Source organism: Petromyzon marinus, chromosome 25 (genome assembly GCF_048934315.1).
Source record: "Petromyzon marinus isolate PM22_M1 ecotype Great Lakes invasive population chromosome 25, UKy_Petmar_22M1.pri1.0, whole genome shotgun sequence".
NCBI lineage: Eukaryota > Metazoa > Chordata > Hyperoartia > Petromyzontiformes > Petromyzontidae > Petromyzon > Petromyzon marinus.
Window position 1 is genome coordinate 10427906 of NC_133691.1, and position 70557 is coordinate 10498462.

General features: G+C 53.3%; 3 protein-coding genes across 6 annotated transcripts; 2 read left to right on the plus strand and 1 right to left on the minus strand.

Moving 5' to 3' along the window:
- The first annotated feature begins 13156 nt into the window (after window positions 1–13156).
- LOC142929087 (uncharacterized) lies at window positions 13157–25113 on the plus strand. Its single transcript, XM_076069537.1, has 4 exons — window positions 13157–13189; window positions 18553–20625; window positions 21602–21738; window positions 23843–25113. Exons 1-2 carry the CDS (start codon window positions 13157–13159, stop codon window positions 19873–19875), a joined length of 1356 nt encoding a protein of 451 aa, XP_075925652.1. The 3' UTR covers window positions 19876–20625; window positions 21602–21738; window positions 23843–25113.
- On the minus strand, window positions 23243–31896 carry LOC116945841 (uncharacterized). Of its 4 annotated transcripts, XM_032960441.2 has the most exons (5): window positions 26515–31896; window positions 25529–25633; window positions 25262–25315; window positions 25034–25132; window positions 23243–24184 (listed from the first exon to the last, which is right to left on the minus strand). In XM_032960441.2, exons 1-5 carry the CDS (start codon window positions 26540–26542, stop codon window positions 23751–23753), a joined length of 720 nt encoding a protein of 239 aa, XP_032816332.1. In that variant the 5' UTR covers window positions 26543–31896; the 3' UTR covers window positions 23243–23750. The 4 variants fall into 4 exon arrangements, with proteins under 4 accessions (XP_032816332.1, XP_032816333.1, XP_075925827.1 ...); XM_032960442.2 differs by lacking the exon at window positions 25034–25132; XM_076069712.1 differs by having other exon boundaries at window positions 25262–25633.
- Window positions 31897–32022: 126 nt separating this feature from the next.
- On the plus strand, window positions 32023–40979 carry LOC116945840 (sulfotransferase 2B1-like). Its single transcript, XM_032960440.2, has 7 exons — window positions 32023–32282; window positions 34219–34427; window positions 35241–35367; window positions 37254–37348; window positions 38163–38294; window positions 39501–39546; window positions 40491–40979. The coding sequence occupies exons 1-7, from the start codon at window positions 32123–32125 to the stop codon at window positions 40610–40612; spliced, it is 891 nt and encodes a 296-aa protein (XP_032816331.1). The 5' UTR covers window positions 32023–32122; the 3' UTR covers window positions 40613–40979.
- Window positions 40980–70557: the final 29578 nt, after the last annotated feature.

The following is a 70557-nucleotide window of genomic DNA, read 5'->3' on the forward strand; positions in this document are numbered from 1 at the left end:
AAACTTAGAGATCAGCCGACTATGATCGGCTCATCATTCAAAAGACGAGACGGTGATGTTGCTAACCTTATGGGAGACGGAGCCGTCCGCAGCCAGGCTCCGCGATTGTGGAAAACTCCTTTCTCGGTCCATGAGGGATTCTGAGTTAAACTTTTAAAATCGCTGTCTTAAAACTCACCTATTTGTGGAACAGCCTTTCCCCGTAACTTGAGATTTGAAAACCAATGTCGTTGCCTGACTGGATTGCTCTGTAATTATGATAATAATTATCCGCTTTTTGAAGAGTTCTTCATTTAATTGAAATTTCGAGGGTAGTCATTGATATTGTTATTTTCACATTTCTAATTCCACTTAGACACTATCTTTATTTGTGAGTGTAGTTTTTTTTACGTACATCGCCTTGAGATACTTCAAAATGAAAGGCGCTTAATGAAATATAGTTTTTTTATTATTATTATTCTCTACTTTTATTATTGTTATTATCATTGCGCTCCTTTACCCACGAATGCCTCACTGAGTCGCAAGACTCACTTTCAGGAGGGTCCTGCCAGGTTTCCTCACTCGTCCATCCTCTCTCGATGTCCACGTTTCCACTCCGTACGTAGCTGCGCTACACGGCAATGCGGGCGGACCAAGTTGCAGCGATAGAACTCCGTGGGGTCCTCTCTCAAGTCTCTCTCAAGTCTACGGCGACGTTCTTCATCGCACGCCCCGTGGGCCACTGACAGCCCCTGGGTGGCCTTTAGTGCGGCCCCCGACAATACAAAGCACGTGACAACACCCCCCCCCCCCCATCGTCGTCATCATCATCGTAGTCGTCGTGCTATATCTATGGGACATTGTTTCCAGTTTAAAGAAAAATGAAGCAACAAGAATAGGTTTTCACCCTTCCTGGCAATAAAACAGGAGCCGTTAAGATGATCAAACGCCGCAAATCGCTACCTTGTGCAAGGCACCAGGTCTGCGTTAACCACACGCGGTGCTTGTGGCAAAACGTGCAAACAAACGTGCTCTGAGAATATAATATTCGCGTTGTCTTTGAAACGGATTGGCCTCCACCATCGTGCTGCTGTCAAACCCAACAATTATTTTAAATGTGTGGCGGCCCCTCACCCACACTGATGATGTCTTATCGGCGAAAGTGCCCCCCCCCTCTCTGCGTCTCGGTGTGAGTTTATTGCTATTCATTATTCTGATCGTTTACACCCAGGCAAACCTCATTGAGTATCATAAAAACAATGTTTACAGGCCGGTGCTGACAAGTTATTTTTGTGGTATTGAACGATCGTTGCTGTGTGTACTGTGGTCCAATCGAGAAACTTGCGGTGTAATGTGTTTTTTTAAATAGAATTGGATTTTTTTGGATCGGTCATCGGCACACGATGGCCTCACTGTTGCCAAGGAAGTCACGGGATCTGATGCGTGCAGGGGCTGAGCCAGGATTTTGACTTTGGGGGGGGCTGACTTCAATATTCTGAGATATCCAGTGTTTATGTTTTCCAATGGGTGCCACAAATGTATAAAACTAATTTTATTGGGTCGAGGCTCAAAAGAAAGCCGTCCCTTGGTGTGGACCAATCAGTTTCAAGGACAATGCATATATTATCATAGTATGTTTTTTGTTTGCATTTTGACTGCCGGTATTGTGGTTAATGCAGACATGAATACTTGTAAAAAGGTTTCAGTTTTGTTGCCAGAAAAAAGGGGGAAAATCCCTATTATTATAAAACAAATTTTATTGGATTTGAACGCAGAGTTTATTAATAGGTCGGAGCTGCTGATGTGGCTAATAAGTTTGATAAGTTCGAAAGGCTGCCGCTCAAGCAGCCTGCAGGGCAGCACGAGGTGGCAGCCTGCAGCATTTTGCAGCAGCCGGATATCCGGTTATCCCGATTACGACTTTCCCAAAATTCCAGGGGGGGGGGGGGTGGGGGACTGAGCTCCCCCCAGCCCCCCCTGTGGCTCCGCCCCTGGTAACGTGCACTGTGAAGCAGACGTGAGTGTCGTCCATTGACGATGAAGACAACTCCAATATTAATTTGAACTAAACTTTTTATTTTATTTTACCAGGTAAGGCCCACTGAGCTATATCGGTGTTTTTTCAGATGCGACCTGGGCACAACTGATAGCTCAACGAATTAGCTTGTCACGTGGAAATGTATCTCAGCCAAATACTCTAAATCAGTGGTTCTTAACCTTATTGGAGGTACTGAACCCTGCAAGCTTCATCAGTGCATTCACCGAAACCTTCATAATTGGAAAAATAAAATATGATTTCTTCAAAACATAGGTATATATTTTATTAGTGCACAAAATGAACCATGCATCAGTTGCACACAAAATCACTGTGATCAAAGAACAAAACCAACAAAACATGAATTTCACACAAAAACATAACTCAATGAATATTTACTGCAAATCAATGTGACTTTTGCTGTTGCCTTTCAGATACAAGTTCAGAAATGCGCGGCTTCACCTTGGCAAGTGCCACTCTCATATCATTATCGCAACAAAGTCTGTTCCTTTTCTTAGTTTTTATGTCTACCATCCTCGAAAAAGATTGCTTGCAAAGATACGTTGTAACAAACGGTGTGAGTATCTCAAGGGCTTTCTTAGCAATAAGAGGGTATGGTACGATTTGGTGACACCAAAACGTTGAGAGCGTTGTTGTTCTGAAGAGTTGCTGTTGAAGCTGGCTCTGCTGAAATTAAATTATTTCCTCGAGGTATTCATCGTTGACATCTGCTGTCGCAACACTAAACGTGAATGGCTGTCTCACCCATGCTGGATATGACTCTTTGGTGGGGAAGTATCCGTCGAGAGACTTTGCGAGCTCATCCAAGTGCATGGCAATTGCTTGCTTCAGCTCCCCAGGTACAGAAATGTCTCCAATTCCAGACACGTCTTCGATCTTACACAGTCGTCCAGCAGGGGAAAGTTTGCGAAGTTATCATTCTCTGTTCGTCGTTTCCATAAAGGTAGCTTTTTTTAAACGCCTTCAGGTTTTCTTCCGCTTCGATGATGTTGACTCCACCGCCCTGCATCTGTCGATTGAGATGATTGAGAGCATCGAAAATATCGGCCATGTACGCCAAAATGAGAATGAACTCGGAATTTTCGAAGCAATCTGCGTGACAATGTTGGTACTCTCGCAAAAACAGGGCTAATTCCACACGCATGACAAAAACACGATTCAGCACCTTTCCCCGGGATAACCACCGAACGTTAGAATGGTACAGAAGTACCTCGAATTCAGAGCCCATTTCCTTACACAGCTCTTTGAAGATGCTGTGCTTCATAGCACTATTTCGCACGTAGTTCACACATTCAACTACAATTTTTAATACTTCTGCCAGTTTTGGAGGCAAGGTTTTTGTTGAATTTGGAGCTTTCGTAACTGCAGGAATTATTCTTTGTTTTTTTCGGTAAAGTCAAGTAGAAATAATAAAATAACATAATAGTGTACGACGTTTCGATTGCAACACAAGCAATCATCATCAGGTACAGAAGAGCTAAATTTACAGGTTGACCTTGCGCTAATTGTGTTTTGACCGACCGTCTGTGTTGCGTTATATAGTTTCCAAATCTTGCTAAAATCTGTTTAATTTAGTGTGCTCCCACTTCTCTCTCTCTGTATCCCCTGTTGTATCTGTGTCTGTATATATATCTGCGGTTATGTGTCTCCTCTCTCTCGTAAATTTAGCTCTTCTGTACCTGATGATGATTGCTTGTGTTGCAATCGAAACGTCGTACACTATTATGTTATTTTATTATTTCTACGTGACTTTACCGAAAAAAACAAAGAACAAGATTTTTGTTGCCAACGCATGCCTGTGCCGAACACAGTGCGTAACAATGATGTGTGGTGCATCGGATTTCACCAGCGCTCCAAAACCAGTGTCGTCCCAGCATGGCTGGAGCTCCGTCCGAACAAACTGCAGAAACCATATTCCATGAAAGATCGTTGTCTCTGAAGAAGTCATCCACGAGTTTATTCACATCGACTGCCTTGGTTGTTGTTGTAAGAGGCTTACAAAGCAAAAAATCTTCCTTTATGACGTCGTCTTTCATATAGCGCATGAATACAACAAGCTGGCTTAAATTAGAAACGTCGGTGGTCTGGTGGAGTTGGAGGCTGAATTTTGCTAGGCTTGAAATCAGATCTGCAACTACTTGAGCCAAGATGGCATCGCTCATGTCGTCTATTCTGCTGCTGATAGTGTCATTTGAAAGAGGAATTTGGGATAACTTATCTTTAGCAGCTTTTCCCAGCATGATATTTGCCATCTTCAACGCAGCTGGTTTTACGAGTGTTTCACCAATGGTGTGTGGTTTGCCCTGCTTTGCGATCAGGTACGCAACTTCGTACGATGCTGTGAGGATCGGTTTGTCGATGGGTACAAAACCGAGAACAGGCAGAGTAGCCTTTTCATCGAATCTGGCTCTCTTCACCTTGAATTCAGCGAGCGTTGTCTTCTTGTATTTCCCATCTCTATGCAGCTTTAGGAAGTGTTCGTTTAGTTTTGCCGGTGTTAGACTAGAATTGCTCATAATAAAGGTTTTTGGGTTAGATCGCGTTATTTATAAATGTGTCGTAACCCTCCACCACCCGACACGGCCAATCAGCAAAAAAAGTGTCACGTTGACAAAGAACAAATAATTCACTACATTAGCCCACCGGTGTTTTGAAGAGTGAATCCACAACATTTACAGTTTGAGTACGACGTTTCGCTGGTAATTACATCCAGCATCATCGGGCAATTCGTGCAGGATCTATTTGAAATTGCTCAACTTGGCATTGCAAATCATGCATTGAGGACGCTGACTCCCATCACGTTCCTTTATACACGTGAATCCATATTGTACGTATTCGTCCAACCACTTTCTTCTTTTTGCTCGACATAGTTAGTATGAAGGGATTGAAAGATTAAAAGATAATCACAAATGACATACAATCACAACACCCACAAGTCGACTACTGAGCGCACCAAGTTCCTGATCACGCAATGTGGCGTCATCAGCTGCAGCCAATGATGACCGAGCGGAGCGTGACGTCACGAATAATACAAGTGGGCTGAATTTATTTTGCGAAACACATTTTTACTAAGCAACAAAATATTTGTAATCTAACACGGCGAATAAAAAAATTGTGTGTTGCCAATTTTTTGACGGCCGACGAAACCGGGCCCGACATCGCCGGTGCGAACCGGGCTGCTACACTGTGTGTGTCTTGACCCCTGCCGAACCCCCAGAGAGTGACTCAACGAACCCCTGGGGTTTGATCGAACCCAGCTCAAGAACCACTGCTCTAAATGCATGTTATTGTAAATATGGGGATCGAACCCATACCCTCCTGTATACCAGGCGACGTAGTTAACATCCCGCCACCGCGACGCCAAGGCAGCAACTGGAATCTAACCGTGAACGTCTGCAATAAGCGAGTCCACGTCACTGGGATGCGGGATTCAAGTCAATGGCTCTCCGTGCAGGATCTATTTGCCTCTATATATATTTGGACTCGGATGAGTACTGTGCTGTATATGGGATTACGTGAGGTGCATGGGTTCTCATGTTAGTTTATCGATCTCTGTACAAGTCATTCCGTTTGTCCCTGTGCAGGTGTATGGCACTCTTTTGTGAGTCTATGGTATAGTGTCAAATATTGAGTCGCGATATTAGTCTATGGGGTTCTGGGTCTCTTTGTTGCGTCTCATCGTCAGCCATGATCTTACCCACCCCTCGACGAGATCCGTCGCCAGGTCTCTCGCGGTCATGCGAGGCAAGGACGGATCCATCACGTCCCTCCAGTGGACATGTTGTCTGTGCGTGTTTCCACTCCTTTGGCTGCCACTCCGTTGATCGTCTCGACCGCCCACCGCCCCCATCATCTCGCGGTAAAACTCGATGGCCGTAAACAGGCATGTTTTTTTTTGCGATTCTCCTGGTTGTTTTGTGATGGAGAAGCAGTCGCATAAGCAAAACAAAAACCTGGCTAAAGGAACGTGACCTGAAGCAATTGTAAACTCGGTGTATCGATATTCTTTCGGTAAAGTCACGTAGAAGGGAAATAATAAAATGATAAAAATTAAGCATAATAAAATTCTCACGACGTTTCGGCCACAACGCAAGCAGCCGTCCTCAGGTGAAGAACAGAGCTGTCGGAAAGACAGCGTCCTAATGACTTCACCTGAGGACGGCTGCTTGCGTTGTGGCCGAAACGTCGTGAGATTTTTATTTTCCCATGTTTTATTTTTATTATGTTATTATTTCCCTTCTACGTGACTTTACCGAAAGAACCAAGAATATGAATCCCTGCAGTCACGAAAGCTTTAAATCGGTGTATCGACTACAGCCATTTTTTACAGCTTTAAAACAAGACAAAGATCCCCCGTGTAGCTTGTAACAGACTGTAGGGGCAAGTGCTGTTAGCGAGCACCTATGAAGGCGGGCACGGCACACGAGGGGGTGGGTGGCCAGCACCACGCCTGGCCGCCTTTGTCTTACTTCGTGACGGTGTATGCACACCGCACCAGGTACTCATTTGAGGCTGAGTTGACCTAGGAGAAGCCCAGGACCGGTTCAAATAATCGTCACTGGTGTTAGTGACCTTGAGCGGGAATCGAACTTGGGAAAGCTGGGCTCGGAGCGCAGCGCGCTAACTGCTACACTACCGCTCCGTAATTATCACGCCAAGACACACAGACACAAACCAAAGACAAAAACACAACAACCGCTATTCTCCACTAAGTGGCGGTGAAGTGTTGAACGCCCACTGGCAGGTCACGGGGCAGACCCAGCAGGTGCCATAGGTTGACTGACTGAGTTGACTGGCCGATGGACCACCTGTGCCCCCTACTGTGCCAACTTGCTGTGTCTTATCCACCCGGCGCTCCGCTCGTTGTTGTGAGCGTCGCTCCTCCGCCCTCCGTTGTTGTTGGAGGGCGACTGCCTCCAACCGCCCAGCAGCGTCCTTCACGAGCCTCCTCCACAGAGGCCGATCTTGACACCGCTGGTACCGGTCATCGGCAAGTCCACTCAGCTCCACGTCCTCCTGTACCACATCACTCCATCTCTTCTCTAGCCCGTGCCGCGCCCGTTTAGCCCCCTCGATCCGGCCGAACAAAAGCCGTTTCGGCATGGGGTGGCTGGGCATGCGGGTTACATGATACAGCCAAAGACAAAGACACACACAGACACACACACACGTGAAGCCACGACGAGACAGCTCTAAGGGAGTCCGGAGAAATCGACACCACACCTTCAGGGGTCAGCAACCAAAATAACAAGAAGAGACATTGTTTTCGAATTCGGTAAAAAAGGCCCCGCAATGCGATGTGAATTCGAGACAGTCTCTCATAAATTACGCTACAAAGCAGTCTTTCAAGAGCCGCATGCGGTTCCAGAGCCGTAGGTTTGCCCACCCTTTCGTCTATAAATAACCCCCACAACCCAGCAGTGGACTGACACTGCATGTAAGTAAAGCCGCGCCTTGGCAGGGCACTTGGCCCAGAGAGACGATGATGAGCGGTGGTCAAGAGGAACAGCGGAGTGGCAGCCAGGGGACAGAACGCGTCCGAGAGGGCGCCCAGCGCGGAGGAGATGGAGCGATGGAATCAGTTCGCGTGCAGCTGCTGGGTAGATTGTTGCATCGCAGGATCACGAGAGTGGCGGCGGCTTGGGGGAGGCCTTCATCTAGCAGTGGATTGGGCTGACAAAAGGAACTGCACGTGGGCATGCTCCGAGCACCGTTGTGAGTGTGAAACTTGAGTTCAACATGAAGGTTTTTTGTCGCCTGGTCAAGTTTAAGTGTATTCTGTGACCCAGGTTAGACCTCAAGAGACCAGGATGTGTCTCGTTTACAAGAGTGGCCTGTCTGTGACAAAACCCATCATCACATAAAGCCACTCTCCTGCTCTGGCCACCTCTATGTGCTGTGAAGAAGGGCCATACCTCGAAACGTCGCCAATTATATATTCAAGGCAGCGCTGTTGATATAATCGTATTATCACCGATGACTGGTCACCAATGACCCCACATCGTCATTTTAATTTAGATTTGCGAATTCCAGCTCAAAACATTTAAATATATTCGGTTTTGTCACGCGAACAATTCTCTGTAGCAGTGTGACTATACAGCCAATAATAGTGTGCTGGGTATAATGGTTCATTAAAAATAGCTCAATAGCAGTTATGTGATATCACGTTCCGCGGGCGGTTCTCTAACACGCATGATGATCAAATCTGTAAAATGACGGGAAAAAATTTCATCGTCGTAACAATAGGGTAGACTGGAAAACCATGAGTTTCACACAAAACACAGACACGTGTAGTGATCACACACACACAGAATTTGTGTATTCTGCAAAAAAACATCAACAGTTCATGAAAGAACTGCATTGTGGTCCTCGTTTATAAGGCCACCATGACGATAAATGTGAGCGAATGTGACCGACTGACAGCGGCAGTGGTAGCAGCACTCCCCTGTCGGCTCTGTTAGAGTTGGTGGTGTACGGGTGGAGATGCACGGCCTTGTGAGAGTTGGTGATGTACGCGTGGAGATGCACGGCCTTGTGAGAGTTGGTGATGTACGCGTGGAGATGCACGGCCTTGTGAGAGTTGTTGATGTACGGGAGGAGATGCACGGCCTTGTGAGAGTTGGTGATGTACGGGTGGAGAGGCACGGCCCTGTTAGAGTTGGTGATGTACGGGTGGAGATGTACGGCCCTGTTAGAGTTGGTGATGTACGGGTGGAGATGTACGGCCTTGTTAGAGTTAGTGCATAATTCCAGCAGCATTTATTCATGACAAGAAGAACTCTAGGCCGGTTTCGACACGCAACGTTTCTTTTTTGCATCAACAGAGTCGGGCTTTGGTTGTGAGTGAGTCATGTTCTGTTTGAAAGGAGACCTCATGGCTCACTAGGGCATTCTGTCTACAGGAAACCCACCCACACAGATTCCTACTTGAAACCTGATTCCCACCACCACCCAGCTCAAAAGAATTCTCTCATCAAAACGTTATACCACAGGGCACATTGCATTTCGGACCAACACCACCTGACCAGTGAATTAAAACATGAACACCAGGCCCTCAAGAGAAACGGATACTCCGACCGTACCATCCGCCACGCTGTTTCTCCCTCCATACAGAAACAACCACTTGATACTCCGGTCAAAACCATCACACTACTATATATAGCAGGCGTTACTAAAAAAGATCTCCAAAATTCTAAACAAACACAAGATCCTGGTCCGGTTCAATACAGTACACAAAATCCGTGACCTGATCCCATCCGTGAAGGATGTCGTTCCTGACTTACAGTACCCCGGGGTTTACAAATTGAGCTGCACCTGTGGTGACTGCTATATCGGGGAGACGAAACGACATGTCTCTGACCGAATTCGCGAGCACAAATCAGATTTGAAACACGGCAGAACGAATTCTTCTGCCGTAGCTGATCACTGTTACAACGCTGTGGGTGATCACGATATAGTTTTCTCCGATACCAAGGTTCTCTGCAAACCCACGGGTTTTTATCAGAGATTTGTCCACGAGGAAATTCAGATTTACAAACACAGACAATTTCAACCGAGACGATGGTTTCAAATTAAGCAATCGTTGGAAAGATGTTATAAATCAAACCAAACATTAAACTAATTTTCAATGGTACAGTATATTTTTCCAAGTAATGGTATCCCAAACTTTCACAGAAGCTTATTTCCCTTCACACCAACATTATGTAAACTCCCCCCCCCCCCCACCGTGCCGGTCCAGTACATCACTTTATGTTAATTTATTTGTCAAGGCGTTTTTTGTTTCTTCCCACACAGCTTAAAGGACTCGAACTGGGCTTGGCTGCCTTCACTCCAGCGCTGTCCTCTGGACAGTCCGTTCGCTTCACCTGATGAAGGCCACTTGTGTTGTGGCCGAAACGTCGTGATTTTTGTTATTTTATTTTTACCTACGTGACTTTACCGAATAGAACCAAAGAGTATTGATCCTTGCAGTCACGAAAGCTTCAAATCTAGAACCATGAACTATGTTTTCAACAATAGTGGTAAAAGAACAAGAACTGATTTAACACGCGGTTTAAAATTAATATATTTTTTGTGAAATGAGAATGCTTTCATTTACGTTTCACGTGTTATTTCAATGTAATTACAGCAGTAACGTTTGGCTTCCGCAAATTGCGCAAATCAAAGTATTAGGGCCCCCACCTGACCGATTGCCGCACCCCCTGAGCTGATAATTTAGTCACTACACCACTGATAATGTAGTCACTACACTACTGATAATGTAGTCACTACACTACTGATAATGTAGTTACTACGCCACTGATAATTTAGTCACTACACCACTGATAATGTAGTCACTACACCACTGATAATTTAGTCACTACACCACTGATAATGTAGTCACTACACTACTGATAATTTAGTCAATACACCACTGATAATGTAGTCACTACACTACTGATAATGTAGCTACTACGCCACTGATAATGTAGTTACTACTTCACTGCTTGGGATATAATTGATCGGGGAGGAAGGTGGTGGAGGGGTGGGGATGCAGACAAAGCACGATTTAAAATGTGGCAATTGATAAGCGCCAGACTGCGACTGTGGTTGCATCGACAAGCCAGCGACATCATCGCCGTTAGAACGTCACCAACATCTCGTCCAAGCCAACTGCACGGCACCCGCGTCTCGATTTGCCTGCCCCACGTGGAGGAAGCGTTCCACAGACAGAGAGCCCCGGGGCAAGGGAGTACAGTCGAGCGGGTCAAGTCTACATCAGCATCATTTGTCATATTTTCCATTATCATGTTCGTCGTCATCATCATAATTGTTAAAGAGTATAATTATTTCCACTTCGTAATGTCAACGTGTTCGACGCACAGTGTCCCGCTCCTCGTTCTCGTAGACGTAGAGAGAGAGAGAATCACAGCCGAGTGGAGAAGGCAGCCGGCGCCAAATTCCCCTCTCCAAGCTCTGCGGTCCTCTATACATTAAGGTGTTATCGGCCAATGCATACGTGTTCACATCATCACCCACTCATTAACTTCCGCCTCACCCAGTCGTTCAATAACGCGCTCGCTCGCTAGCTCATTCAACCACGAACACCAAATCAACCACACTCACTCACTCACTCCGTCACCCGGCCACAAACACACCCAGGTATTTAACAAGTGGACGCATACACACCCACACACCTTCCACACGTCATCACCAAAGACAAAGATCCCCCGTGTAGCCTTGACAGACTTTCGGGGCAAGTGCTGTTAACGAGCACCTATGAAGGCCGACACGGCACAGGAAGGGGGTGGGTGGCCAGCACCACGCCCGGCCGCCTTTATCTCCCTTCGTGGCGGTGTTTACACACCGCACCAGGTACTCATTTTAGGCTGAGTCGATCTTGGAGAAGCACAGGGCCGGTTCAAATAATCTTCACTGGTGTTGAAATCGGGCGGCAGTGATCGTAGCGCAACGCGCTAACCACTACACGACCGCTCCCCACCACGAGACAAAGACACAGATCCTCCGTGTAGCCTTAACAGACTGTAGGGGCAAGTGCTGTTAGCGAGCACCACCTATGAAGGCCGGAACGGCGCACACGAGGGGGGTGGGTGGCCAGCACCACGCCCGACCGCCTTTGTCTCCCCAGTGGCGATGTTTACAACACCGCACCAAATTTCTATTTAAAGCTTTCGTGACTGCAAGGATTAATCTTCTTCGGTTCTTTCGGTAAAGTCCCGTAGAATGAGAATTTTATTGTGTTATTTTATTAATTTATTATTTTATTCTCATTCTACGTGACTTTACCGAAAGAACCAAAGAAGATGAACACCGCACCAGCGACTCCTCATTTGAGGCTGAGTCGACCACGACACACACACACCTGCCCGCGGATTCTGTGTACCCAATTAACTCTCGTATCGCTGGCTGCTCGAGCGAGCAAACGAATCGACGTCAATTTCCTGAGCCCAGCGCTGGTGACGGAACTCTGGGCGCTCCTCTCTGTCACTCTGCCTCCAGGTCACTGCCGGCCACCGTGCACCGTGCGTCTTCGACAAACACAAACAACGCCTCCCCCCCCCCCCTACTCGCCACGAGGCGATGACGGTGACGTCTCCACAGCGCCTGTACCAGGCTATGTGCACCTCGAGGCTCGCTTGCTCGGGAAAAATACACAAAGGCGGAGGTCGACCTTAGGGTCCGTCCATAAATGACGTCACGCGATTTTGGACGATTTTTGACCCCCCCCCTTCGTCACACGGCGTCACAAAAGTCAGACCCCCCCCCCCCCCCCATACAGACCGTCGAGGAAAGCGCCGTGAGCGAGCACCAAGCCCACGACGGGGGTGGTGTGGCCAGGACCACGCGCGCGCACCGTGCCAGGCCGGCTCAGATGTCACGTCCCTGGTGTTGGCCGTGAGCGGGAATCGAACTCTTGGTGGTCGGCTTTGGAGCGCAGCGAGCTAAGCAGCAATGCCCCCGACGCTCCCCACACTTCGACACGAAACAAAGACGGAGATCCCCCGTTTAGCTTGAATAGACTGTTGGGGCAAGTGTTGTTAGCGAGTTCTCATGAAGGCCGGAACGGCGTACGAGGGGGAGGGTGGCCGGCACCACCCCCGACCGCCTTTGTTTCCCCATCGCACCAAGTACTAATTTGAGGCTGAGTCGACCTAGGGGAGGCCCAGAACCTGTTAATATAAAAGTCACGGTCGTAGCGCAGCGCGCTAACCGCCACCACTACCGCTCCCCACATCCACAAAGACATTCACACACACGTACACACACATCCACACACACGTACACACACACGTACACACACATACACACGTACACACACATTCACACACACGTACACACACACACACGTACACACACACACGTACACACACGTAATCACACGTCTCTTGCGTACTGCTTAATGCGTTGTGTATGTGTAACGAACGAACGACACTCGATTCTATCGTCACGACCCGATGACGATTCGATTAAATGTCCGATTGCCCGCGTCTCGCCTGCGTCGTCTGTCCCACTCCTGTCTCCTTGAGCCTCAAGGAGGAAGGTTTAGCAACTCGCGTGGTTTGCATGGAACCTGTGAAGTACACCTAAACAACCCTCATGACCCAACGTGGTGTGGGGAAAATGTCTTCCATCCAGCAGTGGATAAACGAACAGGTATGGATGACGGGTAACGTCTGATCGCAATTATCCATGCGTGCATGTTGCACTTCTTTCGCACCGTACGTGGCCAGCCGCGCTTTAATCGGAGGCGATGCACGGTTTGCAAGGTTTGGTGGATCACGCCGAGATTTGTGAAAACCCACGCATCCGTTCGGCCCCAAGCTCTGCGGTCCTCCATGTATCCCAGGCGTCGTACGAACAACGAATGAGTGGTCGTACACGTGGGACGAAACCCGGAGCAGCCGGAGAGATGAAAACAACCCCACGCGTGTGAGCGGTGCGACAGTCCGGGGCCAGTGCGGCCCTTCTTTGCGAGGCCCGTGGCCTCCTGGATGGCCCTTCGGTGCGGCCCCTGGCAATACACAGCACGTGACGACACCCCCGTAGCCGTGGTCGTGCTGTCAAACCCAACAATTGTTTTGAAATGTGTTGGCGGCACACACATACACACGCACGCACTGATGATGTCTTATCGGCGGATGTGGCTCCCCTCTGAAAATGAGTGAAGAACATCGCTCTATGCCAGTGGTTCTTATCTCTTTTGATGTCTACTGTTATCCCTCCCCCCTATATTTGTTCAAGTTTGTTTCACCCCCCACATTCCCCTTGCCCGACCCAACATTCTGCTGAGAAATAAATGTATGAATAAGGCACATCGATATTTTAAACTATTGCCGATTTTGTGGGGTATATCGTAACCAGCTGGTAACCGATAGCGAATAAAATATTAAACGGACGCTCTGCACGCGGTGACGTAGGTTGTTGGCTCTCGGTGGTGACTCTTGGATACCACCAACGTTGTGAACGAGTCATGAGTTTGTAAAGGTCCTTCACAGCGTTCGACGTTTGCATATGGGGCCGTCCATAAATGACGTCACGCACCTAGGGGGGGGGCAGACATTTGTGACGATGTGTGACGATGGGGGGGGGGGGTGTTTGAGAAATGTGACGTCACATCAAAATGCGCAACTTTAAATGCATATAGACAACACGTTCTACTTAATTAAAAATACTTTTTTAATACATGTATTCTCCTACAACATCAGAGTGCAGCGCCACATTAAATACACACTACAATGGCAATCGTTTAAAGCGATTTGAAGCATGTTTGATATTTTTTTTTGGGGGGGGGGCAGAACTTTGTGACGTCATATTTGAGGGGGGGGGTCTGACTTTTTGTGACGACGTGTGACGAAGGGTGGTCAAAAATGGCCCCAAATGGCGTGACGTCATTTATGGACGGCCCCTATGGATTGACATGTTATCGTAGTTATTTTATATTGGCAGACTCACACACGATCATTCACCAATGACTCTCGGAGCATGATATAATTTCACACATTTATGAAAATCATCTCACGTACCCCCTGGGATATTGCCACGTGCATCCCCAGAGTTCGGCGTAGTTCCTCCCCCCCCACCCCCCCTGGTTGAGAACCCCTGCCCCTACCGACCCCGTCACTGGCAGAGTCCTGTACTTTTTGGTTCTTTGGGTAAAGTCACGTAGGCAAAAATAAAAATTACGTTAATCAAATCTTGACGTTTCGGAGGCAACGCAAGCTTCCGCCATCAGGTGTAACTAGCACAGCAACATTACCGATGACGGAAGCTTATTGTGTTGCCTCCGAAACGTCGTGATTTGATTAACTTTATTTTTTTATTTTTATCTACGTGACCTTACCGAAAGAACCAAAGAGTATATGGATCATTGCAGTCACGAAAATTCAAATCTAGAATTAAAGGCAAGGTCCTCATTTGCGCTGTACCACCATCTCCTGGCCAGCCAGGGTACCGCCCACGGGAATGGAGGTTTCACAAACATCTGTGTTGTGTGTGTGCGGTGATCCACCAACCCCCGCTGCTGACTCCACGGTCTCCTCCCGCACAAAGTAAAACAACTCCCCGGTAAGCATGATGTATGCACGGGCGTGCCGTTTGTTGAACTTCTTTCGCACCGTATGTAGCCAACCGTGCTAATCGCACGTGCGGGGCAAGGACAACAAACTGAACACCAAAAGCAGTTCGAAAGAAATTAGTTTTCAATCCAGATTACTTTAAAAAAGTGCATATAGCTCCAGCGGCTTCCTAATATCGGAGGAGCGTTCCAGACGGCCGCAGTAGCGCATCTGAAAGCGCCGCGCGATGCGGTGACCGCCGTCTTTGTTCGATGGCCAGTAGCCAAAAGGCGCTGCTGCTGCTGGGATGACCGGAGTGGGCGTGATGGTTTAGGCTCCTTGACGAGACGAGCAAGGTGATTGTGGTTCATTTGCGGCCAAGCCCTCTGCGTGTAACGAATGCGACCTCGTAACGCGTTTGTTCGGCAATTGGAAGAACAATGCAGCTCGTCGACCCAACAACGTTGGGCCGACGTTGTCGCGCGGGGCCTCCCCAAGGAGCGGCTTGGAATGAGGCCTTCGTCGTCCGGCAAGGGGACTGATCTTTCTTCTGATTGAGGACGGGTGAATCGATCCCACTCGCATTATAAGTGGCGATGTCGAAAGTCTGTATACTCGCCGCTACTCACGAGAAGAGGAGGCGTCTCGTGTCGTTTTTCGCCGTTCCTGATCCTTCGTTGCAGGAGGGCAGCGCTACAGCAGAGTGGCATCATCGTTACGGTCCAGAGTTTGCGTTGCATGGCCACAACTGCACGATCGCGGCTCGCGTCTTCACGTCGTACGTTCGTGAGGGCAGGGTGGGGCATCCGACTGCTGTTGACGTGGTGATGCGGTTCGTGGTTCCACCACCCAGCGTCTTCGAGTAGGAGTAGGAGGAGGAATGTCATGGCGGGGGAAGGTCGGTGCGGTTGTTTGTTTGGGTCTGGGTGAGATTCTAGGGCAGGTGTCGGCAAACCTGCGGCTCGTCAAGGACTGCAGTGCGGGCTCCTGGAATTCGAAACAAAAAAATGGCTCTGCTTGTTATTTTGGTTGCCGATCCCTGCCCATTGGAAGTCCAGTTCACCATGAGAGTTTAGTTCACCATGGGAGTCCAGTTCACCATGAGAGTCCAGTTTACCATGGAAGTCCAGTTTACCATGGGAGTTCAGTTCAACATGTGAGTCCAGTTTACCATGGAAGTCCAGTTCACCATGGGAGTCTAGTTTACCATGTGAGTCCAGTTTACCATGGGAGTCAATTTCACCATGGGAGTTCAGTTTACCATGTGAGTCCAGTTCACATGTGAGTTCAGTTTACCATGGAAGTCCAGTTCACCATGGGAGTCCAGTTCACCATGGGAGTCCAATTTACCATGGAAGTCCAGTTCACCATGTGAGTCCAGGTTACCATGTGAGTCCAGTTTACCATGGAAGTCTATTTCACCGTGGGAGTTCAGTTTACCATGTGAGTCCAGTTCACCATGTGAGTTCAGTTTACCATGGGAGTCCAGTTTACCATGGAAGTCCAGTTTACCATGGAAGTCCAGTTCACCATGGGAGTCCAGTTCACCATGGGAGTCCAGTTTACCATGGAAGTCCAGTTTACCATGGAAGTCCAGATCACCATGGGAGTTCAGTTTACCATGGGAGTCCAGTTTACCATGGGAATCTAGTTTACCATGGAAGTCCAGTTCACCATGGGAGTCCATTTCACCACGGGAGTCCAGTTCACCATGGGAGTCCAGTTCACCATGGAAGTCCAGTTCACCATGGGAGTCCAGTTCACCATGGGAGTCCAGTTCACCATCTAAGTTCAGTTTACCATGGGAGTCCAGTTCACCATGGGAGTCCAGTTCACCATGGGAATCTAGTTTACCATGGAAGTCCAGTTCACCATGGGAGTCCAGTTTACCATGTGAGTTCAGTTTACATGGGAGTCCAGTTTACTATGGGAGTCCAATTCACCATGGGAATCCAGTTTACTATGGAAGTCCAGTTCACCATGTGAGTCTAGTTTCCCATGGGAGTCCAGTGCACCGTTTGAGTTCAGTTTACCATGGAAGTCCAGTTCACCATGGAAGTCCAGTTTACCATGGGAGTCCAGTTCACCATAGGAGTCCAGTTCACCAGGTGAGTTCAGTTTCCCATGTGAGTCCAGTTTACCATGGGAGTTCAGTTTACCATATGAGTCCAGTTCACCATCTGAGTTCATTTTACTATGGAAGTCCAGTTCACCATGGGAGTCCAGTTCACCATCTGAGTTCAGTTCACCATGGGGAGTCCCGTTCACCATGGGAATCCAGTTTACAATGGGAGTCCATTTTACCATGGATGTACAGTTTACCATGGGAGTCTATTTCCCCGTGGGAGTTCAGTTTACCATGGAAGTCCAGTTTACCATAGGAGTCCAGTTTACCATGAGAGTTTAGTTCAACATGTGAGTCCAGTTTACCATGGGAGTCCATTTCACCATCGGGAGTCCAGTTTACTATGGGAGTCCAGTTCACCATGGGAGTCCATTTCACCATAGGGAGTCCATTTCACCATGTGAGTCCAGTTTACCATGGGAGTCCAGTTTTTCCATGGTCAGGGGTCGGTAACCTGCGGCTACGGAGCCGCATGCGGCTCGCTAACGACTGTTTCGTGACACAATTCGTGACACAATTAATTCATCACCACCGTCTCGTATTCACCACACAGTGCTTTGCAGCTCTTGAAATATTGAGGGGGGGGGGGGGGGGGTTGGACCGAATTTGAAATTGTTTTTTCACTTCTTGTTGCTTTTGGTTGCGCTAGGACAGGGGTGGGGAACCTTGCTGAGTTCAGTTTACCATGGGAGTCCAGTTTACCTTGGGGAACCTTGCTTCTGCCAAGGGCCATTTGGATATCTATAACATCATTCGCGGGCCATACAAAATTATCAACTTAAAAATTAGCCCGTTATATTTGGTCAAACATTTAATTAACTCACCCCTAATGTGACGGGCTGGAACTGCTTCTCTTTGGCGAGGCGTGTGGTGATGATGTTAGCCGGTGTTGACGATGTTGTTGCTGCTCGCAACTACTTTTGCAGATTTGCTCCCTAGATTTATTGAATTTCGAGTCCCGCCTGCGGTTGCCTTGGCAGGGCCACACCAAATGATTTCGCGGGCCTTACCCCTGCTCTAGGATGATGAGGAGTCGGTTAATGGATTCGCGGCTCGCTGTATCGCCGTGGAGGGGGTGGGGGGGGGGTTGGACGTTGGCTCACGCGCGCACGAGGCGAGGGGGTTGGTGTGAGAACCGTCAGCCACCAACTCCAAACGACCACTTCGCTCCGGACTTTGCGTCTCTCCCCTCCACCGCTCCTGCTTCCCGCCGCCCCCGTCGCCGCAAGCGCAGTTTGGGACTCGGGATCCGTGAGCCGCGACACTCAACTCGGTGTGCTAGCGTCAGGGAGGGGGTCTCAAGGCCATCGATCATCCATAGCTGTCCCTGACACGAGGAAGAGAGAAGGGGATGCAATGGCGAAACCACTCAAGAGACAGGATTCTGGTACTCCCTTGCTGTCTCACATGGGTGGCCCTCTATCCCCTTACCAGGACCCCTCTGTACCCCCTTACCAAGATTCCTCTGTACCCCCTTACCAAGATCCCACTGTATCCCCTTACCAGGACCCCTCTGTAGATCCTTACCAGGATCCCTCTGTACCCCCTTACCAGGATCCCACTGTATCCCCTTACCAGGATCCCTCTGTAGATCCTTACCAGGATCCCTCTCTATCCCCTTACCAGGATCCCTCTGTAGATCCTTACCAGAACTCCTCTGTACCCCCTTACCAAGATCCCACTGTATCCCCTTACCAGGACCCCTCTGTAGATCCTTACCAGGATCCCTCTGTACCCCCTTACCAGGATCCCTCTGTAGATCCTTACCAGGGTTCCTCTCTATCCCCTTACCAGGATCCCTCTCTATCCCCTTACCAGGATCCCTCTGTAGATCCTTACCAGGATCCCTCTCTATCCCCTTACCAGGATCCCTCTGTAGATCCTTACCAGGATCTCTCTGTAGATCCTTACCAGGACCCCTCTGTAGATCCTTACCAGAACTCCTCTGTACCCCCTTACCAAGATCCCACTGTATCCCCTTACCAGGACCCCTCTATAGATCCTTACCAGGATCCCACTGTAGCCCCTTACCAATATCCCACTGTATCCCCTTACCAGGACCCCTCTGTAGATCCTTACCAGGATCCCTCTGTAGATCCTTACCAGGACCCTTCTGTATCCCCTTACCAAAATTCCTCTGTATCCCATTACCAGGATCCCACTGTAACCCCTTACCAAGATCCCACTGTATCCCCTTACCAGGATCCCTCTGTAGATCCTTACCAAGGTTCCTCTCTATCCCCTTACCAAGATCCCTCTGTAGATCCTTACCAAGATCCCACTGTATCCCCTTACCAGGATCCCTCTGTAGATCCTTACCAGGGTTCCTCTCTATCCCCTTACCAGGATCCCTCTGTAGATCCTTACCAGGATCCCTCTGTAGATCCTTACCAGGATCCCTCTCTATCCCCTTACCAGGACCCCTCTGTAGATCCTTACCAGGGTTCCTCTTTATCCCCTTTCCAGGATCCCTCTCTATCCCCTTACCAGAATCCCTCTGTACCCCCTTACCAGGACCCCTCTGTAGATCCTTACCAGGGTTCCTCTCTATCCCCTTTCCAGGATCCCACTGTACTCCCTTACCAGGGTTCCTCTTTATCCCCTTACAAGGACCCCTCTGTAGATCCTTACCAGGATGCCTCTGGACTCCCTTTCCATGATCCCTATATTTCCCATTACCAAGACCCCTCTCTACCCCCTTACCAGAGTTCCTCTGCATCTCCTTACCAGAACCCCTCTCTACCCCCATACCAGAACCCCTCTCTACCCCCTTACCAGGGTACCTTTGTATCACCTTACGACTATCTCTTTGTATCCCCTCATCAGAATCCCTGTCTATCCTTGTACCGAGGTTCATATGTACATCCGTACCAGTATCCCTTTCTATCCCCTTACCAGAGCCCCTTTCTATCCCCCTACCAATACCCCTGGATAGTCCCTCACCAGGGTCCCTCTGTACCCCCTTACGTCGAGATCCCCTTCCCTTTCACACCACTCCACAACAGCAATCCCCGCGCCCACCTCTGCCTGAGGTCGAACCGGGAGCCTCCGAACTCCGCGGCTCCTCCTTGTGGCGACGGCGCGAGGAGCCGCCAGAAATTGCCGACTCAGGTGCATGCAGAGCGGCTACCATCATCATCATCAGCAGCATCAGCAGCAGCAGCATCAGTAGCCGATGCATCAGCATCATCATCAGCAGCATCAGTAGCCGATGCATCAGCATCATCATCATCAGCAGCAGCAGCGTCGTCGTCGGTATCAGCAGGGTGTTCGCGCAGGCGATACATCTCCATACGTCCACCCGGCCCCCCAGAGGTGGGGGGCTCACGTGGCGCGTGGAGGGTCCGGGAGGGGGGGCCGAGTCGTCCCCTCAGCACGGACAGCGCGGAGCGGCCAGGGTGCTTCTTCACGTGAGGGCACCGACAATCATCATAATCATAATCATCATCTAATTACCATCACGGTAATCATCACCATCATTATCTACACCCCACCATCCTCATAATCATCACCACCATCACGACCGTAGTCACTGTCACCGCAACCACCAACCCACTTGTTCAACATTTCCACGTGACGTACACCACCATCGTCGTCGACATTGCTGCCTGTCTGCAGCAAGGGTTGGTGGATCACTCACACGTGTGAGGGTAGCCAGTAGATGCCACGCCATCGAGTATAATCTTGAGTACACCTGTGCGAAGCTTTTGAGTATTATCATTTCATAAGCGTGGTGGGGTTTTTTTTTCTTCTTCTGGGAACTCGGGTTTCCTCCCGCAGAGCAGAGCACCCGATGGACAAAAAAAATAATCGGCCACATATCCCAGAGCATCTGGACCAGACCTTGATTCCAGCCGGGGTCTTACCTGGTCGGCGACCCGGAAATAATTCGGCAGACGGCACACCACATCAAGTATGCCTCTCGTCGATATGGCTGTGGCTACTAGTCACGTGCCTTCTCTTGTCTTACCGGTGAAGAGGAAAAACACATTGAGTGACAACGTAAGCCCTGAGCATGATGTAATAAATAAAAAAAATTAGTCTTAAGACCTCAACTCGGACTTTCCTGTCACGGTAGCGAGATGTTAACTACCTCGCCGGGTATGCAGGAGGTCGTGGGTTCTATCCTAACCCTGACGCCTGCATATTTGGAGTTTGTATGTTCTCTCCGTGGTAATGTGGATTTTTTTCCGGGTCCTCCGGGTTTTCCCTCCACATTTAGAATCAACGTGCGTTTAGGGTATTTGGCTGCTATAAATGTCCACGTGATAAGCCACTTTGTTGAGCTATCATTTGTGGTCAGGTCGCTTCTGAAAAAGAGCTATATAGCTCAGTGGGCCTTACCTGGTAAAATAAAATATGTTACATCTTCATTGTTGTTGTTAGGTCAATGAAGCAAAAGGAGGAGTCGGAGTCGGTGAGGCGTGGAAACGCGCGTGGAGCGGGGTCAGCGGACACGTGGTCGCCTCTTCTCGCCCCCTCCTCGAACCTGGACCCGATGTGGAGCGCGGACCCACGCCACGGTCAGCATGGCTAACCCCGGTTCTAGGACCCATATCCCATAGCCCTGCTCCCAGGACCTTGACTCTACCGCACAGCTGCACAAACACTGCACCACTCTAACGCTGATTATTGTGCCGTAATGGGGGTCCGCTCAGCAATGTTTCCCTTCCTCATCTCGAGGTTGGCGAGTGACGCGTGTTGCAGAGGTTCACGGTTCAAATCCAGTGGGCCATCCTGGTTGTTACTTCGGTTTGTAACAAAAACGTAATACTCCTACACGCCGTCTGCTTCGCAGTGGACGTCAAAGGTCCCATTGACGTCATTCGCAAGAGCAGGCCACTGTGTCGATGTCACAGTTAAGATTCGAAAAAATACCCCGCGGATTACTCAATTGGTTGGGATCGCACACAGGAGCAGCAATCATCGCCCCCCTTCCGGCAGAATAACGCCCCAGGTCACTCTTCCGAATGAGATTCATCCTGGTCTCTTGAGTTCCTACCCGGTGGACGGCTCCAGGAGTAGCCGCATGGTGAATATCTGATATGCTGCCAGCGAATGATGGAATGAGAGCGGTGGTGTCTCTTCTTCGAACTCAGCTCGACTAACCTAGCTCTCCCGACTCGGAATACTAAATCATTTGTCAGAGTCCCCTATCTCAACCCTGAGCCCCTTTCCCACCCACCGCTGGCTCCCACCTCCTATCCTCTACCTCATCTCCGCCCCCCATCCCTAAGTCCCAGGGCCCCCTCAACTCTGAGAGACGCTATAAAGGCACGTGTAGCTACACACGCCTAAGACCCAAATTAATCGTCTACACGCCGGATTTCTACATATCCCATAAAAGCGAGCAATCAATTAACATGATCATTATCAGCGTCATCTGACCACCAGCACTAACCACCATGATCAACCTCATGCACCAGTTACTTGGATGGCGGACCATCTCTGGTGGTACCAGGTAGGTGTGGACTGCGATGTGAACAGTAGATGGCAGGAGTGTAATGGATTATTGCATGTTCGCAGAGCGTTGAGAATACTCCCCTAGTTCGGGATGGGTGGAAGCGAACCACTCACGAATGCATGAGGTTTTTTTTCGGTTATTACATCGCGTAAATATATAAATGTGTCGTTGAACCCGCCACCACCCGACACAGACAACTAGTAAGGTTTGTCACGTAAACAGAACGTGGCCAATTCGTCACGAGTACAGCGCACCGGTGTGTTGGAGAGTAAAGCCACGACATTTACAATCTGAGTACGACGTTTCGCCCGATATTACAACTAGCTTCACCAGGCGACCTGTATTATGGGTGATATTGGTCGTGAAAGCCGACGTGTTAAACTCACTCACGAATGGTTGGCATTAGCCTCATGAAGACGAGTCTTGAGAATCAGCGAGGCATACCAGAGTTAAGAATGGACATTTTTATTATTAAACGGAGACAGATGTGGGGACAGAAAATATCGTGCAACAAAGAGAGACACAAAGACTCGCCCCCCCCCCCCCCCCCCCCCCATAGCCTGTAACAGACTGTTGGGGCAAGTGCTGTTAGCGAGCAGCACCTATGAAACCGACACGGCACAGGAAGGGGGTGGGTGGCCAGCACCACGCCCGGCCGCCTTTGTCTCCCTCGTGGCGGTGTGGTGGAGGTGCAGCCGCTGTGCAGATGCTTGGGGCCGTCCTGGCGTCCCCAATCGGGTTGGACGGCGGGGGTTTAAGGGGCACCCCCAGGGGTGTTGATTGCGATGAAGCCGTGAGAAGCAACAGCGGCGAGCGATCAGCAGAAGGCTCCTCATCTCGGGTTTCGAAACGAGCACTGCAAGTCCTCGTTTAACGCGGTTTGAGTGCCGCGTTAAGCAGAAGCAATTTCTCCATAAACAATTGAACGATAAAGTTTGGCGAGCTGCGAAGTTACGCACACACAGCGAGATGGCAGGACAAATAACTGGGGTACGCCGCCGTGTTACTCTTATCTTTAAGGCGCACCACACGCAGCGTTGTTGACGAACGCGTTGAGGTTATTTTTTGTTTTCAGTTGCTTGTTAATCGTGCTTGTGCACCACTGCCAAATGCAGCAGCGGCGAGCATCACCACGACGGGTCCCTTCTTCGCTCTCGTTTCAGCAGCCACTGTAGCCAAGGCGCGGTGGGGGGACGAGCGGCCTGGAACCCGGCGAGGCCTCGGGAATGACACCAAGGAGCGCCCCCCATCGCGGGCCGATGCGGGGGGCCCCGAGGAAGAGGGGGCGTGGGAGCATCCCGGCACGACGGACTCGCTCCCCAGCGGACGGGCGGCGGGCACCGAGACGGCCGAGAGGTCACGCGCCAAGGGGGGTGCACCACGCCAGAAGATGAAGAAGTCGAGCCGGGAGACGGAGGGGTGGCCGCTGAAGACCAACAGGTCACTTACGAAGACCGAGAGGTCGCCTCGGGGGCTCGGGAGTTCACCGCAGATGCTGAAGAGCCCTGGCCGGAATAGCAAGAGGTCACGGCAGGTGATAAAGAGGTCACTCCAAAACGGCAACAGGTCAGGCCAGAAGAATGAGTTGTCAAATGAAGAGCTCATAATGCCTGGTCAGGAGGCTATGTGCCCCAGTAGTTTACCTGCAGAGGAGTTACCTCGACAGGAATCACTTGCAGAGGAGACACCTGTAGAGATGTTATCCTTTGAAGAGTTACCAAAGAAGGAGCCTTTTCTGCAAGATATGTCTGTGGACGAGTTATTTGCAGAGATTATATCCATGGAATTGTTTCCTGTGGAGCAGGTACCTGTAGAAGGGTTACCTGGGCAAGAGTTATCTGTGGAGGCGTTACCTTTGCAGGAGATACTTGCAGAGGAGTCACCTATAGAGATGTTAGATTTAAAAAATGCATTTAAGATAGAGTCTTTTCTGCAAGACATGTCTGTGGATGAGTTATTTGCAGATATTCAATCATTCGAAGTGTTACCTGTGGAAGAATTAACTGTGGAAAGGTTACCTGGGCAAGAGTTACCTGTGGAGGAGGTACGTGTGGAGGACTTACCTGGGCAAGAGTTACATGTAGAGGAGGTACGTGTGGAGGAGGTACGTGTGGAGGATTTACCTGGGCAAGAGTTCAATGTGGAGGAAGTACGTGTGGAGGAGGTACGTATGGAGGATTTACCTGGGCAAGAGTTACATGTGGAGGAGGTACGTGTGGAGGAGGTACGTGTGGAGGATTTACCTGGGCAAGAGTTACATGTGGAGGAGGCACGTGTGGAGGATTTACCTGGGCAAGAGTTACATGTGGAGGAGGTACGTGTGGAGGAGGTACGTGTGCCGAAATGGCCGGTACCTGTAGCGGGATCACCTGCGAAGATATCCGTTACAAAGCCATCACCAGTGGAGGAGCCATTGGCCATGTCACCGGTAAGGGGTCTGTTGGAAAAATTACCTGCGGAGGATGCATTACCATTGGAGTCATCTCACATAGAAGAATCGCCTGCAGAGTGGTTATTGAAGGGCGCGCCCGTCAAGGATCCACCGGAGAGACTACCTGTGCGAGAGTTGTTGGACAATTTACCTGTGAAGGAGCCGTTGGATGAATTGCCTGCGCAGGTCCCAGCAGGAGTATCACCTGTGGAGTGCACATCGAGAGCATTGTCACCCGTGGGGAATTCATCGCAAACACCTGTGCAGTTGTTGTTGGGACCGCCTCCCGTGGGCGACTCATTGGACTCACCTGTGCAGGACCCGTTGGTAGAATCACCTACAGAGCAGCCATTGGAAGGTTCAGCAGTCAAGAATTCATTGAAAACATTACTTGTGCAAGAGTTCTCGGCAAAGTCACCTGTGAAGAATTCCCTGGAAGAATCACCCGTGGAAGATTCATCGCAGTCACCTGTACAGATGTCAACGGGATCGCCCCCCGCGGATGCCTCAAGGGCAGAATCACCTGTGGAGAAGTCATTGAATGAGATTCTAGTGAAGAATGCATTGGAAGCATTACCTGTGCCAGGGTCATCACCAGCATTTCCTGTGGAACGATCACTGCAAGACTCAGCTGTGAAAATGTCATTGGAAGAATTACCCAGGGAAGCCTCACCTGCACATAGGACAACAGTGGCGCTGCATCCAGGCGATGGTGATGTTGGCCATGGTGGTGGTGGTGATAGCAGAACAGAAGATGGTGATGATGTTAAAGATGATGATGAAGATGGTTGTGTTGGTGCCACTAAATATGGTGATGAAGATGGCGGTAATGGTAAAAATGGAGATGGTGTTCACGGGGGCAATCAAGATGGTAGTGATGTTGAAGATGGTGATGATGTTAAGGATGATGCAGATGGGGATGGGGACACTGAAGATGGTGGTAATGGTAAAGATGGTGGTGATGGTGGAACAAAATATGGTGGTGATGGTAAAGATGAAAATGATGACGATGGTGATTTTGAAGATGGTGGTGATGGTAAAGATAATGATGATGAAGATGGTAGTGATGAGGGCACTGAAGATGGTGGTGATGGTAAAGATGGTGGTGATGGTGGAACAAAATATGGTGGTGATGGTAAAGATGAAGATGATGACGATGGTGATTTTGAAGATGGTGGTGATGGTAAAGATGATGATGAAGATGGTGGCGATGGCAGAACTAAAGATGGTGGTGATGGGGACAATAAAGCTGGTGGTGATGTTAAAGATGATGCAGATGGTGGTGATGGTGGAACTAAAGATGGTGGTGATGGTAAAGATGAAGAGGGTGGTGATGCTTGGGGTGCAAGGGGACTCTCCACGCAGAGGAACAAAAGGGGACCACGTGGCTCCAGCAAGCCTCACCAACATCCTGACGGCCCCACTCCTCCATCGGGGGTCGCGCGTGGTTTGAAGACCCCGGCAAGACCCCGGGGCGCCAGGGTTGGGGTTACAACCCGCAGCGCGGGGCGCGAGAGGGCGAGACCTCGGCGGAGCGAACGGCTGCTGAGGAAGTGACTTTTCACATTTGCCGATGTTGTCAGGGAAGATACGAATAAAGTTATTGCACTCTACACGAGTTTGATGATTGCTCAACAGAAGCCCCGCGGGGTGCAGAGAAAGCATTGAGCGCAGTGAGGATTGAAATTGGGCACGCGCGTGTCAGCATGTGGGAGTGTAGCGGTTAGGGCGCTGTGCTAACGAATTCGGCTACTTGGGTTCGATTTCCGCCCACGTCCAACACCAGTGACGACTATCTGAACCAGTCCCGGGCCATCCTCTAGGTCGACTCAGCCTCAAATAAGTACCAGTTGCGATGCATAAACATCGTTACTCGGGAGAAAAAAGGCCGCCGGTCGTGGTGCCGACCACATCACCACCTCGTGTGCTGTCCCGGCCTTCACAGGTGCTCGCTAACGGCACTATATTTATGCCACACGAGGAATCTTTGTCTTTGCATAACGCATGTGTTGCGACTGTGTCATTGGAGCCAACACCGCCATCGCCACAAATTGCACAGCTGGCCATAAAGGTCATTCCCCCTTCTCGTGGTCGCTCACTTTTGCGGGTGCGTTGACTCCGAAAGAGTTAAAACCAGCCTCGAACCCTCAAGCGATCAGATAGAGGACGGCTGAGATACCAGAATGCTGGCCTTGGCACTTTGGAGATTCTGGGTTCAGATTACGGGGGGGCCTCCTGTGATTAAACCGGTTCCCCAAGTCCAGTGCCACGGTAAGTCGGAGATGTTAACTACCTCGCCTGGTATACAGGAGCACGTGGGTTCGATCCCGACCCTGACGTCTGTATATTTGAGTTTGCGTGTTCTCCCCATGGTCGCGTGGATTTTTCTCGTCCCTCCGGTTCTTCCCTCCACATTTAGAAACACGCGTTTCGAGTATTTAGCTGCTTTAAATTTCCACGTGATAAGCCACTTCGTTGAACTATCATTTGTGGCCAGGTCACTTCTAAATTAGAGTTATATAGAGCACAGGGGCCCTAGCTGATCAAATAAAAAATAGTATAGTTTAGAGTGAATGATCTCCGCCCCCCGTACCCGATGACCGGCACGCGCACATAAATAAACCAACCCATTACATTTGGTTCTGCACCCTCATTATTTCTCATAAATCATCACGCTTGGGCATGACACGGATCGGTTCGACTTCCACTCTCAAGTGGCAGGGCGAAGAGTGGCAAAGTGCCGCCGCCTCTGGCTGGGCAACAGAGGGCACTTGAGCGGATATCTCAGGGGTATCTCTGCGAGATCTCTGGCTGGGCAACAGAGGGCACTTGAGCGGATATCTCAGGGGTGGCTCTGCGAGATCTCTCGCTGGGCAACAGAGGGCACTTGAGCAGATATCTCAGGAGTAGCTCTGCGAGATCTCTCGCTGGGCAACAGAGGGCACTTGAGCGGATATCTCAGGAGTAGCTCTGCGAGATCTCTCGCTGGGCAACAGAGGGCACTTGAGCAGATATCTCAGGGGTAGCTCTGCGATATCTCTCGCTGGGCAACAGAGGGCACTTGAGCGGACATCTCAGGGGTGGCTCTGCGAGATCTCTGGCTGGGCAACAGAGGGCACTTGAGCAGATATCTCAGGGGTAGCTCTGCAAGATCTCTCGCTGGGCAACAGAGGGCACTTGAGCGGATATCTCAGGGGTAGCTCTGCGAGATCTCTCGCTGGGCAACAGAGGGCACTTTAGCGGATATCTTAGGGGTAGCTCTGCGAGATCTCTCGCTGGGCAACAGAGGGCACTTGAGCAGATATCTCAGGAGTAGCTCTGCGAGATCTCTCGCTGGGCAACAGGGCACTTGAGCAGATATCTCAGGGGTAGCTCTGCGAGATCTCTCGCTGGGCAACAGAGGGCACTTGAGCGGATATCTCAGGAGTAGCTCTGCGAGATCTCTCGCTGGGCAACAGAGGGCACTTGAGCGGATATCTCAGGGGTAGCTCTGCGAGATCTCTCGCTGGGCAACAGAGGGCACTTGAGCAGATATCTCAGGAGTAGCTCTGCGAGATCGCCTCACGCGAACGATTCTCTTAACAACACTCCCGAGGCGATACATTCTGGCGAGATGCCACGTTTCATGATCTAATAAAGTCGAAAGCAAACAATTTAAATAATGCACACTAAGCACTGCCTGGAGCAGGTGTATATCGCGTTGTCTGGAGTTCATCATTAACTCGGCTATCGGTAGGGTCACGGTCACGGAAGGCTCAGAGTCGTGGGAGATTAGGGTTGTTACGCCCATTGGTGGATTAGCCACGGTGCATCGACCCCCGCGCGTAATCAGTGCCGCGTACAACAACAGCCAATGGTTGGTGGATCAGGGAGAGATACGCACAACTCCCTAAAGCCCGCTGGGGCGATGACGCAGTCCACTTGCTGTGCCGCCTTCTCCTGGCGAGGCAGGGCTACGGCTGCGTCTCGACGCCCACGGGACGGGAGTTTGACAGCATCTGTTTGTGATCCACCAACCCTCGCTGCTTCCTCCACAGTGCTTGATTACAGGCTAAGTGCATAGCCACCTTTGTCTCTCCGGTATCCGTATTTACACACCGTACCAGGTACTCATTTAAGGTCTGAGACGACCAAGGGGGGGAAGCCCAGGACTGCTTAAAATCTTCGCCACTGTTAATGGTTGTGATCGGGAAGCGAACTGAAATCGCCTTCCCGATACATCGTACACACACACATTATACTCATGTACAGTACACACACACCTATCACAATAACAACCACCATTTGCCACTAAGTGGCGGTGACGTCACCACGACGCTTGTGTCAGGCCATGTGCACCTTGAGGCCACGTGAAGTGTCGAACGCCCACTGGCAGGAGGTCACGGGGCAGACCCAGGTGCCACGGGTCGACTGACTGAGATGACTGGCTGATGCACCACCTGTGCCCACTACTGTGCCAACCTGCTGTGCTTTAGCCACCCGGCACTCCGCTCGTTGTTGTGAGTGTCGCTCCTCCGCCCTCCGTTGTTGTTGGAGGGCGACTGCCTCCAACTGCCCAGTAGCGTCCTTCACGAGCCTCCTCCACAGAGGCCGATCTTGACACCGCTGGTACCAGTCATCGGCAAGTCCACTCAGCTCCACGTCCTCCTGTACCACATCACTCCATCTCTTCTCTAGCTCGTGCCGCGCCCGTTTAGCCCCCTCGATCCGGCCGAACAAAAGCTGTTTCGGCATACGGTGGCTGGGCATGCGGCTACATGACCCAGCCAACGCAGCCTTGCCTGCCGGAGGAGCTCACCGATGGGACCTTGCCCAGATCTTTCAAGGATTTGTGAGCTCCTCACACAATCCAGCCTGGTTAAACCCAGCATGGATCTTAGGCAGGCTAGCCTAAATGTTTCTAACCGGTGAAGATGTTCCATTAGGGGGGTCCACGTTTCGCAAGCGTAGAGAAGGGAGGGAATGACCGTGGCCGAGAAGACCTGAAGCTTAGTGCGGAGCGACAGACCAGGTAGCTTCCCCACAGCGTTACGCAACCGATGAAAAGATATTGCCGCTCGACTGATTCGGAGTGATGCCTCTGCTGTTAAACTGGAGCCGGTCATAAGCACACTGCCCAGGTATGGGAAACTCTCCACTCTCCACTCTATCCACAACTGCCCCATCACCGATTGGGAGTTGTGGGGGTGGAGTGTCAGATGGTACAAAATACCCAGGCAGGTGCTTAGTTTTGGTGGGGCTGATGGTAAGGCCCCACCTCTTAGTGGCACGCTCCAGTCTCAGCAGCAGCGTCTCCAACTCCTCCTCTGAATGAACAGCTATTACCAAATCATCGGCATACATAACGTGGCTGAGCAATAGGGAGCCATCCCTTGACCGCACCCGGGCATCGATCAGCCTCCCATTATATCTGTACCATATGGAGATTCCCCTGGTACAGCTATTGAAGGCCTCACGAACTACGTGGTCAAAATAGATGTTAAATAATGTGGGAGCCAGAGGACATCCCCGTCGCACCCCAAGGTGTACAGGGAATGTCTCTGACTTCCGGCCCGCTCACCGTACACACACACACACACCGCACACACACACCGTACACACACTGTACACAGTACAGTGATACCGGCGCAAGCGATACGGCACCATAAACTCTGTACGAGACCTGGGCAGGCGTCAATTGAAGTGAATTCCATTGCAACGGACCCGGGACCCCGGGGGATCATTAACCCAAATACCTCCTCGGGGTTAGCGTCCCTGACGCAGGTAGTGCCTGCTTCGCCGATCTGACAGCCGGATAAGAACGAGGGGAGTCCTTCCCCGCCGTGTAGAGAAGAGATCCCACCACACCACCCGGTGTAGAGAAGAGATCCCACCTCACCACCCCCCCCCCCCATCTTCCGATATCGGAACACGATGTGTGGATATCAATGTGTCGTTAAACCCGCCACCACCCGACACAGCCAATTGGTAAAGTTTGTCACGTCAACAGAACGTGGCCAATTCGTTGCCCGTACAGCGACACCGGTTGTGTCGGGGAGCAAATCCACAACATTTAAAATCTGAGTACGAGATCGTAAATGGCTAAGGAAGTTCAGCAAAGACAAAGATCCCCAGTATAGCCTTCACAGACTGTAGGGGCAAGTGCTGTTAGCCAGCAGCTAATAAGGCCGGCACGACACACGAGGGGATGGGTGGCCAACACCACGGCCGACCGCCTTTGTCTCCCTAGTGCCGATGTTTACACACCGCACCAGGTACTCATTTGAGGCTGAGTCGACCTAGGGGAGGCCCATGACCGGCTCAAATAATCGTCACTGGGTGTTGGCCGTCAGCGGGAATCCAACCCGGGTCGCCAGGTTCGTAGGGCAGCGTAGCGCTAACCACTGCACTACCGCTCCCCCAGCAATCCCTCCAGCACACGCACACCAGCTGATTTCATCGCTCCATCTCCACGGTGTACATGGCCCTCTGACGGGTTGCCAATCTTCCGTCTGCCACCCACCCCAAGTCACTCGTCTTGGCCAACGGCCTCCAAACCTTACGGCCCAAACCTTCAAACCTCTTAAGCATGCGTTCTCTAAATGCACGTGATCCTCTCTCTCCGACCCACGATGGGTATCATCGACACGTATATACGTTGTTTCATATCGATAACAGTACATTCATTCGTCGAGACTTGCACATTCCTCGCCGCGTGCTGTTAAACAAACGTTAATCATTATTGGGGAAGGCTGTAAAAATTTAAAGTTGCTTCGTATCACCTCGTACGGAGATAAGAGAACGTAGCACGGGTTAAGGTCCCCCAGTCAGAGCCGCGGCCAGGTGGATAGCATCAGTGACCCCCCCCCCGCCCCCCCGGGGTGCTGTGACGTGGACGGTCGAGTCACGTGGCAGCGGACCGTATAAAAAGGAGGCAGCGAGCCCCTAGCTCATTCGCTGTCTTTGCCAAGTTGGGTGACTTATCTTTTACTGGCCGCCGCGTGAGAGAGCCGAAGCGACACAGCGAGTAGCGATGGGTTCGCCTGCAGATGAAGTAAACATAACGGACGCCATTATGGAGGTCGACGGCTGCCTGTTCCCCGCAGACATCATCTCGCGAGAGGGGCTCGCCTACACCAAGAACTTCCCCGTGCGCGAGGACGACGTCTTTAACGTCACCTACCCGAAGTCTGGTACGGAGGGACTCGCTCGCACACGCAGGGGCACAGGGGGACAGAGAGACATCCTGGAGAGATGGGGGGGGGGGTGGAGAGACACACAGAGAGACACACGCAGGGGCACAGGGGGACAGAGAGACATCCTGGAGAGGTGGGGGGGATAGACACACAGAGAGACACACGCAGGGGCACAGGGAGACAGAGAGACATCCTGGAGAGGTGGGGGGGGGGGATAGACACACAGAGAGACACGCAGGGGCACAGGGGGACAGAGAGACATCCTGGAGAGGTGGGGGGGAGAGACACAGAGAGACACACGCAGGGGCACAGAGGGACAGAGAGACATACACATAGAGAGTGGGTGGGAGGGAGAGACACACAGAGAGGCACACGCAGGGGCACAGGGAGACAGAGAGACATCCTGTACAGAGAGAGTGGGTGGGAGGGACACAGAGAGGCACACGCAGGGGCACAGGGGGACAGAGAGACATCCTGTACAGAGTGGGTGGGTGGGGGGGAGAGACACAGAGAGGCACACGCAGGGGCACTGGGGGACAGAGAGACATCCTGTACAGAGTGGGTGGGGGGGAGAGACACACAGAGAGGCACACGCAGGGGCACAGAGAGACATACACAGAGAGAGAAACACGCAGGACCCACATGCATATGGAGACGCGCTCACACGCACGCACATAGGGGCATGCACAAAGAAGCACAGAGAGACATCCTGCACAGAGAAAGAAGTGGGGAGAGAGACACACAGAGAGACACACACAGGTACCATATACATACAGAGACACTCACTTAATAAACGAAAGGCATACCGAGCTACAAAAGACAACGATCCCCCGTGTAGTCCAACACGGCTGATGGTGCTGTTCGCGTGCAACCTGCGAAGGCTGGAACGTGGCACGCAAGGGGTTGTTGGGTGGCCACCACCACGCCCGACCGCCTTTGTCTCCCTAGTGGCGATATTTACACATCGCACCAGGTACTCATTTAAGGCTGAGTCGACCTAGGGAACGCCCAGGACCGGTTCAGATAATCGCCACTGGCGTTGACCGTGAGCGGGAATCGAACTCGGGTCGCCGGGTTCGTAGCGCAGCGCGCCAAGCACTGCACTACCGATATCCATGTTGTACAGACACAGAGATACACACAACTGCATACATACACAGATACAAAGACAAAGGTCCCCCGTATAGCCTTAACAGACTGTAGGGGCAAGTGCTGTTAGCGAGCACCTATGAAGGCCGGCACGACACACACGAGGGGGTGGGTGGCCAGCACCACGCCCGGCCGCCTTTGTCTCCCTAGCGGCGATGTTTACACATCGCACCAGGCACTCATTTGAGGCTGAGTCGACCTACAAGCAGACACACATACGTGTGCACATAGCGACATGCAGAGAGAGATACACAGAGGTACACACAGAGGCAATACACACACGTACGGCCATACACACTGACAAAAGCACACACACACACACGTGCGGACATCGAGACGCACGCGAAAGACGCTCGCGTACACAACAACAATGGCAACAACAACAACAAAGCGACCGCCATTCGCCACTCAGCGATGGTAATCACGACGCTTGTGTTTCAGGATGGGTGCACCGTCACGTGACACTGGTGCCCCCCCCCCCCCGCAGACACGGGCACAAAGATTGCAAACACATTTTAGATTGACAGCACATTTCTTTAAAACCGCTTTTGTGTCTTTAGTTTATTGTTCTTCCCCCGCACGGTTGACCACGTACGGTGCGAAAGAAACTCAACATACATACGCCTCCGATGAGCACGGTTGGCTACGTACGGTGCGAAGTTCAACACACACACACAGAGGCATGCACCAGGGTGTGTCCACATCGCGGCACGCACGCATCTCGCCGCACAGTATCTGGGTCTCATCTCCCCCCCCACCGCCCCTCCTCCTCCATGCCCCCCAGGCACCACGTGGATGCAGGAGATCCTGAGTCTCATCATGAACGACGTTGACATCTCAAAAGTGGAGTCGGTGCCAAACTGGAATCGCGCGCCGTGGCTCGAGCTGGCCACGGCTCCCGGCTACCTGGACGGGCGCGAGTCCCCTCGCCTGGCCACCACTCACGTGTACGCCACCTTCGCGCCCACCCAGATTATGCAGGGCAAGGGCAAGGTGAGCGCACGTGTGGGTGTGTAGGTGTGTGGGTGTGTGTGTAGGTGTGTGTGTGGGTGTGTGAATGGGCTAGCGGTAGTGCAGCGGTTAGCGCGCTTGCGCTACGAGAGAAAGACATCCTATACAGAGAGAGTGGGGGGTGGGGGGAGAGACACACAGAGAGACACACGCAGGGGCACAGGGGGACAGAGAGACACACAGAGAGAGAAACACGCGACCCGGGTTCGATTCCCGCTCACATCACAGTCAACACCGGTGACGATTATCTGAACCGGGCCTCCCCTAGGTCGACTCAGCCTCAAATGAGTACCTGGTGCAGTGTGTAAACATCGCCACTGGGAAGACAAAGGCGGCCGGGCGTGGTTACTAACCACTCGCCCCCCTGTGTGCCCTGCCGGCCTTCATAGGTGCTCGCTAACAGCACTTGCTTCAACAACCTGTTAAGGCTGTTACTGGGGGATATTTGTCTTTAAATGAGCTAAACGGGCAAGGCCCGGGCTGGAGAAGAGGTGCACTGACGTGGAACAGAAGGATGTGGAGCTGAGTAGACTTGCCTGATGACCGGTACCAGTGGTTTTCAAGATCGGCTTCTGTGGCATGTAGAGAGCTGGGCGAAATTTAAAAAAAACAAAAAATTATTGCTGTGGTTTTCACACCTGATGATGATTGCTTGTGTTGCAGTCGAAACGTCGTGATAATTAAATTTTTAATATTTTTATTATTTTATTGCGTCCTTTCTACGTGACTTTACCGAAAGAACCAAGAATATAACATCCCCCCTGATCCTCCTCTCTGCGGCCCCCCATCCCTCAGGTCGTCTATGTGTACCGCAACCCCAAGGACACGCTCATATCGTTCTACCACTTTCACAACATGGCGAAATTCCTATCCACGCCGGAGTCGTTCGAGAGCTTCGTGTCGGACTTCATGAACGAAAAACGTGAGCACGCGGAAGGATTGCGAAATGGAGGAGTGGAGAGGATGGGGAGAATGTGGGGTGGAGTAGAGAGGGAGTGAAGGGAAAGAATGTGGAGTGGAGTAGAGAGGTAGAGAGTGGAGGGAGAGAATGTGGAGTGGAGTAGAGAGGGAGTGGAGCGGGAGAATGAGGAGTGTAGTAGAGAGGGAGTGAAGGGGGAGAATGTGGAGTGGAGTAGAGAGGGAGTGCGTGAAGGGAGAGAATGAGGAGTGGAGTAGAGAGGGAGAGAGTGAAGGGAGAGAATGTGGAGTAGAGAGGGAGAGAATGTGGAGTGTAGTAGAGAGGGAGAGAATGTGGAGTGTAGTACAGAGGGAGAGAATGTGGAGTGGAGTAGAGAGGGAGTGAGTGAAGGGAGAGAATAAGGAGTGTAGTAGAGAGGGAGAGAATGTGGAGTGGAGTAGAGAGGGAGTGAGTGAAGGGAGAGAATGTGGAGTGTAGTAGAGAGGGAGTGAGTGAAGGGAGAGAATGTGGAGTGGAGTAGAGAGAGTGGAGTGAAGGGAGAGAATGTGGAGTGGAGTAGAGAGGGAGAGAATGAGGAGTGTAGTAGAGAGGGAGTGAAGGGAAAGAATGTGGAGTGGAGTAGAGAGAGTGGAGTGAAGGGAGAGCTTACGGAGATTTGTATAAATCTGTAAAAACTTGATTTGGCTGCCCAATGTCACGATTGTTCAAGAGAAACAAAGCCGATGTTGTTGTCACTGCCTAAGAAGTCACGTGCTCAGCTGGACACCTTTGCTTGAGTGGCACGCATAGAAGCAGGAGGGCAAGGGTTTGTTCACCTCATTTGTGCTTCATGTGCAACTGCTCCCAGCACTTCACCTGTGAACACCCCACGCATGATCCCAGTGTGTCGGAAAAGCATCACGCCTCCGATTAGCACGGCTGGCCACGTACGGTGCGAAAGAAGTGCAACATAAATGCACGGATAACTGCGATCAGACGTTACCCATCATCCACACCTCTTCGTCTATCCACTGCTGGATGGAAGGCGTCTTCCCCACACCACGTTGGGTCATGAGGATTGTTTAAGTGTACACCATCATGCTGGTTAGTGACGTTTGGCGGATATATTATCTTATACATATAAAAAAGTGTATTATATAGTGCCTTAATCCAAGGCGCTTTACAATACTGTCATTATAAAATAGTACATACTATGATAGTGGTCAAAATAAAGTGGTGGGGTAGTTATGGTGACAGGAGAGCAACGTGAGAATTTATTCCGAGACAAACCTGATTCTGATGAGACCCGGCACGTCGAAACCAAACCACTTGGGCTTATCCTGAAAGCAATGCTGCGGCTGACTGCCAGAAGGCAGTGTGTGTGCGCCTGATGGGATGTGTAAAGCACACTTTGATATATAAATGTTAATGTGGCGAGATGGATATTTGAATGAGGCGTACTGTCCACGTATGGGTTTCGTCATTTGTATTCTCCAACAACAAGGCGAATTATTATTTCACGGTATCATCTGAAAAACACAAAACATAAATATTTCAATCTTGATTTGAAGCTTTCGTGACTGCAGGAATCCATACTCTTTGGTTCTTTCGGTAAAGTCACAGTGGAACTGCTGGATATTTTTTTCCGCCCGAGGACGACCGCTTGTGTTGCGATCGAAACGTCATGATATATTAATCATAATTTGTTTTATTTTTCTACCTACGTGACTTTACCGAAAGAACCAAAGCATATAAATATTTCAGTTGTTGGATCTTGTCACCGAGAGCGTGAGTGACTTGAGGCTGACTTGGGACCGTAATGAGTTTGTATGTTTGTATGTTGAACTTTTTTCGCAACCTACGTAGCCAACCGTGCTAACCTCTTCCTCCACATGTTGCTGATGTTGCAGTTTCCTTTGGGTCCTGGTTCGAGCACATCAAGACCTGGATGGACGTGAGAGATAAAGCCAACATAATATTCATCGCCTATGAAGATTTGCGCAAAGTACGAGATGCTCGCTCACTCACTCACTCACCCACCCCAATCACTCAACAGCTCAGCCAGTCACTTGCCCACACATCCACTCAGTCACCCACCCATCCATTCACTCGTATGTAGTCACTCATAATAACCGCCCACTCGGTCACTCCCCACTCCACTCGCAACTCACATAGAGTACGTATTCACCCACTCAAATCGCCCATTGCATCACACATTTCTTCACTCCCGCACATCTGATTAGCACATTTGGCTAGGATTACACATCCACTTAGCCACTCAACGACGAATATCCACTGTATAGTCTTTAACACATTGCTGGGGCGAGTGCTGTTTGCGAGCACCTATGAAAGCGGGAACGGCACATGGGGAGAAGGTGAGTGGCCAACGCCACGCCTTGGTCGCCTTTGTCTCTTCAGCGCTGATGTTACATCGCACAAAGTAATCATGTATAAGGCTGAGTCAACCTAGGGGAGGCTACTAACGAACCAACTATTTGTATGTTTCCAGGTAGGGCCCACTGAGCTACATAGCTCTCTTTCAGAAGTAACCTGGCCACAAATGATAGCCAAATACTCTAAACGCGTGTTTCTCAATGCGGAGGGAAAAACCGAAGGACCCGGAGAAAAATCCACGCGACCACGGGGAGAGAGAGAGACACGCAAACTTCAAATATACAGGCGTCGGGGTCGAACCCTCGACCTTCTGCACACCAGGCGAAGTAGTTAACATCTCCCCACCGACACATCCACTCGCTAAACCATAAACCACCCCCCGCCACTCCCCACCCACCCGGACTCCCCCCCCATCCCCTCCCCAGGACCTGGCCGGCTCGGTGACTCGCATCGCCACCTTCCTCGGCAAGAAGCTGGACGCCGAAAAGCTGAAGGCCTTGGTGGACCACTGCAGCTTCTCCAGCATGAAGAACAACAACATGGTCAACTACAGCGAGGTATGAAACCTACCGCAAGCCATGATCTCGACCCCGATCCTAACCCCAGTTCTGTTCGACTCGTGCGCATCATGGCATCAGCAACACGTTCAGGAGCGAGACGCCAACGTCGAGCTCTACGTCGAGGAGGGAGAGAGTCAGAGAGAGATTTCGTGTCGTGTTTTGCTGTTCCTCGTCCTCCAATGAAGGAGCGCAGACCACAGCGGTTTGTTATGCGGTCCATAGTTTGGGTCGTATGGCAACAATCGCTCTACCATAGCATGCGTCTTTACATTTTCCATTCATGGAGGTTGGGTGGCGCATCCGCCTGCTGCCGATGTCCTGATGCGGTTGATGGTTTCACCACCGGTGTCTTTGAGTAGGAGGAGGAATGGTACTGGTAGGAACCTCCTGGTTACACCAGCCCACAGGGGATTATTGTGTCCGTCCGTCCGTCGTGCATCCAAAAATGGGAGGGGTGGGGCTGGGTGGAGAGGGGAGTGTGGGGAGGGGCTGGGTGGGGAGGGAGGGGCTGGGTGGGGAGGGTGGGGCTGGGTGGGGAGGGGCTGGGTGGGGAGGGTGGGGAGGGGCTGGCTGGGGAGGGTGGGGAGGGGCTGGGTGGGAGGGCTGGGGCTGGGTGGGGAGGGGCTGGTCACCCCGTGGTGCCCTTATAAAACACAACGTTTAAACTACTCACGCCGGCTTGTGCCCGCCCTTACAGTCGGGCATATTTGCGGAATACACCACGTGGTGCCGTTGACCCTGGCCATTGACCGAGCAACCCAACGTTCCTACCAGCTCACTCTGCAGGAATATGTTAAAGCCAGCAAGTTGGGTGCAGTGTTGTGTGGGTCTGGGTGAGATTCTAGAATGATGAGAAGTTGATTCGCGGCTCGCTGTATCGCCATGGGTCTCTGTTGGGTTACGTTGGCTCACGCGCGCACGACGTGGTTCAGTGAAGGAGATGTGCGCGCGATCGGCCTGCTGTCGATGTCCTGATGCGATTGATGGTCACACCGGTGGCTTCGAGCAAGCGACGGCGCGCGCTCCATCCTCCTGACATCTGCGAAGACTCTTCTCGCGGGGTTGTTGAGAGTAAACGTGAGCCGGGCCATATCCCTTGACCGGTCCGGCACGGCTCCGGTCTGCGACTTCGTGACCGTGGGTTGGGGTCGTTTCGGAGACTCAGTTTGTGTAAAAATAACATTTTATCTTTGTCATCCTCAGGTACCAAGGACCTATTTTGATAGAGGGCAAAAGTTCATGCGCAAGGGTGAGTTTTTAGTGCGCGGAGGTGCGCCGATGGATGTGTGATTGCGTGTGTTAGCGAGTGTAAACATCGCCACTAAGGGAGGCAAATGTGGCCGGGCGTAGTGCGGCCACCTACCCCCTCGTGTGCCGTACCGGCCATGATAGGTGCTCACAAAAAGCACTCACCCCAATAGTCTGTTCAGGCTATACGGGGGATCTTTGTGTTAGCGAGCACCTCTGAAGGCCAGCACGGCACACGAGGGGGTCAGTGGCAAGCACCACGCCGCCTTCATCTACCTTAGTGGCCGCCTTTGTCTCTCCTAGTGGCGATGTTTACACTTCGCACCAGGTACTCACTTGAGGCTGAGTCGACGTAGGGGAGGCCCAGGACTGGTTCAGATAATCGTCATCGATGTTGGCCCATGAGCTGCGCCGCTAACTGCTACCACTACCGCTCCCCGTTTAGCGAGCACTTCGCACGCTCGTACAACGCTCACATTTACGTCATGGCGGTCATATTGCACAGGAGACTTCATGCCACAACGACAGCCATGTTGAGTCAGCATTGTTTTCCGGGCAGCCGATTGGCTGGTTGCAGCGGGAGCGATGACGTATTCTCCAGCAACCACTGATTTTTTTTGTTGGGGGGGGGGGGGGGAGCGCTCACGCACAGACACTCCGTGTTGCTCACTCCGCACTTTTTAGACGTATGCAAACCCCTGGCTGGTAGGATTTACGAAGTTCTTTCTCAATCTATATCCAGCTCCCAGGTATTTTGTATTTTATGTTGGACTTACTTTCACGTAAAGTTTCCAGCAATTATACTGGGGGGTAGGGGGGGGGTGGTTGTGCTACTATGTGTTTTGTACAGCGCCGATGTTCCAACGTTTCGCACCACATGCTTGAGTGGGTGGGAGCTTCTTAGGGCAGAGCGGTTGTGACGATGGCGCCTTCACTCGCTCGCAGGGACCGTGGGCGACTGGAAGACGATGTTCACGGTGGCGATGAACGAGGAGTTCGACGCTTTCGTCCGCGAGAAGATGAAGGGATACGAACTCGACGACGGATGGACCAGCGACACAAAGTGACTGTCGCGACACAAAGTGGCACCGGCACATGGCAGAACAGCAACTAGGATACGGCACGTGCGATAGCCTGATTTTGTTGAGAGAGAGAGAAAAGCACACAATCCTGCCTAATGCTGCATAGAGAGTTTTAACGTTTAATGTCACCTGATTATGAGAGTAACTATGCAATGTGTTGACTCATTATACACCTTCGGTTTCCATAGCATTTCATATATTATTGGTGGGAGTTACCATCACTCGAGCACATAAGCAGGAAACCACGCCACAGGTATTGAATGGCAATGTATATTTCACTGTGTTCTGAATGCTTGTACAGCTCTTTGTTTCAAAGAAAAAATAAAGCAATGCCGCAGGAGCTGCTTCCAAAGCTAAATTGTATTTTTGTTTTCTAGCCGCCGGTGTAATCATAAACACTCACGACTATGAAGAAGGGCCACGGCCCGAAACGTCGCCTATTACAGGCATACCCCTTATAGTGCTGCCTCTTATAACGCTGTTTCATTATACCATTCTTTGTCCTGGAGGAAATAATCCTGCGCGGATCAGCCCATATATAGAAGAGGGCATGGCGTTGCCCATTGGAGTAGCTCTGCGAGATCTCTCGCTGGGCAACAGAGGGCATATGAGCGGATATCTCAGGGGTAGCTATGCGAGATCTCTCGCTGGGCAACAGAGGGCACTTGAGCGGATATCTCAGGAGTAGCTCTGCGAGATCTCTGGCTGGGCAACAGAGGGCGCTTGAGCGGATATCTCAGGGGTAGCTCTGCGAGATCTCTCGCTGGGCAACAGAGGGCACTTGAGCGGATATGTCAAGGGTAGCTCTGCGAGATCTCTCGCTGGGCAACAGAGGGCACTTGGCGGATATCTCAGGAGTAGCTCTACGAGATCTCTGGCTGGGCAACAGAGGGCACTTGAGCGGATATCTCAGGGTTACCTCTGCGAGATCTCTCGCTGGGCAACACAGGGCACTTGAGCGGTTATCTCAAGTAGCTCTGCGAGATCTCTCGCTGGGCAACAGAGGGCACTTGAGCGGATATCTCAGGGGTGTCTCTGCGAGATCTCTCGCTGGGCAACAGAGGGCACTTGAGCGGCAATCTCAGGGCTAGCTCTGCGAGATCTCTCGCTGGGCAACAGAGGGCACTTGAGCGGATATCTCAGGGGTGGCTCTGCGAGATCTCTAGCTGGCCAACAGAGGGCACTTGAGCGGATATCTCAGGAGCAGCTCTGTGAGATCTCTCGCTGAGCAACAGAGGGCACTTTAGCGGATATCTCAGGCGTGGTTCTGCGAGATCTCTCCCTGGGCAACAGAGGGCACTTGAGGGGATATCTCAGGGGTAGCTCTGCGAGATCTCTCACTGGGCAACAGAGGGCACTTGAGCGGATATCTCAGGAGTAGCTCTACGAGATCTCTGGCTGGGCAAAAGAGGGCACTTGAGCGGATATCTCAAGGGTAGCTCTGCGAGATCTCTCGCTGCGCAACAGAGGGCACTTGAGCGGATATCTCAGAAGTAGCTCTGCGAGATATCTTGCTGGGCAACAGAGGGCACTTGAGCAGATATCTCAGGGGTAGCATAATGAGATCTCTCGCTGGGCAACAGAGGGCACTTGAGCGGATATCTCAGGGGTGGCTCTGCGAGATCTCGCTGGGCAACAGAGGGCACTTGAGCGGATATTTCAGGAGTAGCTCTACGAGATCTCTGGCTGGGCAACAGAGGGTGCTTGAGCGGATATCTCAGGGGTAGCTCTGCGAGATCTCTCGCTGGGCAACAGAGGGCACTTGAGCGGATATGTCAAGGGTAGCTCTGCGAGATCTCTCGCTGGGCAACAGAGGGCACTTGGCGGATATCTCAGGAGTAGCTCTACGAGATCTCTGGCTGGGCAACAGAGGGCACTTGAGCGGATATCTCAGGGGTGTCTCTGCAAAATCTCTCACTGGGCAACAGAGGGCACTTGAGCATATATCTCAAGGGTAGCTCCGCGAGATCTCTGGCTGGGCAGCAGAGGGCACTTGAGCGGCAATCTCAGGGCTAGCTCTGCGAGATCTCTCGCTGGGCAACAGAGGGCACTTGAGCGGATATGTCAGGGGTGGCTCTGCGAGATCTCTAGCTGGGCAACAGAGGGCACTTGAGCGGATATCTCAGGAGCAGCTCATGCGAGATCTCTCGCTGAGCAACAGAGGGCACTTTAGCGGATATCTCAGGGGTGGTTCTGCGAAATCTCTCGCTGGGCAACAGAGGGCACTTGAGGGGATATCTCAGGGGTAGCTCTGCGAGATCTCTCACTGGGCGACAGAGGGCACTTGAGCGGATATCTCAGGAGTAGCTCTACGAGATCTCTGGATGGGCAACAGAAGACGCTTCAGCGGATATCTCGGGTAGCTCTGCGAGATCTCTCGCTGGGCAACAGAGGGCACTTGAGCGGATATCTCAGGAGTAGCTCTGCGAGATCTCTGGCTGGGCAACAGAGGGCGCTTGAGCGGATATCTCAGGGGTAGCTCTGCGAGATCTCTCGCTGGGCAACAGAGGGCACTTGAGCGGATATGTCAAGGGTAGCTCTGCGAGATCTCTCGCTGGGCAACAGAGGGCACTTGGCGGATATCTCAGAAGTAGCTCTGCGAGATCTCTCGCTGGGCAACAGAGGGCACTTGAGCGGATATCTCAGTGGTGTCTCTGCGAGATCTCTCGCTGGGCAACAGAGGGCACTTGAGCGGCAATCTCAGGGCTAGCTCTGCGAGATCTCTCGCTGGGCAACAGAGGGCACTTGAGCAGATATCTCAGGGGTGGCTCTGCGAGATCTCTAGCTGGCCAACAGAGGGCAATTGAGTGGATATCTCAGGAGCAGCTCTGCGAGATCTCTCGCTGAGCAACAGAGGGCACTTTAGCGGATATCTCAGGGGTGGTTCTGCGAGATCTCTCGCTGAACAACAGAGGGCACTTGAGGGGATATCTCAGGGGTAGCTCTGCGAGATCTCTCACTGGGCAACAGAGGGCACTTGAGCGGATATCTCAGGAGTAGCTCTACGAGATCTCTGGCTGGGCAACAGAGGGCGCTTCAGCGGATATCTCAGGGGTAGCTCTGCGAGATCTCTCGCTGGGCAACAGAGGGCACTTGAGCGGATATCTCAAGGGTAGCTCTGCGAGATCTCTCGCTGGGCAACAGAGGGCACTTGGCGGATATCTCAGGAGTAGCTTTGCGAGATCTCTGGCTGGGCAACAGAGGGCACTTGAGCGGACATCTCAGGGGTGGCTCTGCGAGATCTCTCGCTGGGCAACAGAGGGCACTTGAGTGGATATCTCAGGAGTAGCTCTGAGAGATCTCTCCCTGGGCAACAAAGGGCACTTAAGCGGATATCTCAGGGGTGGCTCTGTGAGATCTCTAGCTGGGCAACAGAGGGCACTTGAGCGGATATCTCAGGAGTAGCTCTGCGAGACCTCTCGCTGGGCAACAGAGGGCACTTGAGCGGATATCTCAGGGGTGGCTCTGCAAAATCTCTCCCTGGGCAACAGAGGACACTTGAGGGGATATCTCAGGGGTAGCTCTGTGAGATCTCTCGCTGGGCAACAGAGGGCACTTGAGTGGATATCTCAGGGGTAGCTCTGCGAGATCTCTCACTGGGCAACAGAGGGCACTTGAGGGGATATCTCAGGATTAGCTCTACGAGATCTCTGGCTGGGCAACAGAGGGCACTTGAGGGGATGTCTCAGGGGTAGCTCTACGAGATCTCTGGCTGGGAAACAGAGGGCACTTGGCGGATATCTCAGGAGTAGCTCTACGAGATCTCTGGCTGGGCAACAGAGGGCACTTGAGCGGATATCTCAGGGGTGTCTCCGCAAAATCTCTCACTGGGCAACAGAGGGCACTTGAGCATATATCTCAAGGGTAGCTCCGCGAGATCTCTGGCTGGGCAGCAGAGGGCACTTGAGCGGCAATCTCAGGGCTAGCTCTGCGAGATCTCTCGCTGAGCAACAGAGGGCACTTGAGCGGATATCTCAGGGGTGGCTCTGCGAGATCTCTAGCTGGGCAACAGAGGGCACTTGAGCGGATATCTCAGGAGCAGCTCATGCGAGATCTCTCGCTGAGCAACAGAGGGCACTTTAGCGGATATCTCAGGGGTGGTTCTGCGAAATCTCTCGCTGGGCGACAGAGGGCACTTGAGCGGATATCTCAGGAGTAGCTCTACGAGATCTCTGGCTGGGCAACAGAGGACGCTTCAGCGGATATCTCGGGTAGCTCTGCGAGATCTCTCGCTGGGCAACAGAGGGCACTTGAGCGGATATCTCAGGAGTAGCTCTGCGAGATCTCTGGCTGGGCAACAGAGGGCGCTTGAGCGGATATCTCAGGGGTAGCTCTGCGAGATCTCTCGCTGGGCAACAGAGGGCACTTGAGCGGATATGTCAAGGGTAGCTCTGCGAGATCTCTCGCTGGGCAACAGAGGGCACTTGGCGGATATCTCAGAAGTAGCTCTGCGAGATCTCTCGCTGGGCAACAGAGGGCACTTGAGCGGATATCTCAGGGGTGTCTCTGCGAGATCTCTCGCTGGGCAACAGAGGGCACTTGAGCGGCAATCTCAGGGCTAGCTCTGCGAGATCTCTCGCTGAGCAACAGAGGGCACTTGAGCGGATATCTCAGGGGTAGCTCTGCGAGATCTCTAGCTGGCCAACAGAGGGCACTTGAGTGGATATCTCAGGAGCAGCTCTGCGAGATCTCTCGCTGAGCAACAGAGGGCACTTTAGCGGATATCTCAGGGGTGGTTCTGCGAGATCTCTCGCTGAACAACAGAGGGCACTTGAGGGGATATCTCAGGGGTAGCTCTGCGAGATCTCTCACTGGGCAACAGAGGGCACTTGAGCGGATATCTCAGGAGTAGCTCTACGAGATCTCTGGCTGGGCAACAGAGGGCGCTTCAGCGGATATCTCAGGGGTAGCTCTGCGAGATCTCTCGCTGGGCAACAGAGGGCACTTGAGCGGATATCTCAAGGGTAGCTCTGCGAGATCTCTCGCTGGGCAACAGAGGGCACTTGGCGGATATCTCAGGAGTAGCTTTGCGAGATCTCTGGCTGGGCAACAGAGGGCACTTGAGCGGACATCTCAGGGGTGGCTCTGCGAGATCTCTCGCTTGGCAACAGAGGGCACTTGAGCGGATATCTCAGGAGTAGCTCTGAGAGATCTCTCCCTGGGCAACAAAGGGCACTTAAGCGGATATCTCAGGGGTGGCTCTGTGAGATCTCTCGCTGGGCAACAGAGGGCACTTGAGCGGATATCTCAGGAGTAGCTCTGCGAGATCTCTGGCTGGGCAACAGAGGGCGCTTGAGCGGATATCTCAGGGGTAGCTCTGCGAGATCTCTCGCTGGGCAACAGAGGGCACTTGAGCGGATATGTCAAGGGTAGCTCTGCGAGATCTCTCGCTGGGCAACAGAGGGCACTTGGCGGATATCTCAGAAGTAGCTCTGCGAGATCTCTCGCTGGGCAACAGAGGGCACTTGAGCGGATATCTCAGGGGTGTCTCTGCGAGATCTCTCGCTGGGCAACAGAGGGCACTTGAGCGGCAATCTCAGGGCTAGCTCTGCGAGATCTCTCGCTGAGCAACAGAGGGCACTTGAGCGGATATCTCAGGGGTAGCTCTGCGAGATCTCTAGCTGGCCAACAGAGGGCACTTGAGTGGATATCTCAGGAGCAGCTCTGCGAGATCTCTCGCTGAGCAACAGAGGGCACTTTAGCGGATATCTCAGGGGTGGTTCTGCGAGATCTCTCGCTGAACAACAGAGGGCACTTGAGGGGATATCTCAGGGGTAGCTCTGCGAGATCTCTCACTGGGCAACAGAGGGCACTTGAGCGGATATCTCAGGAGTAGCTCTACGAGATCTCTGGATGGGCAACAGAGGGCGCTTCAGCGGATATCTCAGGGGTAGCTCTGCGAGATCTCTCGCTGGGCAACAGAGGGCACTTGAGCGGATATCTCAAGGGTAGCTCTGCGAGATCTCTCGCTGGGCAACAGAGGGCACTTGGCGGATATCTCAGGAGTAGCTTTGCGAGATCTCTGGCTGGGCAACAGAGGGCACTTGAGCGGACATCTCAGGGGTGGCTCTGCGAGATCTCTCGCTTGGCAACAGAGGGCACTTGAGCGGATATCTCAGGAGTAGCTCTGAGAGATCTCTCCCTGGGCAACAAAGGGCACTTAAGCGGATATCTCAGGGGTGGCTCTGTGAGATCTCTAGCTGGGCAACAGAGGGCACTTGAGCGGATATCTCAGGAGTAGCTCTGCGAGATCTCTCGCTGGGCAACAGAGGGCACTTGAGCGGATATCTCAGGGGTGTCTCTGCGAGATCTCTCGCTGGGCAACAGAGGGCACTTGAGCGGCAATCTCAGGGCTAGCTCTGCGAGATCTCTCGCTGAGCAACAGAGGGCACTTGAGCGGATATCTCAGGGGTAGCTCTGCGAGATCTCTAGCTGGCCAACAGAGGGCACTTGAGTGGATATCTCAGGAGCAGCTCTGCGAGATCTCTCGCTGAGCAACAGAGGGCACTTTAGCGGATATCTCAGGGGTGGTTCTGCGAGATCTCTCGCTGAACAACAGAGGGCACTTGAGGGGATATCTCAGGGGTAGCTCTGCGAGATCTCTCACTGGGCAACAGAGGGCACTTGAGCGGATATCTCAGGAGTAGCTCTACGAGATCTCTGGCTGGGCAACAGAGGGCGCTTCAGCGGATATCTCAGGGGTAGCTCTGCGAGATCTCTCGCTGGGCAACAGAGGGCACTTGAGCGGATATCTCAAGGGTAGCTCTGCGAGATCTCTCGCTGGGCAACAGAGGGCACTTGGCGGATATCTCAGGAGTAGCTTTGCGAGATCTCTGACTGGGCAACAGAGGGCACTTGAGCGGACATCTCAGGGGTGGCTCTGCGAGATCTCTCGCTTGGCAACAGAGGGCACTTGAGCGGATATCTCAGGAGTAGCTCTGAGAGATCTCTCCCTGGGCAACAAAGGGCACTTAAGCGGATATCTCAGGGGTGGCTCTGTGAGATCTCTCGCTGGGCAACAGAGGGCACTTGAGCGGATATCTCAGGGGTGGCTCTGCAAAATCTCTCCCTGGGCAACAGAGGACACTTGAGGGGATATCTCAGGGGTAGCTCTGTGAGATCTCTCGCTGGGCAACAGAGGGCACTTGAGTGGATATCTCAGGAGTAGCTCTACAAGATCTCTGGCTGGGCAAGAGAGGGCACTTGAGCGGATATCTCAGGGGTAGCTCTGGGAGATCTCTCACTGGGCAACAGAGGGCACTTGAGGGGATATCTCAGGATTAGCTCTACGAGATCTCTGGCTGGGCAACAGAGGGCACTTGAGCAGATATCTCAGGAGTAGCTCTGCGAGATCTCTCGCTGGACAACAGAGGGCACTTGAGCGGATATCTCAGGGGTGGCTCTGCAAGATCTCTCCCTGGGCAACAGAGGACACTTGAGGGGATATCTCAGGGGTAGCTCTGTGAGATCTCTCGCTGGGCAACAGAGGGCACTTGAGTGGATATCTCAGGAGTAGCTCTACGAGATCTCTGGCTGGGCAAGAGAGGGCACTTGAGCGGATATCTCAGGGGTAGCTCTGCGAGATCTCTCACTGGGCAACAGAGGGCACTTGAGGGGATATCTCAGGATTAGCTCTACGAGATCTCTGGCTGGGCAACAGAGGGCACTTGAGGGGATGTCTCAGGGGTAGCTCTGCGAGATCTCTCGCTGGGAAACAGAGGGCACTTGGCGGATATCTCAGGAGTAGCTCTACGAGATCTCTGGCTGGGCAACAGAGGGCACTTGAGCGGATATCTCAGGGGTGTCTCCGCAAAATCTCTCACTGGGCAACAGAGGGCACTTGAGCATATATCTCAAGGGTAGCTCCGCGAGATCTCTGGCTGGGCAGCAGAGGGCACTTGAGCGGCAATCTCAGGGCTAGCTCTGCGAGATCTCTCGCTGGGCAACAGAGGGCACTTGAGCGGATATCTCAGGGGTGGCTCTGCGAGATCTCTAGCTGGGCAACAGAGGGCACTTGAGCGGATATCTCAGGAGCAGCTCATGCGAGATCTCTCGCTGAGCAACAGAGGGCACTTTAGCGGATATCTCAGGGGTGGTTCTGCGAAATCTCTCGCTGGGCAACAGAGGGCACTTGAGGGGATATCTCAGGGGTAGCTCTGCGAGATCTCTCACTGGGCGACAGAGGGCACTTGAGCGGATATCTCAGGAGTAGCTCTACGAGATCTCTGGCTGGGCAACAGAGGACGCTTCAGCGGATATCTCGGGTAGCTCTGCGAGATCTCTCGCTGGGCAACAGAGGGCACTTGAGCAGATATCTCAGGAGTAGCTCTGCGAGATCTCTGGCTGGGCAACAGAGGGCGCTTGAGCGGATATCTCAGGGGTAGCTCTGCGAGATCTCTCGCTGGGCAACAGAGGGCACTTGAGCGGATATGTCAAGGGTAGCTCTGCGAGATCTCTCGCTGGGCAACAGAGGGCACTTGGCGGATATCTCAGAAGTAGCTCTGCGAGATCTCTCGCTGGGCAACAGAGGGCACTTGAGCGGATATCTCAGGGGTGTCTCTGCGAGATCTCTCGCTGGGCAACAGAGGGCAATTGAGCGGCAATCTCAGGGCTAGCTCTGCGAGATCTCTCGCTGGGCAACAGAGCGCACTTGAGCGGATATCTCAGGGGTGGCTCTGCGAGATCTCTAGCTGGCCAACAGAGGGCACTTGAGTGGATATCTCAGGAGCAGCTTTGCGAGATCTCTCGCTGAGCAACAGAGGGCACTTTAGCGGATATCTCAGGGGTGGTTCTGCGAGATCTCTCGCTGAACAACAGAGGGCACTTGAGGGGATATCTCAGGGGTAGCTCTGCGAGATCTCTCACTGGGCAACAGAGGGCACTTGAGCGGATATCTCAGGAGTAGCTCTACGAGATCTCTGGCTGGGCAACAGAGGGCGCTTCAGCGGATATCTCAGGGGTAGCTCTGCGAGATCTCTCGCTGGGCAACAGAGGGCACTTGAGCGGATATCTCAAGGGTAGCTCTGCGAGATCTCTCGCTGGGCAACAGAGGGCACTTGGCGGATATCTCAGGAGTAGCTTTGCGAGATCTCTGGCTGGGCAACAGAGGGCACTTGAGCGGACATCTCAGGGGTGGCTCTGCGAGATCTCTCGCTTGGCAACAGAGGGCACTTGAGCGGATATCTCAGGAGTAGCTCTGAGAGATCTCTCCCTGGGCAACAAAGGGCACTTAAGCGGATATCTCAGGGGTGGCTCTGTGAGATCTCTAGCTGGGCAACAGAGGGCACTTGAGCGGATATCTCAGGAGTAGCTCTGCGAGATCTCTCGCTGGGCAACAGAGGGCACTTGAGCGGATATCTCAGGGGTGGCTCTGCAAAATCTCTCCCTGGGCAACAGAGGACACTTGAGGGGATATCTCAGGGGTAGCTCTGTGAGATCTCTCGCTGGGCAACAGAGGGCACTTGAGTGGATATCTCAGGAGTAGCTCTACGAGATCTCTGGCTGGGCAAGAGAGGGCACTTGAGCGGATATCTCAGGGGTAGCTCTGCGAGATCTCTCACTGGGCAACAGAGGGCACTTGAGGGGATATCTCAGGATTAGCTCTACGAGATCTCTGGCTGGGCAACAGAGGGCACTTGAGCATATATCTCAAGGGTAGCTCCGCGAGATCTCTGGCTGGGCAGCAGAGGGCACTTGAGCGGCAATCTCAGGGCTAGCTCTGCGAGATCTCTCACTGGGCAACAGAGGGCACTTGAGCGGATATCTCAGGAGTAGCTCTACGAGATCTCTGGCTGGGCAACAGAGGGCGCTTCAGCGGATATCTCAGGGGTAGCTCTGCGAGATCTCTCGCTGGGCAACAGAGGGCACTTGAGCGGATATCTCAAGGGTAGCTCTGCGAGATCTCTCGCTGGGCAACAGAGGGCACTTGGCGGATATCTCAGGAGTAGCTTTGCGAGATCTCTGGCTGGGCAACAGAGGGCACTTGAGCGGACATCTCAGGGGTGGCTCTGCGAGATCTCTCGCTGGGCAACAGAGGGCACTTGAGTGGATATCTCAGGAGTAGCTCTGAGAGATCTCTCCCTGGGCAACAAAGGGCACTTAAGCGGATATCTCAGGGGTGGCTCTGTGAGATCTCTAGCTGGGCAACAGAGGGCACTTGAGCGGATATCTCAGGAGTAGCTCTGCGAGACCTCTCGCTGGGCAACAGAGGGCACTTGAGCGGATATCTCAGGGGTGGCTCTGCAAAATCTCTCCCTGGGCAACAGAGGACACTTGAGGGGATATCTCAGGGGTAGCTCTGTGAGATCTCTCGCTGGGCAACAGAGGGCACTTGAGTGGATATCTCAGGGGTAGCTCTGCGAGATCTCTCACTGGGCAACAGAGGGCACTTGAGGGGATATCTCAGGATTAGCTCTACGAGATCTCTGGCTGGGCAACAGAGGGCACTTGAGGGGATGTCTCAGGGGTAGCTCTACGAGATCTCTGGCTGGGAAACAGAGGGCACTTGGCGGATATCTCAGGAGTAGCTCTACGAGATCTCTGGCTGGGCAACAGAGGGCACTTGAGCGGATATCTCAGGGGTGTCTCCGCAAAATCTCTCACTGGGCAACAGAGGGCACTTGAGCATATATCTCAAGGGTAGCTCCGCGAGATCTCTGGCTGGGCAGCAGAGGGCACTTGAGCGGCAATCTCAGGGCTAGCTCTGCGAGATCTCTCGCTGAGCAACAGAGGGCACTTGAGCGGATATCTCAGGGGTGGCTCTGCGAGATCTCTAGCTGGGCAACAGAGGGCACTTGAGCGGATATCTCAGGAGCAGCTCATGCGAGATCTCTCGCTGAGCAACAGAGGGCACTTTAGCGGATATCTCAGGGGTGGTTCTGCGAAATCTCTCGCTGGGCGACAGAGGGCACTTGAGCGGATATCTCAGGAGTAGCTCTACGAGATCTCTGGCTGGGCAACAGAGGACGCTTCAGCGGATATCTCGGGTAGCTCTGCGAGATCTCTCGCTGGGCAACAGAGGGCACTTGAGCGGATATCTCAGGAGTAGCTCTGCGAGATCTCTGGCTGGGCAACAGAGGGCGCTTGAGCGGATATCTCAGGGGTAGCTCTGCGAGATCTCTCGCTGGGCAACAGAGGGCACTTGAGCGGATATGTCAAGGGTAGCTCTGCGAGATCTCTCGCTGGGCAACAGAGGGCACTTGGCGGATATCTCAGAAGTAGCTCTGCGAGATCTCTCGCTGGGCAACAGAGGGCACTTGAGCGGATATCTCAGGGGTGTCTCTGCGAGATCTCTCGCTGGGCAACAGAGGGCACTTGAGCGGCAATCTCAGGGCTAGCTCTGCGAGATCTCTCGCTGAGCAACAGAGGGCACTTGAGCGGATATCTCAGGGGTAGCTCTGCGAGATCTCTAGCTGGCCAACAGAGGGCACTTGAGTGGATATCTCAGGAGCAGCTCTGCGAGATCTCTCGCTGAGCAACAGAGGGCACTTTAGCGGATATCTCAGGGGTGGTTCTGCGAGATCTCTCGCTGAACAACAGAGGGCACTTGAGGGGATATCTCAGGGGTAGCTCTGCGAGATCTCTCACTGGGCAACAGAGGGCACTTGAGCGGATATCTCAGGAGTAGCTCTACGAGATCTCTGGCTGGGCAACAGAGGGCGCTTCAGCGGATATCTCAGGGGTAGCTCTGCGAGATCTCTCGCTGGGCAACAGAGGGCACTTGAGCGGATATCTCAAGGGTAGCTCTGCGAGATCTCTCGCTGGGCAACAGAGGGCACTTGGCGGATATCTCAGGAGTAGCTTTGCGAGATCTCTGGCTGGGCAACAGAGGGCACTTGAGCGGACATCTCAGGGGTGGCTCTGCGAGATCTCTCGCTTGGCAACAGAGGGCACTTGAGCGGATATCTCAGGAGTAGCTCTGAGAGATCTCTCCCTGGGCAACAAAGGGCACTTAAGCGGATATCTCAGGGGTGGCTCTGTGAGATCTCTCGCTGGGCAACAGAGGGCACTTGAGCGGATATCTCAGGAGTAGCTCTGCGAGATCTCTGGCTGGGCAACAGAGGGCGCTTGAGCGGATATCTCAGGGGTAGCTCTGCGAGATCTCTCGCTGGGCAACAGAGGGCACTTGAGCGGATATGTCAAGGGTAGCTCTGCGAGATCTCTCGCTGGGCAACAGAGGGCACTTGGCGGATATCTCAGAAGTAGCTCTGCGAGATCTCTCGCTGGGCAACAGAGGGCACTTGAGCGGATATCTCAGGGGTGTCTCTGCGAGATCTCTCGCTGGGCAACAGAGGGCACTTGAGCGGCAATCTCAGGGCTAGCTCTGCGAGATCTCTCGCTGAGCAACAGAGGGCACTTGAGCGGATATCTCAGGGGTAGCTCTGCGAGATCTCTAGCTGGCCAACAGAGGGCACTTGAGTGGATATCTCAGGAGCAGCTCTGCGAGATCTCTCGCTGAGCAACAGAGGGCACTTTAGCGGATATCTCAGGGGTGGTTCTGCGAGATCTCTCGCTGAACAACAGAGGGCACTTGAGCGGATATCTCAGGGGTGGCTCTGCAAAATCTCTCCCTGGGCAACAGAGGACACTTGAGGGGATATCTCAGGGGTAGCTCTGTGAGATCTCTCGCTGGGCAACAGAGGGCACTTGAGTGGATATCTCAGGAGTAGCTCTACGAGATCTCTGGCTGGGCAAGAGAGGGCACTTGAGCGGATATCTCAGGGGTAGCTCTGCGAGATCTCTCACTGGGCAACAGAGGGCACTTGAGGGGATATCTCAGGATTAGCTCTACGAGATCTCTGGCTGGGCAACAGAGGGCACTTGAGCATATATCTCAAGGGTAGCTCCGCGAGATCTCTGGCTGGGCAGCAGAGGGCACTTGAGCGGCAATCTCAGGGCTAGCTCTGCGAGATCTCTCACTGGGCAACAGAGGGCACTTGAGCGGATATCTCAGGAGTAGCTCTACGAGATCTCTGGCTGGGCAACAGAGGGCGCTTCAGCGGATATCTCAGGGGTAGCTCTGCGAGATCTCTCGCTGGGCAACAGAGGGCACTTGAGCGGATATCTCAAGGGTAGCTCTGCGAGATCTCTCGCTGGGCAACAGAGGGCACTTGGCGGATATCTCAGGAGTAGCTTTGCGAGATCTCTGGCTGGGCAACAGAGGGCACTTGAGCGGACATCTCAGGGGTGGCTCTGCGAGATCTCTCGCTGGGCAACAGAGGGCACTTGAGTGGATATCTCAGGAGTAGCTCTGAGAGATCTCTCCCTGGGCAACAAAGGGCACTTAAGCGGATATCTCAGGGGTGGCTCTGTGAGATCTCTAGCTGGGCAACAGAGGGCACTTGAGCGGATATCTCAGGAGTAGCTCTGCGAGACCTCTCGCTGGGCAACAGAGGGCACTTGAGCGGATATCTCAGGGGTGGCTCTGCAAAATCTCTCCCTGGGCAACAGAGGACACTTGAGGGGATATCTCAGGGGTAGCTCTGTGAGATCTCTCGCTGGGCAACAGAGGGCACTTGAGTGGATATCTCAGGGGTAGCTCTGCGAGATCTCTCACTGGGCAACAGAGGGCACTTGAGGGGATATCTCAGGATTAGCTCTACGAGATCTCTGGCTGGGCAACAGAGGGCACTTGAGGGGATGTCTCAGGGGTAGCTCTACGAGATCTCTGGCTGGGAAACAGAGGGCACTTGGCGGATATCTCAGGAGTAGCTCTACGAGATCTCTGGCTGGGCAACAGAGGGCACTTGAGCGGATATCTCAGGGGTGTCTCCGCAAAATCTCTCACTGGGCAACAGAGGGCACTTGAGCATATATCTCAAGGGTAGCTCCGCGAGATCTCTGGCTGGGCAGCAGAGGGCACTTGAGCGGCAATCTCAGGGCTAGCTCTGCGAGATCTCTCGCTGAGCAACAGAGGGCACTTGAGCGGATATCTCAGGGGTGGCTCTGCGAGATCTCTAGCTGGGCAACAGAGGGCACTTGAGCGGATATCTCAGGAGCAGCTCATGCGAGATCTCTCGCTGAGCAACAGAGGGCACTTTAGCGGATATCTCAGGGGTGGTTCTGCGAAATCTCTCGCTGGGCGACAGAGGGCACTTGAGCGGATATCTCAGGAGTAGCTCTACGAGATCTCTGGCTGGGCAACAGAGGACGCTTCAGCGGATATCTCGGGTAGCTCTGCGAGATCTCTCGCTGGGCAACAGAGGGCACTTGAGCGGATATCTCAGGAGTAGCTCTGCGAGATCTCTGGCTGGGCAACAGAGGGCGCTTGAGCGGATATCTCAGGGGTAGCTCTGCGAGATCTCTCGCTGGGCAACAGAGGGCACTTGAGCGGATATGTCAAGGGTAGCTCTGCGAGATCTCTCGCTGGGCAACAGAGGGCACTTGGCGGATATCTCAGAAGTAGCTCTGCGAGATCTCTCGCTGGGCAACAGAGGGCACTTGAGCGGATATCTCAGGGGTGTCTCTGCGAGATCTCTCGCTGGGCAACAGAGGGCACTTGAGCGGCAATCTCAGGGCTAGCTCTGCGAGATCTCTCGCTGAGCAACAGAGGGCACTTGAGCGGATATCTCAGGGGTAGCTCTGCGAGATCTCTAGCTGGCCAACAGAGGGCACTTGAGTGGATATCTCAGGAGCAGCTCTGCGAGATCTCTCGCTGAGCAACAGAGGGCACTTTAGCGGATATCTCAGGGGTGGTTCTGCGAGATCTCTCGCTGAACAACAGAGGGCACTTGAGGGGATATCTCAGGGGTAGCTCTGCGAGATCTCTCACTGGGCAACAGAGGGCACTTGAGCGGATATCTCAGGAGTAGCTCTACGAGATCTCTGGCTGGGCAACAGAGGGCGCTTCAGCGGATATCTCAGGGGTAGCTCTGCGAGATCTCTCGCTGGGCAACAGAGGGCACTTGAGCGGATATCTCAAGGGTAGCTCTGCGAGATCTCTCGCTGGGCAACAGAGGGCACTTGGCGGATATCTCAGGAGTAGCTTTGCGAGATCTCTGGCTGGGCAACAGAGGGCACTTGAGCGGACATCTCAGGGGTGGCTCTGCGAGATCTCTCGCTTGGCAACAGAGGGCACTTGAGCGGATATCTCAGGAGTAGCTCTGAGAGATCTCTCCCTGGGCAACAAAGGGCACTTAAGCGGATATCTCAGGGGTGGCTCTGTGAGATCTCTCGCTGGGCAACAGAGGGCACTTGAGCGGATATCTCAGGAGTAGCTCTGCGAGATCTCTGGCTGGGCAACAGAGGGCGCTTGAGCGGATATCTCAGGGGTAGCTCTGCGAGATCTCTCGCTGGGCAACAGAGGGCACTTGAGCGGATATGTCAAGGGTAGCTCTGCGAGATCTCTCGCTGGGCAACAGAGGGCACTTGGCGGATATCTCAGAAGTAGCTCTGCGAGATCTCTCGCTGGGCAACAGAGGGCACTTGAGCGGATATCTCAGGGGTGTCTCTGCGAGATCTCTCGCTGGGCAACAGAGGGCACTTGAGCGGCAATCTCAGGGCTAGCTCTGCGAGATCTCTCGCTGAGCAACAGAGGGCACTTGAGCGGATATCTCAGGGGTAGCTCTGCGAGATCTCTAGCTGGCCAACAGAGGGCACTTGAGTGGATATCTCAGGAGCAGCTCTGCGAGATCTCTCGCTGAGCAACAGAGGGCACTTTAGCGGATATCTCAGGGGTGGTTCTGCGAGATCTCTCGCTGAACAACAGAGGGCACTTGAGGGGATATCTCAGGGGTAGCTCTGCGAGATCTCTCACTGGGCAACAGAGGGCACTTGAGCGGATATCTCAGGAGTAGCTCTACGAGATCTCTGGATGGGCAACAGAGGGCGCTTCAGCGGATATCTCAGGGGTAGCTCTGCGAGATCTCTCGCTGGGCAACAGAGGGCACTTGAGCGGATATCTCAAGGGTAGCTCTGCGAGATCTCTCGCTGGGCAACAGAGGGCACTTGGCGGATATCTCAGGAGTAGCTTTGCGAGATCTCTGGCTGGGCAACAGAGGGCACTTGAGCGGACATCTCAGGGGTGGCTCTGCGAGATCTCTCGCTTGGCAACAGAGGGCACTTGAGCGGATATCTCAGGAGTAGCTCTGAGAGATCTCTCCCTGGGCAACAAAGGGCACTTAAGCGGATATCTCAGGGGTGGCTCTGTGAGATCTCTAGCTGGGCAACAGAGGGCACTTGAGCGGATATCTCAGGAGTAGCTCTGCGAGATCTCTCGCTGGGCAACAGAGGGCACTTGAGCGGATATCTCAGGGGTGTCTCTGCGAGATCTCTCGCTGGGCAACAGAGGGCACTTGAGCGGCAATCTCAGGGCTAGCTCTGCGAGATCTCTCGCTGAGCAACAGAGGGCACTTGAGCGGATATCTCAGGGGTAGCTCTGCGAGATCTCTAGCTGGCCAACAGAGGGCACTTGAGTGGATATCTCAGGAGCAGCTCTGCGAGATCTCTCGCTGAGCAACAGAGGGCACTTTAGCGGATATCTCAGGGGTGGTTCTGCGAGATCTCTCGCTGAACAACAGAGGGCACTTGAGGGGATATCTCAGGGGTAGCTCTGCGAGATCTCTCACTGGGCAACAGAGGGCACTTGAGCGGATATCTCAGGAGTAGCTCTACGAGATCTCTGGCTGGGCAACAGAGGGCGCTTCAGCGGATATCTCAGGGGTAGCTCTGCGAGATCTCTCGCTGGGCAACAGAGGGCACTTGAGCGGATATCTCAAGGGTAGCTCTGCGAGATCTCTCGCTGGGCAACAGAGGGCACTTGGCGGATATCTCAGGAGTAGCTTTGCGAGATCTCTGACTGGGCAACAGAGGGCACTTGAGCGGACATCTCAGGGGTGGCTCTGCGAGATCTCTCGCTTGGCAACAGAGGGCACTTGAGCGGATATCTCAGGAGTAGCTCTGAGAGATCTCTCCCTGGGCAACAAAGGGCACTTAAGCGGATATCTCAGGGGTGGCTCTGTGAGATCTCTCGCTGGGCAACAGAGGGCACTTGAGCGGATATCTCAGGGGTGGCTCTGCAAAATCTCTCCCTGGGCAACAGAGGACACTTGAGGGGATATCTCAGGGGTAGCTCTGTGAGATCTCTCGCTGGGCAACAGAGGGCACTTGAGTGGATATCTCAGGAGTAGCTCTACAAGATCTCTGGCTGGGCAAGAGAGGGCACTTGAGCGGATATCTCAGGGGTAGCTCTGGGAGATCTCTCACTGGGCAACAGAGGGCACTTGAGGGGATATCTCAGGATTAGCTCTACGAGATCTCTGGCTGGGCAACAGAGGGCACTTGAGCAGATATCTCAGGAGTAGCTCTGCGAGATCTCTCGCTGGACAACAGAGGGCACTTGAGCGGATATCTCAGGGGTGGCTCTGCAAGATCTCTCCCTGGGCAACAGAGGACACTTGAGGGGATATCTCAGGGGTAGCTCTGTGAGATCTCTCGCTGGGCAACAGAGGGCACTTGAGTGGATATCTCAGGAGTAGCTCTACGAGATCTCTGGCTGGGCAAGAGAGGGCACTTGAGCGGATATCTCAGGGGTAGCTCTGCGAGATCTCTCACTGGGCAACAGAGGGCACTTGAGGGGATATCTCAGGATTAGCTCTACGAGATCTCTGGCTGGGCAACAGAGGGCACTTGAGGGGATGTCTCAGGGGTAGCTCTGCGAGATCTCTCGCTGGGAAACAGAGGGCACTTGGCGGATATCTCAGGAGTAGCTCTACGAGATCTCTGGCTGGGCAACAGAGGGCACTTGAGCGGATATCTCAGGGGTGTCTCCGCAAAATCTCTCACTGGGCAACAGAGGGCACTTGAGCATATATCTCAAGGGTAGCTCCGCGAGATCTCTGGCTGGGCAGCAGAGGGCACTTGAGCGGCAATCTCAGGGCTAGCTCTGCGAGATCTCTCGCTGGGCAACAGAGGGCACTTGAGCGGATATCTCAGGGGTGGCTCTGCGAGATCTCTAGCTGGGCAACAGAGGGCACTTGAGCGGATATCTCAGGAGCAGCTCATGCGAGATCTCTCGCTGAGCAACAGAGGGCACTTTAGCGGATATCTCAGGGGTGGTTCTGCGAAATCTCTCGCTGGGCAACAGAGGGCACTTGAGGGGATATCTCAGGGGTAGCTCTGCGAGATCTCTCACTGGGCGACAGAGGGCACTTGAGCGGATATCTCAGGAGTAGCTCTACGAGATCTCTGGCTGGGCAACAGAGGACGCTTCAGCGGATATCTCGGGTAGCTCTGCGAGATCTCTCGCTGGGCAACAGAGGGCACTTGAGCAGATATCTCAGGAGTAGCTCTGCGAGATCTCTGGCTGGGCAACAGAGGGCGCTTGAGCGGATATCTCAGGGGTAGCTCTGCGAGATCTCTCGCTGGGCAACAGAGGGCACTTGAGCGGATATGTCAAGGGTAGCTCTGCGAGATCTCTCGCTGGGCAACAGAGGGCACTTGGCGGATATCTCAGAAGTAGCTCTGCGAGATCTCTCGCTGGGCAACAGAGGGCACTTGAGCGGATATCTCAGGGGTGTCTCTGCGAGATCTCTCGCTGGGCAACAGAGGGCAATTGAGCGGCAATCTCAGGGCTAGCTCTGCGAGATCTCTCGCTGGGCAACAGAGCGCACTTGAGCGGATATCTCAGGGGTGGCTCTGCGAGATCTCTAGCTGGCCAACAGAGGGCACTTGAGTGGATATCTCAGGAGCAGCTTTGCGAGATCTCTCGCTGAGCAACAGAGGGCACTTTAGCGGATATCTCAGGGGTGGTTCTGCGAGATCTCTCGCTGAACAACAGAGGGCACTTGAGGGGATATCTCAGGGGTAGCTCTGCGAGATCTCTCACTGGGCAACAGAGGGCACTTGAGCGGATATCTCAGGAGTAGCTCTACGAGATCTCTGGCTGGGCAACAGAGGGCGCTTCAGCGGATATCTCAGGGGTAGCTCTGCGAGATCTCTCGCTGGGCAACAGAGGGCACTTGAGCGGATATCTCAAGGGTAGCTCTGCGAGATCTCTCGCTGGGCAACAGAGGGCACTTGGCGGATATCTCAGGAGTAGCTTTGCGAGATCTCTGGCTGGGCAACAGAGGGCACTTGAGCGGACATCTCAGGGGTGGCTCTGCGAGATCTCTCGCTTGGCAACAGAGGGCACTTGAGCGGATATCTCAGGAGTAGCTCTGAGAGATCTCTCCCTGGGCAACAAAGGGCACTTAAGCGGATATCTCAGGGGTGGCTCTGTGAGATCTCTAGCTGGGCAACAGAGGGCACTTGAGCGGATATCTCAGGAGTAGCTCTGCGAGATCTCTCGCTGGGCAACAGAGGGCACTTGAGCGGATATCTCAGGGGTGGCTCTGCAAAATCTCTCCCTGGGCAACAGAGGACACTTGAGGGGATATCTCAGGGGTAGCTCTGTGAGATCTCTCGCTGGGCAACAGAGGGCACTTGAGTGGATATCTCAGGAGTAGCTCTACGAGATCTCTGGCTGGGCAAGAGAGGGCACTTGAGCGGATATCTCAGGGGTAGCTCTGCGAGATCTCTCACTGGGCAACAGAGGGCACTTGAGGGGATATCTCAGGATTAGCTCTACGAGATCTCTGGCTGGGCAACAGAGGGCACTTGAGCATATATCTCAAGGGTAGCTCCGCGAGATCTCTGGCTGGGCAGCAGAGGGCACTTGAGCGGCAATCTCAGGGCTAGCTCTGCGAGATCTCTCGCTGGGCAACAGAGGGCACTTGAGCGGATATCTCAGGGGTGGCTCTGCGAGATCTCTAGCTGGGCAACAGAGGGCACTTGAGCGGATATCTCAGGAGCAGCTCATGCGAGATCTCTCGCTGAGCAACAGAGGGCACTTTAGCGGATATCTCAGGGGTGGTTCTGCGAAATCTCTCGCTGGGCAACAAAGGGCACTTGAGGGGATATCTCAGGGGTAGCTCTGCGAGATCTCTCACTGGGCGACAGAGGGCACTTGAGCGGATATCTCAGGAGTAGCTCTACGAGATCTCTGGCTGGGCAACAGAGGACGCTTCAGCGGATATCTCGGGTAGCTCTGCGAGATCTCTCGCTGGGCAACAGAGGGCACTTGAGCGGATATCTCAGGAGTAGCTCTGCGAGATCTCTGGCTGGGCAACAGAGGGCGCTTGAGCGGATATCTCAGGGGTAGCTCTGCGAGATCTCTCGCTGGGCAACAGAGGGCACTTGAGCGGATATGTCAAGGGTAGCTCTGCGAGATCTCTCGCTGGGCAACAGAGGGCACTTGGCGGATATCTCAGAAGTAGCTCTGCGAGATCTCTCGCTGGGCAACAGAGGGCACTTGAGCGGATATCTCAGGGGTGTCTCTGCGAGATCTCTCGCTGGGCAACAGAGGGCACTTGAGCGGCAATCTCAGGGCTAGCTCTGCGAGATCTCTCGCTGGGCAACAGAGCGCACTTGAGCGGATATCTCAGGGGTGGCTCTGCGAGATCTCTAGCTGGCCAACAGAGGGCACTTGAGTGGATATCTCAGGAGCAGCTCTGCGAGATCTCTCGCTGAGCAACAGAGGGCACTTTAGCGGATATCTCAGGGGTGGTTCTGCGAGATCTCTCGCTGAACAACAGAGGGCACTTGAGGGGATATCTCAGGGGTAGCTCTGCGAGATCTCTCACTGGGCAACAGAGGGCACTTGAGCGGATATCTCAGGAGTAGCTCTACGAGATCTCTGGCTGGGCAACAGAGGGCGCTTCAGCGGATATCTCAGGGGTAGCTCTGCGAGATCTCTCGCTGGGCAACAGAGGGCACTTGAGCGGATATCTCAAGGGTAGCTCTGCGAGATCTCTCGCTGGGCAACAGAGGGCACTTGGCGGATATCTCAGGAGTAGCTTTGCGAGATCTCTGGCTGGGCAACAGAGGGCACTTGAGCGGACATCTCAGGGGTGGCTCTGCGAGATCTCTCGCTTGGCAACAGAGGGCACTTGAGCGGATATCTCAGGAGTAGCTCTGAGAGATCTCTCCCTGGGCAACAAAGGGCACTTAAGCGGATATCTCAGGGGTGGCTCTGTGAGATCTCTAGCTGGGCAACAGAGGGCACTTGAGCGGATATCTCAGGAGTAGCTCTGCGAGATCTCTCGCTGGGCAACAGAGGGCACTTGAGCGGATATCTCAGGGGTGGCTCTGCAAAATCTCTCCCTGGGCAACAGAGGACACTTGAGGGGATATCTCAGGGGTAGCTCTGTGAGATCTCTCGCTGGGCAACAGAGGGCACTTGAGTGGATATCTCAGGAGTAGCTCTACGAGATCTCTGGCTGAGCAAGAGAGGGCACTTGAGCGGATATCTCAGGGGTAGCTCTGCGAGATCTCTCACTGCGCAACAGAGGGCACTTGAGGGGATATCTCAGGATTAGCTCTACGAGATCTCTGGCTGGGCAACAGAGGGCACTTGAGCAGATATCTCAGGGGTGGCTCTGCAAGATCTCTCCCTGGGCAACAGAGGACACTTGAGGGGATATCTCAGGGGTAGCTCTGTGAGATCTCTCGCTGGGCAACAGAGGGCACTTGAGTGGATATCTCAGGAGTAGCTCTACGAGATCTCTGGCTGGGCAAGAGAGGGCACTTGAGCGGATATCTCAGGGGTAGCTCTGCGAGATCTCTCACTGGGCAACAGAGGGCACTTGAGGGGATATCTCAGGATTAGCTCTACGAGATCTCTGGCTGGGCAACAGAGGGCACTTGAGGGGATGTCTCAGGGGTAGCTCTGCGAGATCTCTCGCTGGGAAACAGAGGGCACTTGGCGGATATCTCAGGAGTAGCTCTACGAGATCTCTGGCTGGGCAACAGAGGGCACTTGAGCGGATATCTCAGGGGTGTCTCTGCAAAATCTCTCACTGGGCAACAGAGGGCACTTGAGCATATATCTCAAGGGTAGCTCCGCGAGATCTCTGGCTGGGCAGCAGAGGGCACTTGAGCGGCAATCTCAGGGCTACCTCTGCGAGATCTCTCGCTGGGCAACAGAGGGCACTTGAGCGGATATCTCAGGGGTGGCTCTGCGAGATCTCTAGCTGGGCAACAGAGGGCACTTGAGCGGATATCTCAGGAGCAGCTCATGCGAGATCTCTCGCTGAGCAACAGAGGGCACTTTAGTGGATATCTCAGGGGTGGTTCTGCGAAATCTCTCGCTGGGCAACAGAGGGCACTTGAGGGGATATCTCAGGGGTAGCTCTGCGAGATCTCTCACTGGGCGACAGAGGGCACTTGAGCGGATATCTCAGGAGTAGCTCTACGAGATCTCTGGCTGGGCAACAGAGGACGCTTCAGCGGATATCTCGGGTAGCTCTGCGAGATCTCTCGCTGGGCAACAGAGGGCACTTGAGCGGATATCTCAGGAGTAGCTCTGCGAGATCTCTGGCTGGGCAACAGAGGGCGCTTGAGCGGATATCTCAGGGGTAGCTCTGCGAGATCTCTCGCTGGGCAACAGAGGGCACTTGAGCGGATATGTCAAGGGTAGCTCTGCGAGATCTCTCGCTGGGCAACAGAGGGCACTTGGCGGATATCTCAGAAGTAGCTCTGCGAGATCTCTCGCTGGGCAACAGAGGGCACTTGAGCGGATATCTCAGGGGTGTCTCTGCGAGATCTCTCGCTGGGCAACAGAGGGCACTTGAGCGGCAATCTCAGGGCTAGCTCTGCGAGATCTCTCGCTGGGCAACAGAGGGCACTTGAGCGGATATCTCAGGGGTGGCTCTGCGAGATCTCTAGCTGGCCAACAGAGGGCACTTGAGTGGATATCTCAGGAGCAGCTCTGCGAGATCTCTCGCTGAGCAACAGAGGGCACTTTAGCGGATATCTCAGGGGTGGTTCTGCGAGATCTCTCGCTGAACAACAGAGGGCACTTGAGGGGATATCTCAGGGGTAGCTCTGCGAGATCTCTCACTGGGCAACAGAGGGCACTTGAGCGGATATCTCAGGAGTAGCTCTACGAGATCTCTGGCTGGGCAACAGAGGGCGCTTCAGCAGATATCTCAGGGGTAGCTCTGCGAGATCTCTCGCTGGGCAACAGAGGGCACTTGAGCGGATATCTCAAGGGTAGCTCTGCGAGATCTCTCGCTGGGCAACAGAGGGCACTTGGCGGATATCTCAGGAGTAGCTTTGCGAGATCTCTGGCTGGGCAACAGAGGGCACTTGAGCGGACATCTCAGGGGTGGCTCTGCGAGATCTCTCGCTGGGCAACAGAGGGCACTTGAGTGGATATCTCAGGAGTAGCTCTGAGAGATCTCTCCCTGGGCAACAGAGGGCACTTGAGCGGATATCTCAGGGGTGGCTCTGCGAGATCTCTAGCTGGCCAACAGAGGGCACTTGAGTGGATATCTCAGGAGCAGCTCTGCGAGATCTCTCGCTGAGCAACAGAGGGCACTTTAGCGGATATCTCAGGGGTGGTTCTGCGAGATCTCTCGCTGAACAACAGAGGGCACTTGAGGGGATATCTCAGGGGTAGCTCTGCGAGATCTCTCATTGGGCAACAGAGGGCACTTGAGCGGATATCTCAGGAGTAGCTCTACGAGATCTCTGGCTGGGCAACAGAGGGCGCTTCAGCGGATATCTCAGGGGTAGCTCTGCGAGATCTCTCGCTGGGCAACAGAGGGCACTTGAGCGGATATCTCAAGGGTAGCTCTGCGAGATCTCTCGCTGGGCAACAGAGGGCACTTGGCGGATATCTCAGGAGTAGCTTTGCGAGATCTCTGGCTGGGCAACAGAGGGCACTTGAGCGGACATCTCAGGGGTGGCTCTGCGAGATCTCTCGCTGGGCAACAGAGGGCACTTGAGCGGATATCTCAGGAGTAGCTCTGAGAGATCTCTCCCTGGGCAACAAAGGGCACTTAAGCGGATATCTCAGGGGTGGCTCTGTGAGATCTCTAGCTGGGCAACAGAGGGCACTTGAGCGGATATCTCAGGAGTAGCTCTGCGAGATCTCTCGCTGGGCAACAGAGGGCACTTGAGCGGATATCTCAGGGGTGGCTCTGCAAAATCTCTCCCTGGGCAACAGAGGACACTTGAGGGGATATCTCAGGGGTAGCTCTGTGAGATCTCTCGCTGGGCAACAGAGGGCACTTGAGTGGATATCTCAGGAGTAGCTCTACGAGATCTCTGGCTGAGCAAGAGAGGGCACTTGAGTGGATATCTCAGGGGTAGCTCTGCGAGATCTCTCACTGGGCAACAGAGGGCACTTGAGGGGATATCTCAGGATTAGCTCTACGAGATCTCTGGCTGGGCAACAGAGGGCACTTGAGCAGATATCTCAGGAGTAGCTCTGCAAGATCTCTCGCTGGGCAACAGAGGGCACTTGAGCGGATATCTCAGGGGTGGCTCTGCAAGATCTCTCCCTGGGCAACAGAGGACACTTGAGGGGATATCTCAGGGGTAGCTCTGTGAGATCTCTCGCTGGGCAACAGAGGGCACTTGAGTGGATATCTCAGGAGTAGCTCTACGAGATCTCTGGCTGGGCAAGAGAGGGCACTTGAGCGGATATCTCAGGGGTAGCTCTGCGAGATCTCTCACTGGGCAACAGAGGGCACTTGAGGGGATATCTCAGGATTAGCTCTACGAGATCTCTGGCTGGGCAACAGAGGGCACTTGAGGGGATGTCTCAGGGGTAGCTCTGCGAGATCTCTCGCTGGGAAACAGAGGGCACTTGGCGGATATCTCAGGAGTAGCTCTACGAGATCTCTGGCTGGGCAACAGAGGGCACTTGAGCGGATATCTCAGGGGTGTCTCTGCAAAATCTCTCACTGGGCAACAGAGGGCACTTGAGCATATATCTCAAGGGTAGCTCCGCGAGATCTCTGGCTGGGCAGCAGAGGGCACTTGAGCGGCAATCTCAGGGCTACCTCTGCGAGATCTCTCGCTGGGCAACAGAGGGCACTTGAGCGGATATCTCAGGGGTGGCTCTGCGAGATCTCTAGCTGGGCAACAGAGGGCACTTGAGCGGATATCTCAGGAGCAGCTCATGCGAGATCTCTCGCTGAGCAACAGAGGGCACTTTAGTGGATATCTCAGGGGTGGTTCTGCGAAATCTCTCGCTGGGCAACAGAGGGCACTTGAGGGGATATCTCAGGGGTAGCTCTGCGAGATCTCTCACTGGGCGACAGAGGGCACTTGAGCGGATATCTCAGGAGTAGCTCTACGAGATCTCTGGCTGGGCAACAGAGGACGCTTCAGCGGATATCTCGGGTAGCTCTGCGAGATCTCTCGCTGGGCAACAGAGGGCACTTGAGCGGATATCTCAGGAGTAGCTCTGCGAGATCTCTGGCTGGGCAACAGAGGGCGCTTGAGCGGATATCTCAGGGGTAGCTCTGCGAGATCTCTCGCTGGGCAACAGAGGGCACTTGAGCGGATATGTCAAGGGTAGCTCTGCGAGATCTCTCGCTGGGCAACAGAGGGCACTTGGCGGATATCTCAGAAGTAGCTCTGCGAGATCTCTCGCTGGGCAACAGAGGGCACTTGAGCGGATATCTCAGGGGTGTCTCTGCGAGATCTCTCGCTGGGCAACAGAGGGCACTTGAGCGGCAATCTCAGGGCTAGCTCTGCGAGATCTCTCGCTGGGCAACAGAGGGCACTTGAGCGGATATCTCAGGGGTGGCTCTGCGAGATCTCTAGCTGGCCAACAGAGGGCACTTGAGTGGATATCTCAGGAGCAGCTCTGCGAGATCTCTCGCTGAGCAACAGAGGGCACTTTAGCGGATATCTCAGGGGTGGTTCTGCGAGATCTCTCGCTGAACAACAGAGGGCACTTGAGGGGATATCTCAGGGGTAGCTCTGCGAGATCTCTCACTGGGCAACAGAGGGCACTTGAGCGGATATCTCAGGAGTAGCTCTACGAGATCTCTGGCTGGGCAACAGAGGGCGCTTCAGCAGATATCTCAGGGGTAGCTCTGCGAGATCTCTCGCTGGGCAACAGAGGGCACTTGAGCGGATATCTCAAGGGTAGCTCTGCGAGATCTCTCGCTGGGCAACAGAGGGCACTTGGCGGATATCTCAGGAGTAGCTTTGCGAGATCTCTGGCTGGGCAACAGAGGGCACTTGAGCGGACATCTCAGGGGTGGCTCTGCGAGATCTCTCGCTGGGCAACAGAGGGCACTTGAGTGGATATCTCAGGAGTAGCTCTGAGAGATCTCTCACTGGGCAACAGAGGGCACTTGAGCGGATATCTCAGGGGTGGCTCTGCGAGATCTCTAGCTGGCCAACAGAGGGCACTTGAGTGGATATCTCAGGAGCAGCTCTGCGAGATCTCTCGCTGAGCAACAGAGGGCACTTTAGCGGATATCTCAGGGGTGGTTCTGCGAGATCTCTCGCTGAACAACAGAAGGCACTTGAGGGGATATCTCAGGGGTAGCTCTGCGAGATCTCTCACTGGGCAACAGAGGGCACTTGAGCGGATATCTCAGGAGTAGCTCTACGAGATCTCTGGCTGGGCAACAGAGGGCGCTTCAGCGGATATCTCAGGGGTAGCTCTGCGAGATCTCTCGCTGGGCAACAGAGGGCACTTGAGCGGATATCTCAAGGGTAGCTCTGCGAGATCTCTCGCTGGGCAACAGAGGGCACTTGGCGGATATCTCAGGAGTAGCTTTGCGAGATCTCTGGCTGGGCAACAGAGGGCACTTGAGCGGACATCTCAGGGGTGGCTCTGCGAGATCTCTCGCTGGGCAACAGAGGGCACTTGAGCGGATATCTCAGGAGTAGCTCTGAGAGATCTCTCCCTGGGCAACAAAGGGCACTTAAGCGGATATCTCAGGGGTGGCTCTGTGAGATCTCTAGCTGGGCAACAGAGGGCACTTGAGCGGATATCTCAGGAGTAGCTCTGCGAGATCTCTCGCTGGGCAACAGAGGGCACTTGAGCGGATATCTCAGGGGTGGCTCTGCAAAATCTCTCCCTGGGCAACAGAGGACACTTGAGGGGATATCTCAGGGGTAGCTCTGTGAGATCTCTCGCTGGGCAACAGAGGGCACTTGAGTGGATATCTCAGGAGTAGCTCTACGAGATCTCTGGCTGGGCAAGAGAGGGCACTTGAGCGGATATCTCAGGGGTAGCTCTGCGAGATCTCTCACTGGGCAACAGAGGGCACTTGAGGGGATATCTCAGGATTAGCTCTACGAGATCTCTGGCTGGGCAACAGAGGGCACTTGAGCAGATATCTCAGGAGTAGCTCTGCGAGATCTCTCGCTGGGCAACAGAGGGCACTTGAGCGGATATCTCAGGGGTGGCTCTGCAAGATCTCTCCCTGGGCAACAGAGGACACTTGAGGGGATATCTCAGGGGTAGCTCTGTGAGATCTCTCGCTGGGCAACAGAGGGCACTTGAGTGGATATCTCAGGAGTAGCTCTACGAGATCTCTGGCTGGGCAAGAGAGGGCACTTGAGCGGATATCTCAGGGGTAGCTCTGCGAGATCTCTCACTGGGCAACAGAGGGCACTTGAGGGGATATCTCAGGATTAGCTCTACGAGATCTCTGGCTGGGCAACAGAGGGCACTTGAGCAGATATCTCAGGAGTAGCTCTGCGAGATCTCTCGCTGGGCAACAGAGGGCACTTGAGCGGATATCTCAGGGGTGGCTCTGCAAGATCTCTCCCTGGGCAACAGAGGACACTTGAGGGGATATCTCAGGGGTAGCTCTGTGAGATCTCTCGCTGGGCAACAGAGGGCACTTGAGTGGATATCTCAGGAGTAGCTCTACGAGATCTCTGGCTGGGCAAGAGAGGGCACTTGAGCGGATATCTCAGGGGTAGCTCTGCGAGATCTCTCACTGGGCAACAGAGGGCACTTGAGGGGATATCTCAGGATTAGCTCTACGAGATCTCTGGCTGGGCAACAGAGGGCACTTGAGGGGATGTCTCAGGGGTAGCTCTGCGAGATCTCTCGCTGGGAAACAGAGGGCACTTGGCGGATATCTCAGGAGTAGCTCTACGAGATCTCTGGCTGGGCAACAGAGGGCACTTGAGCGGATATCTCAGGGGTGTTTCTGCAAAATCTCTCACTGGGCAACAGAGGGCACTTGAGCATATATCTCAAGGGTAGCTCCGCGAGATCTCTGGCTGGGCAGCAGAGGGCACTTGAGCGGCAATCTCAGGGCTACCTCTGCGAGATCTCTCGCTGGGCAACAGAGGGCACTTGAGCGGATATCTCAGGGGTGGCTCTGCGAGATCTCTAGCTGGGCAACAGAGGGCACTTGAGCGGATATCTCAGGAGCAGCTCATGCGAGATCTCTCGCTGAGCAACAGAGGGCACTTTAGCGGATATCTCAGGGGTGGTTCTGCGAAATCTCTCGCTGGGCAACAGAGGGCACTTGAGGGGATATCTCAGGGGTAGCTCTGCGAGATCTCTCACTGGGCGACAGAGGGCACTTGAGCGGATATCTCAGGAGTAGCTCTACGAGATCTCTGGCTGGGCAACAGAGGACGCTTCAGCGGATATCTCGGGTAGCTCTGCGAGATCTCTCGCTGGGCAACAGAGGGCACTTGAGCGGATATCTCAGGAGTAGCTCTGCGAGATCTCTGGCTGGGCAACAGAGGGCGCTTGAGCGGATATCTCAGGGGTAGCTCTGCGAGATCTCTCGCTGGGCAACAGAGGGCACTTGAGCGGATATGTCAAGGGTAGCTCTGCGAGATCTTTCGCTGGGCAACAGAGGGCACTTGGCGGATATCTCAGAAGTAGCTCTGCGAAATCTCTCGCTGGGCAACAGAGGGCACTTGAGCGGATATCTCAGGGGTGTCTCTGCGAGATCTCTCGCTGGGCAACAGAGGGCACTTGAGCGGCAATCTCAGGGCTAGCTCTGCGAGATCTCTCGCTGGGCAACAGAGGGCACTTGAGCGGATATCTCAGGGGTGGCTCTGCGAGATCTCTAGCTGGCCAACAGAGGGCACTTGAGTGGATATCTCAGGAGCAGCTCTGCGAGATCTCTCGCTGAGCAACAGAGGGCACTTTAGCGGATATCTCAGGGGTGGTTCTGCGAGATCTCTCGCTGAACAACAGAGGGCACTTGAGGGGATATCTCAGGGGTAGCTCTGCGAGATCTCTCACTGGGCAAAAGAGGGCACTTGAGCGGATATCTCAGGAGTAGCTCTACGAGATCTCTGGCTGGGCAACAGAGGGCGCTTCAGCGGATATCTCAGGGGTAGCTCTGCGAGATCTCTCGCTGGGCAACAGAGGGCACTTGAGCGGATATCTCAAGGGTAGCTCTGCGAGATCTCTCGCTGGGCAACAGAGGGCACTTGGCGGATATCTCAGGAGTAGCTTTGCGAGATCTCTGGCTGGGCAACAGAGGGCACTTGAGCGGACATCTCAGGGGTGGCTCTGCGAGATCTCTCGCTGGGCAACAGAGGGCACTTGAGCGGATATCTCAGGAGTAGCTCTGAGAGATCTCTCCCTGGGCAACAAAGGGCACTTAAGCGGATATCTCAGGGGTGGCTCTGTGAGATCTCTAGCTGGGCAACAGAGGGCACTTGAGCGGATATCTCAGGAGTAGCTCTGCAAGATCTCTTGCTGGGCAACAGAGGGCACTTGAGCGGATATCTCAGGGGTGGCTCTGCAAAATCTCTCCCTGGGCAACAGAGGACACTTGAGGGGATATCTCAGGGGTAGCTCTGTGAGATCTCTCGCTGGGCAACAGAGGGCACTTGAGTGGATATCTCAGGAGTAGCTCTACGAGATCTCTGGCTGGGCAAGAGAGGGCACTTGAGCGGATATCTCAGGGGTAGCTCTGCGAGATCTCTCACTGGGCAACAGAGGGCACTTGAGGGGATATCTCAGGATTAGCTCTACGAGATCTCTGGCTGGGCAACAGAGGGCACTTGAGCAGATATCTCAGGAGTAGCTCTGCGAGATCTCTCGCTGGGCAACAGAGGGCACTTGAGCGGATATCTCAGGGGTGGCTCTGCAAGATCTCTCCCTGGGCAACAGAGGACACTTGAGGGGATATCTCAGGGGTAGCTCTGTG

Coding starts and splice junctions, on each gene's coding strand:
- LOC116945841 (XM_076069712.1), bottom strand. CDS start 26,542: ATGGAGGAGTGGGGCCGTCAGGATGTTG. Junction 25,634..26,514: donor GTGGGGCCGTCAGGATGTTG/GTGAGGCTTGCT, acceptor ACTTCTCCACAG/GTGATTCTGCCCTTGAGGCA. Junction 24,185..25,033: donor CGCAGGTGATCCCGCTACAG/GTACCGGCCATT, acceptor TATTCCGGCCAG/GGCTCTTCAGCATCTGCGGT.
- LOC142929087 (XM_076069537.1), top strand. CDS start 13,157: ATGTCTTCCATCCAGCAGTGGATAAACGAACAG. Junction 13,190..18,552: donor AGCAGTGGATAAACGAACAG/GTATGGATGACG, acceptor CCCTGACACGAG/GAAGAGAGAAGGGGATGCAA.
- LOC116945840 (XM_032960440.2), top strand. CDS start 32,123: ATGGGTTCGCCTGCAGATGAAGTAAACATAACGGACGCCATTATGGAG. Junction 34,428..35,240: donor TTATGCAGGGCAAGGGCAAG/GTGAGCGCACGT, acceptor CCCATCCCTCAG/GTCGTCTATGTGTACCGCAA. Junction 37,349..38,162: donor CCTATGAAGATTTGCGCAAA/GTACGAGATGCT, acceptor TCCCCTCCCCAG/GACCTGGCCGGCTCGGTGAC.